Below are 72,089 nucleotides of genomic sequence, written 5' to 3' on the forward strand. Positions count from 1 at the left end.
GATGTGTGTGATGTCCTTAGGTTAGTTAGGTTTAAGTAGTTCTAAGTTCTAGGGGGCCAATGACCTAAGCAGTTAAGTCCTATAGTGCTCAGAGCCATTTGAACCATTTTTTTAGAAACAAACTTTCCTGCAAACTAAGCTGTTCTCTGAAGTCATCAGCTACTTCTGGTAGCCAGTAGAAAGATTCAGCTATGTTATTCTAAATAAGAAGGTTCACAATGAAACACTGAAAAATCAATAACCAGTGACAACTGCAAATAAAAAAATATTGACTCATTTCAAATACAACAAATGAATATTTGTTTTGTCGCACAGTACTATCCTAACATTTATTACATTAATCCTCCACTTGGTTAGTGATTTTCTGAATTCATGACCTAAAATGGCAACTGTTCTCTCTAACTGCACAGACATGCTTTTCATCACACTTGCAACTTTGTTGTCAGACTACTATTTCCTATCCCTGCACTTCCCAGGCTAAATGGACACCTACCACTACCCCTTCCACAATCATCACTAAGCAAGTCTAACTCCACAAAGAGAGACCTACTTATCTTAACTAAAATCACTGTTCTGATTATTATGTCTACATGTTGGGGGGAAAAAAACAGTGTTAGCATCTACATTCTTCCGCCAAATGCACCACTACCTCATATCTTCATAGACAACAACATGTACTTGGTGTTCCAACTGTCTGCCTGCTTTCATCTATTACTGGCAGTCCACTGTTTATTTATCACTTGTCCTGTCCTGTTGTATCTCCAGTTACTCTCATAGTACTGGGTGACAATTACTCATTTCATCTACACTGTGCAAATAATGAAGTATATAACAGGGGAAACTTTCTATTGTGCACATACGAATGTTTATTTTCCATTATTTATTACCTCTACTGCCAAACTAACTTTCAAAAGTAATGCTAAGATGAAGACAGTGTCATTCAATTTATACATTTCTATTTTTGTTATATGTTGTGCAGCCATGGTGCAACTGTGTTGTAATATCAGCACAGAGACGATGAGACACAATTTGTCCAGATGTGTGGTTTATTCAGTTTGAAAAACACCTGTTTTGGGAAGTTGTGATGTGAAATAATGAGTCAGGTTTTTCTTGTTTAAAGAAGTTGTTAACAGAATAATGTTTTCCCGAACCATGTTTTTCAAATTAAATAAACCACACATTTGGACAACTGTTCTGTCACAATCTCTGTACTTGTGTTTTACCTGGGACTGTACATGGACATGCTTTATATAATTCAATTATTAATGCCTTCTTTATCATGATAAATAATACATGAGAAAGGAATTGTGAAACCACTTACAAATAATGAAAATGGTGAAGAGTGCAAAGTATTAATTCTGCTGCAACTCTGTCATTTGTATTATACCTGTATTTAAATAATTTCAGTGCTGTAGAAGTTGAGGAGATCAAATAAAGCTAATTCATAGCTTCCTCGATGGACAAACTGCTCTGTACTTGAGTTGGTGAGAAGGCAGTAAGAAAAACAAATCTGATAATCAATCTTCAGACAGCAACAGACATTTTTACATTAAATCACAGTGTTTCCACATTTATTTATTCCTGAATGGAGGCAGAGTACTCATGCCATTGTGGATAAAATAACGCCTGCCACGTTACTTATGATGATCAGAGCAACATGAAATATAAAAAAATGAGCTTTTTATTATTAAGTCATTTATTTTTCACTCACACTAAACACTATCAGGCAGCCTTCTTAAACAGTATGACAAAAATCCACAAAGAGTGTATTCCTTAAAAATTTCTGAAGGCTTCAATTTTACAGCAATTAGCTTCTATACAGACAACCTTCTACACGCTGATTAAGTGTTTCATTGTCTGAGCTGTGGAACAAAACATCAGTTTTCCTTAACAATAACCACTACAGTCAGTTGCAGTGTCTCCGTTCATAAATTATTTATCACACCATGATGTATTTCAGACCTGCTGGTGATAACTTATTTCTGTAGAGCAAGAATCATCTGACGGCAGAAATAATAGTTTTCAATTTCTCCGTTTTAAGTGTTTCATAGCTGACTGCAGTTTCTCCATCTGTTTTTCTTTGAGATGAGCTTCGGCAGTTGTTTGTGTTAGCTGTGAATGAAGAAACAATTCTTGAAATTAAACTTTCTAAGAATGATGCAAAATATTGGTACCTGTTTTAGCATTAATTTAGAGAAAAATAGCAAATAATGAATATCTTATTTCACAAAAATATGTATCTTAGGGTGGATGCTGCATCAGTGAAAGGATTTTGCCACAAAAAAGAGCATTCTTAGATCAATAATGACATAACTATTCAGTTAGCTCATCAGCACCAGGTATATTCCCCAGTCCAACACAGATTCTGGACAAGGGATGAATAGTCAACAAGGAACAAATGGTTTCTTTAAACTGAGAAAGAAATCAGTACCAGACAGATGAAAAATACTGTTATGAAAAAATATATTAAGAATGAGTGAATTAAAAGTGTCCAATATAATATTAATTATAATCAATCAATTTTATTGCAAACTGTTAACATGTGTATATAAAGGTGCAAAATAAAAGACAACTATGTAAAATGGCAATAAGAAAGTATGCTAAAGCTAATTTACCTTTGTGATAAAATAAGGAAAAAGAATAAACAAAACCATTGCAAGCTAACAGATACGAGAATAACATCTTGCTAACTTTCCAAATAGAAACTGTATAGAAAAATAACAGAAGTAATTAAATTGTACTGAGAAAATACAAGCATAGGAGACATTTTTAAAACTGACACAGGCTGAGACATAATTTTCCAACAAAACTTATCTGCTAGTGTTGTGTTCTGACACATAACTATGACAGTACTTTCCCAACTGTATACATGTCAAGCACAGCACGAAGCCACATTTAAACAGTGTTGAAAACATTTCTCAACATTGTTTTCAGTGAAGTCTGCAACACGTTTGAAACTATACTCATTGTTTGCATCCCCGTCCACACTAGCAACAAATATGTCTGCACATATAATTGCATTGTTTACAATGCTGAACTGGTAGCAGACATCTACGAAGAGAGAGAGAGAGAGAGAGAGAGAGAGAGAGAGAGAGAGAGAGAGAGAGAATGACGGAGCAATTGGTTGTGTATTACACTGTATGTAACAGCATATAGCCCAGGCAAAATTACACCATAGCTTGTTCCCTACAGGGTAACTGTAATCACCACAGCTATGTCAGCAACCCAATAGAGTCAAAGAAAAGTAAGACATCTGCAAACCACAATCAAGTCTAAATATGTGTAAGCCTAGCCTATTACCTGCACTTTTTTTCCACAAAACAGCAGCAGAAAAAGATCCCCGCTACACAGACTAATCCCCTACTTCAAAGACAATATAAAACAAAACACAAAATATAAAATTTATTTAATTTGTACTAAACAAATATTTAAATAACATTGCAAAAAAACTATATCACAAAGAATCAAGTGGTGATACCCTTATAAAAGGCATTCACAAACATTAACCTCAAACCTTATGTTGGTTCTCAGAAACAGGCACCCAAAAGTTAAAAAGTTGAAACACCTCTCTTACTTTCATTCTATTATGTCATATACACTGATAGAAAAAGAAAATTGCGACATCAAGAAGAAGTTGTGTGACAGAAACAAAAGTTGGTTGGTGTATACCTACATTTGAAAGATGATATCTAACCACATTTCACGCCAGTCGCATAAGAATGGTGCCAGTAGCACCACTAGGGGATGCAAGTCAGGTTTGCTTTACATACACACTGTAACAGTCACGAGATGGATATGGTGAGTTGATATTAGTCAAGGCCTTTAAGGCAACAAAGATGCCATTATCAACAATTCACTGAGTTCGAAAGAGGTCACGTAATAGTGTTACGAGAAGCTGGATGTTCCTTTTACGACATTGGAGAAAGATTTGGTGAAAAGTAGCCACTGTGCACAACTGCTGGCAGTGGTGGTCACAAGAATGTACGGCTACAAGGAGATCTGGCTCTGGACAGCCACATGGTACAACAGAGAAAGACCATCACATTTGGCGTATGGCTATGCACATTGTACTGCATCTGCAGCAGGAATTTGAGCAGCACTTGGCACTGCAGTGACCAATGAATTGCTACAAATCAGTTACTCCAAGGACGGCTGGGAGCCGTTCAATAGCATGCATTTCACTGAACCTAACCACTGCCATTTGCAACATTGGTGGTGTGTAGCAAAAAAGCTGTGTTGTCTCAGTGTCAGTGAAGAGCGCATGTTAGGAGGAGGACAGCTGAGGGCCTGCAGCCAACCTGCCTGTGTGCCAAAACATTGGACCTACATTTAGAGTTATGGTCTGCCCTGCGATTTCATATGACAGCAGGAATAAATGGTTATTTCACACATCCTGACAGCAAATATGTATGTCAAGTTGGTGATTTGATCTGTTGTGCTGCCATTCATGAACAGCATTCTAAGGGGTGTTTCCTAACAGAATAATGCTCGCCCACATGCCGCTGCTGTAACCCAACATGCTCTACAGTGTGTTGATATGTTGCGTGGTCCTGCTCGGTTATCAGAGCTGTCTCCAATCAAGCACATATTGGATATCATTGGAAGACAACTCCAGTGTCATCCAAAAACAGCATTAACCGTCTCTGTACTCTCAGACCAAGTGAAGTAGGGCATGAAACACCATCTTTCATGTATGTGTTCTACCGCCACTTGTTGAATACATTTTTTATCGATACAATTACATAATTTTGTCAATAATTGATTGTTTTCATTGTTATAACATATTTCAGTATTTAACACTGCATGATCAAAGGTTAATGTAAGTGGGAGGATAAGCCATTGCAAATCTGAAATGCTGGTACATTAATAACCTTTGTCACTGCCAGAACGTTGAATACAAGCATGCAAATGTACATGCATTTTGTTTTATAGATGCCAGATGTCAGCTGCAGAGGGACAGCTCCCTAAACAGCCACACCATCAACCACCACTCCTCTCCTACACACTGAGCTTGGCCAACCTTAACATCCCACAACCTTCACTACTGCCTCCCAGATCAAGAAAAACCCATAATCCCAAGAACCAGTCACAACAGTACAGTGTCTTTAGCCTCTCATCTGAAGCACTCTCCTCTACTGAATTATTTATATTATCTAAGGGCCTCACTGTCAGCCCTTAACCTGCATTTGATCATGCTACTTTTGTGAAGGACGTACTTCCCTTCACATGTAATGTCCATTGGAAATGTCACTTTGTACCCAATCCCAAAACCTTTCCAACAGCAAACCTGGCAGTAAACCCTGCCTTGAACAGTTCAGACCACGATCCCAAATTGATCCACTACCTCAAAATCATCCCTTCCAAGCCTTCCAAGAATTCCTTATATCCAGCATTGCTTCATGACCTACCTCAGGTCCCTTTAACATGACCCTAACCTGTGCTCTGCAGAACTCCAGGCTCTATGTTCCCCAAAAGCTGATGACTTCATCATTATCCTCCCAACAGACAAAGGATCTACCACAGTGGTACTTGACCGAAAGGAGTATGTTAGTGAAGGTCTACGCCAGCTGTCTGACACCTCTACATACAACATCTTCCACCAAGATCCCATCCCTCGTGCCCCTCACAAGGACTAACACCTCAATCCATAGAATTTCTCACCCCAGCCAAACAACACACCTTCTTCCTAAACTCCATAAACCCAATCATCCTGGCCATCCTATACTTGCTCTCTTCAAAGCACCCACTGAACATAGTTGATCAACACCTTCAATCAATAGTACAAAGACTCCCCTCCAACATCAAAGATACCAACCACTTCCTAGATCATCTGAAATCCATGACCGTCCCACTCCCACCACACACCTTGCTTCTCACCATTGATGCCACCTCCCTCTCTACCAACATCCTCCACATTCACAGTCTGTCTGCTGCTGAAAGCTTCCTCAGTCAGTACCCACCTGATTCCAATCCTATGACATCCTTCCTACTCACCTTAATCAACTTTATAAGTAATAACTACTACTTCGCCTTGGAGGGGGCAGACATACAAACAGATCATGGGAACCAAGATAGCTCCTTCCTATGCCAACCTTTTCATGGGTCGCTTGGAGGGGGCTTTCCTAGGATTCATGGTTTGGTTTGGATACATTGATGACATCTTTACCATATGGATTCATGGTGAGGCTGACCTGCTAAAATTACTTGAATCTCTGAATACCTTTTCCCAATTAAATTTCGTATGGTCCTGTCCCGAATTCCAGCCACTGTCCTTGATGTTGATCTCATCCTCACCGAAGACCAGCTCCACACTTCTATCCCCATTAAACCCACCAACAACAGTACTTACATTTTGACATTTGCCATCCTTTCCACGTCAAACGTTCCCTCCCATATAGCCTTGGGATCTGAAGCAAATGTATTTGTTCGGATGCAGAATTTTTACAGCAACACGCCACCATTCTCACCTCAGCCTTCACTGTACGTAATAACCCCACCAGCCTAGTTAAAAAGCAGATTTCCCAGGCCATCACATCCAATCCTAGTACTGCTGATCCCTCAAAAAACAACTTTGGACCACACCATTTGTCACCCAATATTTCCTGGTCTTGAATGTATCAAGCACCAACTTTGACAAGGGTTTTATTTTGCCCTGAAATGAGATCCATTCTGTCTTTGATTTTGTCCACCACACCTAGAACAGCTTTTGTTGCCCTCCCAATCTCTGCAATATCCTTGTCAGACCCTATGCTCCTTCTGCACCCATCTCCCTACCCTATAGCTCCTCCCCATGTGACCATCCCTGCTGCAAGATTTGCCCTATGCACCCTCCTACCACTACATATAATAGCCCTGTAACAGGCAAAACATATACTATCAAAGGGAGAGCGACTTCCGACATGTCATGTCGTATACCAACTGTTGTGTAACACTGTTCGGCTTTCTACATCGGCGTAATACCACCAAATTACCAATTAGGATGAATGGGCATCGGCAGAGTGTGTATACTGGCATCTCGCAATATCCTGTTGCAGAGCATACTCTACAACATGACATCTGTGACCTCGGCACATGTTTCACTACACATGCCATCTGGATTCTTACCTCAGACACCCGTTTCTCGGAACTCCAAGTGGGAAGTAGCACTACAACATGTCCTAGGTTCTCGCCACCCACCTGGCCTTAATTTACGCTAATTTCTTCCATCTCAGCATTTCTTCACTGTAACTACTCTTTGCTTCACTCTGTTTTAGTTTTCTACATCTTTCATTGTCTTTCCCGTCTATTTTTCATCACCCCACTCCCACCTCTGTTACATACAAGGCACTTAGCTTCTCACTCTTACTAACTCATGCATGATGTTTAAGCAGTAATCTCTGTCTGCATATTACGCTGTCTTCCACATTCAAGCTCTCATCAGGTTTTCAAATCTCGTCCAATGCAATCCCCAACAATCAGTTTTTCCTTCTAACCCCATACGCGTAAGCCCCCCTGAACCATGGTTCTGGGTGACTTTCCCAAAATCTACCCCTTTTCCTAGACCTCTCCAGTCCTTTTCCTTCACCCCTCTTCCTTCTCCTTCAACCTTTCTGCCTGAAGAAGGAGCCATTGGCTCCGAAATCTTGCCAATTACAACGATCCTTTATGTGTGTGTTCTGCCACCATTTGGTGAGTAGATTTTTTATCTGTCCAATTACTTAAATATGTTAGCTAGACAAATACATTCCCAAAACTGAATTACTCTACATTAATTATTTTTTGGCACTGCAATTTTTTTCCATTAGCATATTTTTCCCATCAGCTTAGTATCATATTTTGGGTTTACTAACTACCACTTCTCCAAGTATCTACTCTTTCATGAAATTTATTGTAAATAATATATCCCGGTTTTCCAACAAACAGCTCAGCTTGAAACCCAGTACTTGGAACAAGAACTACCAACACACACACTTAATGGCATTTTAACCCAAAAAGTGGTCCACTATTCAGGAACAAATATTTTCAATAACTTTAGCAACAATAAAAAGTTTAGCTAAAAATTAAGTCCAGCCTAAGAGGAAGCCTGAAAGACTTACTTGTCGCCAACTCCATTAGCTTGGCTGATGATATATAAACAGAATCAGTTGATGTAGTATATGTATTACTACAACTGCTGCTGCTGTACTACTACTACTACAATCACCACCACTAACGATACTATTATTATTATTATTATTGCATTTTGTCACATTTTGTAAAACAAGAACCATGGGCTTTGCAATAAGAAGTGGGAGTGGCTTGAGTGTCTCAATGAGACAGGCAACTGCAACAGAGGAGCCATACCATAGGTGCAACCACAACAGAGGCATATTTGTGTAGAGACAAACATGTGGTTCCTGAATAGGGGCAGTGGCTTTTTCAGTAGCTATAAGGACAACAGTCTAGATAGTTGACTAATTTGGCCTTATTAACATTAGCCAATATTGCCTTGCTGTACTAGTACTGCAAATGGTTGAAAATAATGGGAACCTACAACTGTGATTTTTTCCCCCAAGAGCATGTTGCACTACTGTATGGCATAATGTTGATGAGATCCTCCTGAGCAAAATATTCTGGAGGTAAAAAGATTCTCCCATTCAGATATCCAGATGGCACTACCCATCATATACAAAAAAGAACTAACATTCTACAATTCAAAGCACTGTCATGTAATCAAGCTTGAGGTATATTCTCAATACTTCAATATCAACAAGAATGTGATAATTTCATTTTATAAATCAAAAAGTTCATAGAAAACTGGTCCAATTAAATTTCATAATTTCATGCATAACTACACTCTAAGCAACAATGCACCACATAGGAATTATCCAAATGGGATACAAATTAGTACATGTGATGTACATATAAAGACAAGCAAATTATTACAATTTTGAAAAAATTGGATTATTTGTTCAAGAGAAAGAGCTTCACAAATTGAACAAATGAATAATGGATTAGTCCACATCTGGCCCTTATGCAAACAGTTATTTGGCTTGGCACTGATTCATATAGTTGTTTGATGTCCTCCTACAGAGCATCACGCCAAATTCTGTCCAACTGGCATGTTGATCGTCAAAATCTCGACCTGGTTCGGGGGGCCCTGCCCGTAATGCTCCAAATTTTCTCAACTGGGGAGACATCACGTGACCTTGTTAGTCATGGTGGTGTTCTGCAAACACAAAGACAATCAGTATAAATGCTCCCCATGTGTGGATGGACATTATCTTGCTGGAATGTAAGTCCAGGATGACTTGCCATGAAAGGAGGGGGGGGGGGGGGGGGGGAAACAGGATGTAGTATATCGTTAAAGTGTCACTGGTTTGAAAGGATGCTGTGGATGACATTCAAAGAGGTCCTGTGAAATGAAATGGCACCCTAGACCATCACTCTTGATTGTCAGGCCACATGGTGGATGAATTTTATTTTGGTATCCCACCACTGTCCGGAGCATTTCCAGGTTTGTCTTCAGCCTGGAATCTCATTCACAATGCACACAAAATTGTGTGCATTGATGAGTCCCACTTCGATCTGAACCCTCACTATGACCACTGAAGATGTGTCTGGAGATGTCCCAACAGCAGTGGGGTAACAACCTGTCACCTGCCATATGATCCATGAACATGGGTGGAGATATGGGACGCCATTTCTTTTCATAGCAGGACCTCTTTGGTTGTCACCACAGCACCATTACTGCACAGTGGTACATCGACAATATTATACGCCCTGTTTTGTTAACCTTCATGACTATTGACCATGGGCTTTCATTACAGCAATATAATGCTCACCTGCACACAGTGTTAGTTTCTATTGCTTGTCTTCATGCTTGCCGAACCCTACTTTGGTTGCTGGGTCGCTCCCCAATGGTAACACTTTGGAGCATTATGTGCAGGGCCCTCCAACCAGCTTGGTATTTTGACGATCTACTGTGCCAATTGGACAGAATTTGGCATGATACCCTTTGGAGGACATCCAAGAACACTATCAATCAATGCCAAGATGAATAACTGCTTGCATAATGGGCCAGATGTGGACGAACAGATTACTGACTTGCTCAATTTGTGAAGTCTTTCTCTTGAATAAATCATCCAAATTGTAATCATTTGCCTGTTTGTACAGGTACATCACATCCACCAATTCCCATCCCACTGGGATAATTCCTTCATGGTGTTTTTTTAAGAGTGTATTTTTATCTTACGTGTTTAGAACAAAGTTTGAAGTTTTAACGTAAAACACTGTAAATTCAGATATACCAAGTTTTGCTAAAAATTTATCAGTTAATGTCTTTGACAAAGATGTAACCCACTTTTTCTTAGAAACTTATCTTTGTACTTGCGTCTTTGTACACTTAATGAGAAATTGTGGAATAATGGATGAACTTGTGTTTCGTGATGTAGCTGAAAGCAGACATTGCCTTTGGAACTGATAGCTCAGTGAAAGAGGTTGAACGAGTGAATGGTGAGATTAAAAAAAGAAGAAAAAATTAGTCTCATACTTAACCCCTTAAATATAAAACCCAGAGTTATCTCATTTTTATTGTGTTGCCAGAAACTTAAAATACCAAATACACTCGGGCAACTTAAGACACACCGGGGGAAAAAAAAAAAAAATCGTTTACAGCCATTTCAGCACCAAGAGAGCATCTGGTACTTCATTTGTACCCTAGGTGTCATGTTTTGGTTGAGATTATTGCCACTAGATACTGACTTTATTGTGTGCAGCTTAAAAACATGCAATCTCAGCCTCTCTCCTGTATTGTTGTTTAGGTAATGCTTTCAAAAAAGGATGGCTACTGCGATCTTCAGTTTGACATCATTGAATGTAGAGCCTCCGAAAGTGAAGAACAATGTGATGTTAATTCATTAGAGACTAAAAGGGATGACAGTTCATCAGCTGAGTGACAAGTTCTCAAAAGTGGTATGAGATAAATACATCCACTGTGCTCCACCTGAAATGAGGAACATCCTACCCAAGATCCTTCCCAGCCCTCCTAAAGTGGTGTTTCATACCCAGCCAACGTACACAACATCCTAGGTGTCACTCCCAACCCCTTGCCACAGGGATCATATCCCTGTGGATGACCAAGGTGCAAGTCCTGCCCAATCTATCCATCCAGCACTTCCTATTTAAATCCTGTTGCAGGATTATCCTACCCCATAAGATGTTGGCCACCTGTGAAACCAGCCCTGTCTTATACCAGCACTGCTGCCAACACTGTACAACCTTTTATGTTCGTATAGCTACCAACCAACTGTCCACCAGGATAAATGGTCACTGCCAAATTATTGCCATGAACATAACTGACGACCTGGTGGCACAAGGTGCAACTGAGGATAATGTGCACAATTTCAATGGTTGCTTCACAACCCAGGCCACCTGGATACTTCACTCTACTACCAGCTTCTCTGAACTCTGCAGATGAGAGTTATCATTGAAACTTATCCTTCACTCCCATAGTCACCCTGGCCTCGATCTCCAGTAACCCAATGTCTCAAACACTCTCCACCCAACAGTTTCTCCGTGCTTTGCCTTGCCACCCCCTCCCAATTTGCTTCCCCACATCAGTGAACTTTGTTCCCCAACGGCTCTGACACTGAGAACTGTGCATCACATGCCTAGTCTGTGCACCTGCTAACTCTCCCTGCCACATTCCTAGCCACCAAACCGACTGCCTCCCTCCAAGCTGCAAGCTACCCACCCCCAACCCCTCTCCCTGCCTTGTGCCTCTCTTTCCTCTACTTATCTCACCGAACACAACTCCCACTGCAACCTAGTCCAAGTGAAAAAATGCAGCACTGGCATTGTGCATCCAGCCAGTGCCATGTGAGAGTAAAGGCGCACGCACGTGTGTGTGTGTGTGTGTGTGTGTGTGTGTGTGTGTGTGTGTGTGTGTGTGTGTGTGTCAACAACTAAATGTTTCTGCTTTGCGGTGAGAGTTGTTCTTCACTCCTGAAGTATTTACATTCTACCAGAACTTGCCTACAAAATTAAATTACTTAACAGCTAATCCTGTGCATGGTGCATAGTCCAACAGGCAGGTTGCCTATCTAAAAGCATCCAGCAGCAACAGAAATTTGAATTTAAGTATTTTATATAGTCATAGATGAAATTTAAAAGAATAAAATGCCGTGTTTACTAATTACGAGTTATAATCTTGCACTAAATATTTTACATAAACATTTATCACAGTAAGACAAGTATTATAGGATGTAAGCTGAAGTTGGAGGGGGGAGGGGGAAGGGGAAGGGGAAGGGAAAGGGAAAGGGAAAGGGAAAGGGAAAGGAAAGGAAAGGAAAGGAAAGAAACTGATGATACCAGCTGCACTGGGACTTTACATGGAATTGTCGCAACAAGTGAAAATGTGTGCAGGACCAGATTTCAAAATGGTGAAGCTCGTCAACTGTTCACAAGCTGATGTCATGAGCACCCATGGAATGCGATCGAAGCAAAGTGAAACAATGAGTAGGCGAAAAGGTGTTTGATGCCAGCACTGCATCGCAAAACATTGTAGTTGGAACGTTGTCCTCTTCGCGAAGCAGTATAGGTGGCCATCTGTGGCTGGTCTGCTGAAAGAGTAAAATGCTGGTGCAGGCACAATGTTTTGGAGCACGTAATTGAATGTAAAACTCTGCAGCATTTGATCCGCACATGTAGCTGTGCTGACCCAACAACATCAATTACAATTTCACTTGGCATGGAATCATTTAGATTGGACCATGGATCAACGGAATTGTGTGACTGGGTTGAATGAATCATGTTGTTACAGAAGGCCAATGGTCGTATCTGAATACACTGACATGCAAGCAAACAGTTGCTTGAACATGCAACGCACTGGCCGGTGGAAGCAGTATTAAGGTATGGGGGACATTTACGTGGGCTTCCCTAGAAACTATAGTAGTAATGATGATAGCCGTGGACTAGGTGAACACTATCATGAACCATATGATCTCTCTCTTTGTGCTCGGAGTCTTCCCCAACAATGATGGTGTCTTCTGCCAGTGTAACTATCCATGTCACGAAGACAGAATCTTGTTACAGTGTTATGAAGAGCATGACAGTAAACCCATATTGAGTTCATGGCCACCAAATTTTCCCTGATTGGAACATAATGGAACTCATCGGGGACACCAATAAAGTGCCAGCTCAATTTTCACAAACTACTAGTCCTTAATTTATGGGAATTGCATGGCCTGCACAGGAAAATTGGGTGTCATATACCTCCAGAAACCTACTGCGAACTTGCCGAATACATATCATCCTGACTCACTGCTGTACTGTGTTCCAAAAGCGCATCAACTCATTTTTAAGATGATGGTCACAATGCTTTGGCTCATTAATGTATCTATTCTACACTGCTAACGATAATAGAAAACAATATGCATCAGTGGAATATAAACTCAATTGTTTCATGAGGTCAAGTACAATACTTACTGTGTTGTGATACAACTTTAAGAACTGGTTATTTGGCACAGTCGCAGGAGCTTTGAAAATATACAGCAAAATTTTAGGCAAGTGTTCAATGTTTAAAATGCTTTTCATTTTATGGGTATGAATGAGAATGTTCATTATTTCCACAAGCTTACCATGTCAAGAAGAATTTCAAATTTCAGTTTAAGCAAATTGTTCTCATTCTCAAGATCTTGTAGCCTTTTCCTCAATTTCTTGTTTTCTTTGTGAATTCCACTTGTTGGGCCAGTCTCTGAAAAGTCAACAAGAAGCTATGTAATTTGAGGGTCCCTGTGATTCTTGCATATTGCAGAGGGGCAAATGTTCAACTCCACAAAAACTGTAGAAACTTTCAGCTCAGAGGAACAGTAGTTTAAGAGAAACACAATGCTATTTCATTCTCACATTCCTATTGTTATTCAATTTATAAACACTTTATGAATGTAAAACACTCAAACATAATAAAGATACCAGTCCACCACAACGTGACAAGGTGGAAGAAGGTAATGAGAACTCCATCTCACCCATAAAGAATTATGAACAACATGAAATGGAATTGTGTTCTGTGCTTTCTACTTTCCTCTATCTTTACATGTAGCAATGACACATTTAAACATACCATGAGCTCCATCCTCGAACCACTCAAAAGTTTTTATAAATGTGAAACTTTAAAACAAATTCTTAAGACCGAGATGTTAAATACTTTCAGACAGGGCCATGAGACGTGGCTCCTGTCCCCACCCACCCTTCCCCGCCCCGTCCCACATGTAGGAGTGTCACTTAACACTTCTGAGGAATGGGTTTAAGAATACAAAGTTCTCAAAGAGTAAACAATTCTCTCACGTTGCATACAGACCTGACATTAAGTTCTTAGAGCTTAATTTAGAAAATAAATACTTCATTGATACTTTCACTATTACTTCAGAAAATAAACTAATAAATCAGAGGAGAGTTAAGGCAGTAATGCATTTTTCAATCAATGAAGTATATACTACAGTGCCAATGATGACAGGACTTGACAGAAAATTAATTGTGAGGTGCATTTATTGTCTCAGTACAGTGTATGTCTCCCACTGGCCATTATCACACCCTGTATCCATCTTGGAACACCTTCTAATAAGTTGACTTTAGGTATTTCCTTCAGTTCCTCCAATTCCATGACAAAGTCCTGTGGGCAGTCTTAATGTGGCTTTTGAGCAGTCCTGTTATCACAGCCCCATTAGTTGTGGACAGTACTTGAGCGATGATGAAACGTGGGGTGGCTCCTTTCTAACATCGTAAGAAGTGAGAGGGAGTAGAAGCTCTCTTCAGTTACTTAGGACAGATGAGGGAAAGCGAGATGATCGCTACCAAACTAGGAAGTATCCTGGATGTCAAATAGGTATAGTTTAAACAGTTAAACAATTTATTTCCTATATAAGCCTATACCTCAATGGAAGAGGTGTGCGTCTTACTGTGCCTTTACTCTTATAGGTCACTGGCCTAGCTCATTCAAGAGACACAACTTGTATCGTAGCATACTCTTATGATCACATTAACAATATGGGTTCCTAGCTACTAGAGGAGAGCACTGTCCCTCAGCCCATTCTGCTTACTTATAGACATTACATATAGTTCACTCTGTTCCCTTAACCTTGCGGTTGTGCTGTTTTTTATAACATGAGTGGGCGTGTGGCATACTTTGTACACATGACAAGAATAGGTGTCTTTATGTTACCAAGGTACGTATGAGGAATACCATAGTTTAAACTTAGTATAATTCAACAAGATAAAATAAACTTACACTATACGAGCTAAATCGCTGTTTAGTTAAACAATAATAAAATAGATTTTCATTTTACCATTTTGTTGCCACAGTAATGACCCAATTGAAGCATTAAACAGTGCAGTTGAGTTGCATCAGATCCCAGCCAACTGCTTATTCGTCTGCTAACTATCTCGTAGACAACTGCCTAATTGTGGGAGTATACTGCTGGCTCATAATCTAGGTCATCATCTTGCACAGATAGTAAATTTTTTCTCGCCTACCTCACAGTTTATTTTATATTATTGCTGGTATCTTGGACATATAACAACACAACTGATCACAGTGTTAACTCAAGCAATGATGAGCAAATACATATGGGCTTGCAATTGTAAAACAACAATGGAATGGTACAAGACAATGTTAGATTAGATTAGATTAGATTAGATTAATACTTGTTCCATAGATCATGAATACGACACTTCGTAATGATGTGGAACGTGTCAGGTTAATAAAAAATGTCTGTACAAGATATTACATTACACAAAATATTGCACGACACTAATGTTTAAGTTTTTTTTTCCCTTAATTTATATCTAAAAATTCAGCCAATGAGTAGAAGGAGTTGTCATCTAGAAATTCTTTTAATTTATTTTTAAATGTTAGTTGGCTATCTGTCAGGCTTTTGATGCTGTTTGGTAGGTGACCAAAGACTTTTGTGGCAGCATAATTTACCCCTTTCTGTGCCAAAGTCAGATTTAACCCTGCATAGTGAAGATCATCCTTTCTCCTGGTGTTATAGCTATACACACTGCTATTACTTTTGAACTGATTTGAATTATTAACAACAAATTTCATAAGTGAATATATATACTGTGAGGTTACTGTGAGGATCCCTAGATCCTTAAATAGATGTCTGCAGGATGACCGTGGGTGGACTCCAGCAATTATTCTGATTACATGTTTTTGAGCAATGAATACTTTTCTACTCAACGATGAATTACCCCAGAATATGATGCCATACGAAAGCAGTGAATGAAAGTAGGCATAGTAAGCTAATTTACTTAGATTCTTATCACCAAAATTTGCAATGACCCTAATAGCATACGTAGCTGAACTCAGACGTTTCAGCAAACCATCAATGTGTTGCTTCCAGTTTAACCTCTTATCAATGGACACACCTAAAAATTTTGAAAATTCTACCTTATTTACAGACTTCTGTTCAAAGTCTATATTTATTACTGGAGTTGTGCCATTTACTGTACGGAACTGTATATACTGTGTTTTATCAAAATTTAAAGAGAGTCCGTTTGCTGAGAGCCACTTAATAATTTTGTGAAAATCATCATTTACAATTACATCACTTAGTTCTTGGTTTTTGGATGTTATTACTATACTTGTATCATCAGCAAAAAGAACTAACTTTGCATATTCATCAATGTGGAATGGTAAGTCATTAATGTATATCAAGAACAGTAAAGGACCTAAGACCGAGCTCTGTGGGACCCCGTACTTGATAGCCCCCCAGTTTGAGGAATCAGCTGTTGTTTTAACATTACATGAACCACTTATTTCAACTTTCTGCATTCTTCCAGTTAAGTATGAATTAAACCATTTGTGCACTGCCCCCTTCAAACCATAATGATTTAGCTTATCTAAAAGAATTCCATGATTTACACAATCAAAGGCCTTTGAGATATCACAAAAAAATACCAATGGGTGATGTCCGGTTATTCAGAGCATTTAATATTTGATCAGTGAAAGCGTATATAGCATTTTCTGTTGAAAAGCCTTTCTGAAAACCAAACTAACATTTTGTTAGTACTTTATTTTTACAAATATGGGAGGCTACTCTTGAATACATTACTTTCTCAAAAATTTTTGATAGAGCTGTCAGAAGAGAGATTGGGCGGTAGTTGTTGACATCCGACGTATCCCCCTTTTTATGCAATGGTTTTACAATGGCATATTTCAGTCTATTGGGGAAAACACCCCGCTCCAAAGAGCTATTACATACTGGCTGAGAATCCTACTTATCTGTGGGGAGCGAGCTTTAAGTACCTTGTTGGAAATGCCATCAATTCCGTAAGAGCTTTTACTTTTCAGTGGGTTTATTATTTTACTGATATCAGAGGGAGAGGTTGGAGAAATTACAGTTGTTTCAAACTGCACAGGTATGGCCTCTTCTATTAGTAGCCTTGCCTCTTCTAGTGAAGATCTAGATCCTATTTTCTCCACAACATTTAAAAAATGATTATTGAAAATATTTTCAATTTCTGATTGTTTGTTAGTACACTTGTCATTCAGTTTTATGGCACTAAAGTCTTCCTGTGCTCTTGGTTGCCCTGTTTCCCTTTCAATAATATTCCAAATTGCTTTAATTTTATTATCAGAGTTACTGATCTCGGACATGATACACATGCTTCTGGACTTTTTAATAACTTTTCTTAGTACCGCACAATAGTTTTTATAATACTGAACAATTTCGGGGTCAGTACTCCCTCTTGCTGTTAGATACAGTTCTCTTTTACGGTTGCAAGATATTCTTATTCCTTTAGTTAGCCACGGCTTTTTATGTGTTTTCTTGGAATTATGTTTAACTATTTTCTTGGGAAAACAATTTTCAAATACCCTTAAAAATGTATTGTGAAATAAGTTATATTTCAAGTTTGCATCGGGTTCCTTATACACTTCATCCCAGTCTAGCTGCTGCAGCTTTCCCTAAAGTTTGCAATATTTATGTTGTTAATTGAACACACTGCTTTGAAAGTCTGATTTGATATACTGCATGGAGCTATGTCATGTACTGTAACTAGCTGTGCACCATGATCTGAAAGACCATTCTCAACAGGATAAGCATTTATGTCCTTAAACTTATCTTGGTCTATAAAAAAGTTATCTATCAATGTACTGCTGTTCTTTGTTATCCGAGTAGGAAAATCAATGACGGAGCTCAAATTGAAAGAACTGAGTAATACTACAAGGTCATTCTTCCTATTACACTCTTTCTGGGAATCAACATTGAAATCCCCACAAATGATAATTTGCTTCCCCCTGTCTGACAGATAGCACTACAAAGCATCCAAGTTTTCTAAAAATAGCTGGAAATTCCCTGAGGGGGACCTATACACTGTTAAAATTATGAAAGTGCCATCATTTAGTTTAAGTTCAGTGGCACATGCTTCCATATGTTGCTCTACACAAAATTTTTTAGTTTCTAAATTTTTTACACTGTGGAAGCTTTATTTGTCAGTGGTGCTCTTTATATACAGCCACATCTGCTCAAGGTTTCATTAATCAGCTTTGTCAGAGCTGAATCCTATGCCACGGTTCATCTTCACTTTCTAGAAACATTTACATCACTACAATTGTTCTATTATCTTACACACAGACAAAGATACAAAATATTTCTGTTGCTCTGCAGTTGTCCTACTCAGTTGCTCTCCAAAATGAAATACAGTTTGACCTCACATATTCGTTACTGGGTAAATGGCACTCAATATTGTAATGTCAAACGTTCATTGGTGAACTCTGAGACATCCAGTTACATGTTCTGACGCAGACTGCTCCTGTGCTGCAGCAGCTAACATGCTACTATGCATACTTATGATGGGCTCTTATTTACAGAACACCAATGGCTATTTGCTTCATGTTCACAGGGTGTCTTGTCACATAGCTTCTATTTTCTCTTACTGCTTTCCCAATTTCTGGAAACTTACAACTGAGGTTGGAACATTTTTCATTCTCATGGCTTAACTAGCACGTCTTTGTTTTCATCCAATGGCGTATCTACTGTTACCTAGAGACCTGTTGATGCAGTACAGTGTCCATCACGCGAGGCTTTGGGCGCACCACTTTCCCCTTTGCATGTTGACATCACTAAGTTTGTTCACTTGAAGGACTTTCTGCCAAAACTGTCTAATATTTATTGATGGGGGTCATCATTCAGATCAATAAGGGGTGTTCTCTTATACTTAACATTAATGGAATTTGACAGTTCGGGGTGTATATGCGGACAAGGGGAAAAAAAATCCCAGATTTCCCGGTTAAAAACACTTTCTCCCAGGTGAAAATACACTTTCTGTGTTAAGTGACAGTATACTCTTCCTTGGCACTGTAAAACTCATCAATCCTTTGAATGTTTATGGTTTTATATACCAACGTAGAATTTCCCGGCACTTTAGAAAACTAAACTCAGGGGGGAAAAATATGTTTTGAAAGACCTTTGAAATGCAGTAACAAGTATGCTGCATATTTTTGTATTACGAAATGAATTCCACCTAACACCGCATGTCACTTTCCGAAGCATTGAAATCTAGATTGCTATGTGCTTTTGTAAGCCAGTCATAGCTCGTCACGTGAGCTCACCAGCTGATGACAGCATAAGACACGTGATGTAGTCATCCAATAGCAAGATCACTCTTAAGTAGCGCGAACACACAAATAAGGAAAGTTAATGGTTGAAATTAATATTATTCTGCAGTAGTGGGATACAGTAATATCCTTTGTTAGAGTATTGGTTCTTACCAGTCGAAATCACAAAAATTTAACTGAAAACTAAAACATTGTAAAATTCCCAGAATTCTAAACAACCGGGTTTTTCCCGATTTTCTTCCAGATGAAAAAATTCCCGGGTTTTTCCCGGATATACTGGTTGTCCTGGGTCGTATTAACCCTGCAGTTATAACACTGCAAGTGTTCTCATGGACAGTCCATGACAGACTGCAACCAGATACAATGTTAATGTGTTATTTTTACTTTTGTTCATTATCATTTGTTATTACAAAAGCTTTTGTATAGCAATCAATACTGTTGTCGACATGTGGCCGTTTCTTCAGTTCATGCCTATACGGAAAGATGATGATTTGGCTCAAGGGAATGCATGGAGTGGAGAAACAGTTACATAGCATATGTGTCAGAGGGGTCACGAGAGGGGGAATGTTTACTTGTTTCTCAGATAGTACTGGCAACCCATGGAAGCACTCACCTCATACTGATGAGCAGCTACGGTAATAAATAATACATGGAAGTAACAAAGACTCGTGAAAATGGATTATACAGACATTCATGTTTAAACACAGTCGTTACATTAACTGAATCTCACAACACAACAACATTTTACAATGCTTCAAAAGAGCCAGCAATTAAAAACTGAGGACAGTCAACAAAAAATGTTCTGATTTGTGTAGTTTTCTTTCTGTAATTGTACCTACTATACTGTTCAGTGATCACATGTGTATTCATTTACTTCTAAAGTGAATAAATTATAGTCATGTGATCTTGAAGTGAAGGAGATGTAAAACAAAGTATGCCAGACTTTTTATATTTATATCTCCACTGTCCCATATTCCCAGAAAATGCAATGTAATTGTGCAGTTGAAATTAATTGTGACTAAATCTTCTGTTAACATACCAACCCTGTATGAGGGAGATGGCCACAGAATTTCATAGTTGCAAGACCTTGCAGGAGTATCAACAAGTGCAACAAGAAAGGATAGCGTTTCATCACATTAGCAGGTCATACGGAAAGCAGGACATCAGTGCTTTGCACAAACTTGGTAGCTAGCATCAGCAGGAGCTTAGTAAAGCAATACGACTGAGAAGTACCACATCACCTGGTTACGTGAAGTAAGAAGCCTCGTCGCTAACGCAAGAAGGCACACTGAATATTGTTACAGACCAGTATGCTGGTATAACAAATGCATTAAGCAAATAGGGCGCAGTATGAATTGCTGATACATTCATATTAGGTAAGCCTATGCGGTCATTACAAGTGATTTTGGGTCAACACCAGCCGATATTTCACACTATAAATATTCCAGCATTTGAGTTCAGAAGGGAGTTGGTCAGAAGGATCGATGTCTTAGAAAAATGCTTGTACTTGATTCATGGACAGGATATTAAAATGGGGTAAAAGTCTGTTGTAGATTTCCTTCTCTACTCAACACCGCCAACAGCCGCCGAAGAGATGTCTTCCTCTCCGTAATCAATAGTCAGGAGTTCGGTGCTGCTGACAGCTCCCATGCAGATGGGAAGGCCTGGGGGTCTTCCATGTCAACTTGAGCCAGGACACCAGTGTTCTTGACACTTCAGTGGAGCCATGGATCCTACCTGCATGGCAGGCCAGGGTCGATGCACTTCTCGACCACACGACAACTGTCACTGTGGTTCTGAGAGTAGAGATGAGCCACAGAAATGGGAGGGGACTGACGACCTCCTAGGCTGTCATTTGTAAGCCACATATGCATGCGCCACCTTCTTCGAGTGCGGATGGTGGAGACGCAAAATCCACTTCCAGTGTAGCTGCCAGGCACTCGCGGCACACCTGAACAAGCAGCGGCAGAGGACTGCCTTAGAATCGCTAAAGGAGAGATGTATTTGCAGAAATAATAAATGGTTAAAAGTCACTCTTCTCTTACTGCACCCACCGGCGTACACGGTTACAACTGCCTCCTCTTCCCTAAAGAATTAGCAAGTGGTGAACTGGAAGAGTGCCTCCTGACACACCATCCACCTGTCACGCCTTCAAATAGTCACCACTTGCACTTCCTTAAAATCATGGTCATATGTTGGTCGCCCTAGCAACAATTGAATGAAACAGGGGGAAAGAATACAATAAGAGATGAGTGGGTAGCTTTGAGATATGAAATAGTGAAGGAAGCTGAGGATCAAGTAGGAAAAAAGACCAAGCCCAATAGAAATACTTGGGTAACACATGAGATATTGAATGTAATTTACATCGTGGAATACAAATGTTTAAAAATGAGATCAACAGGAAGTGCAAAAAGCAAATTAGCAATGGCTACAGGAGAAGTGCAAAACTTTAGAAACAAGCTTGACTATCGGAAAAATATATGTTACTGAAAGGAAAATTAATTAAAGCTATAGAGAAAAGAGGTTGTATGAATATCAAGGGCTGAAATGGCAAGGCAGTTTTTAGCAAACAAGGGAATGCTGAAAGATGGAAGAAATACACAGAAGGGTAAGGCAATATCACAGAAAGGGAACATGCAACAGATGAAGAAGACATGGTTATACAATGAATACTAACAAAAATAAAACAAGGATAAAGGCGTGCAGACAAATTAAATTAAATAAATCTGAGACAATCTAATTAGGAAATCAGTGGTCGAATTTTGCTATTTGGCAGCAAAATAACTAGTAATGGTCAAAGTAGAAATAATATTAAATTTGTATTGTAGTCTTCTTTTGAAAACCAATTTACTTGCTAAGATTGCTACATTAACATAATTACTGGCTTACTGGTTCCAGCAATATACTACCTGCCATCCCCAGATCTATAAAAAGAAAATATGTTGATGTTACAGGCTTATAGTCAAATAAATAAAAAAATGTACTCGGGCATACACAACAGCTCAATGACAACAATTACATACCCAAAAAACAGGCAATGGAAGTTACATCATACACTGCTTACACCACTCTCCCACATGAGGACTATACAATATGCTGTAAAATAACAACTCTCACAAAATTCTACTCATATGGATGGATACAATCCAAAGGCAACATATAATAATAAGTAGCTCTAACTAGTAAATAAAAACATACCATAAACAAGTCGAGACATTACTGTGGCATGCCAGGTGTTCTATCATAAAGTATGTACAACTTTGAGTACACATGGGTTGAACAAGACAGACACATGCCACATCTTGCCACTTCATGGTATAAAGCCAGCTTGGCTGTGACAGAATAACTGACAAGTGGATTTGGAGTGTAACAGAAACTAGTGCTGAGAGGTACAACCAGATGGTGGTCTGCACTGCCTGATGTCAATTGCAACAAATGTAAAGGGGTCACAATTTTGTTTTAACATTAGAATTAACAGACGAAATGTAACATCAAACTAGGAATACCAACAATGATAGATTTCTACTTACACTTGCTTAAAGATGACATGTTAAATTGCAAACAGGCACAATCAAAGAACAGAATGGAATTGCAACCCGAGCTGCTGGAGTTGGTAGCCATGTCTGCATGAGGTGCGCTTGCTTGTTAGTATGAATGGTGTGTGTTTTTCTTTTTCTGATGAAGGCTGTTGCTGAAAGCTTTGTGTAAATGTCTTTTAACAGTGTCTGTCTGCAACTTAATGAGTCACCTTTAAGGTAAGTAGCAATCGATCTTTTGCTACATTGTTGATATTCCTACCTGGAATTTCCATTGTTTAAGATCAAAGTTGACTACAACAAGTACCTAATAACAAAGGCAAAGTTTACTCAAATTGCATATAAAATAAACAGTATGCTGCAAACTGTCATGGATGGTTGCCTATGCCATCAGATAAAACCTGGACAATTTGCGAGATAAGGACAACATAATACATGACATGCATTAACACGTTCATACTGTACAATATATGTAACAGAATTGTTCTATGGGGGAAAGCTACACAGTTGATATTTACAGAATTATGAAATAGGATTTGACCTTATTGATCAGTTTCAGGGCAAGCAAAGAATGACAATCAACAATACATAGAAGGAAATAGTGCAAAAAGCTTCCACACAATGTAAGACTGTAATATTAAACATTAGGTTGGTGTGTAAGCTAGTAGCATTTTCCCCACAAGATTAATAAACACAACAGACACACATAACAGATTTTAGTCATCAATAATATATTCCCCTTTGCTATTTAAAACAGTCTGTCAGTGCTGGGGTAACTTTTCAATTCCACAACTGTAGAAATCATAGTTTTGAGAAGAAGAACTTGTTGATCATAATCGGAACACATTTTCATCCAGAAAGGAAGTTCCTTGAAGGCAAGAGAGTGCAAAAGACGAAAATCTGAGAGCACAAGATCAGGCAAAAAGGTGGCTGTGGAACAACTTCCCAACCCAACTCCTGTATAGCGTCTTTTGTCAGCCTAGCAAAATGGACGAAGGCATTATCATGGAGTAGCATCACTTCACGCAGTCTTACTGGTCATTTTTCTCGGACTGGACCTGCAAGATGTCTCAGCTGTTGACAATAAATGTAAGCGGTGATGGTTACACCTCAGGTAAGCAATTCATAGTACACCACACCGTCGCTGTTCCTCTAGATGCAGTTCTTTGTATGGGGAGTTGCTGCTTTGTTTGGGCTCAATTATTCTTTTCTTTTCCTTATGTTAGCATAAAGATGCCATTTCTCATCACAAGTAATGATACAGGATAGGAATGGTGGTGGTGTTCACGACCCAATTGATGACTAACATGCAGAGATGCACATATGGCCGATCACCGATTTTTGTGATTTTGGCTTAGAGCATATGGTACCCATACACCTGATTTTTGAACTTTCCACATTGCATCCGAAAGTCGCAATGGTGGAATGATAAAAGATAATTACATTTGCCAGTTCTCGAGTACAGTGACGTAGACCATTGGGGATTAATGTGTTTAAACAAACTTCATCAAATCCCGAAGGTCTTCGTGAATGTGGGGAGTGACTAATACCGAAACAATCCTCCTTGAAACAAGATAACCATTTTCTTGCCATGCTCTGTCCAATTCCATTATCCCCATACACAGTGCAAATGTTTCTGGATGCCTCTGCTGCTGTCAGCCATCTACTGAACTTAAACAGATGATGATGTCAAAAATGTTCTATTTCTCCACATTGCATTCCAATTTCTAGCATCCACTGCTCCACTCACTATCTCCAAATGACAATACGTAAACTCAAATAGCAACAGTGAATTACAAATAAATAATGACAAATGATAAATAAGCTCACAGAAACTGGAATACTAACATGAAAAACAAAAATGCTACGAACTTATGCACCAACCTAATACACTCATGTACAAAAATTTTTTTACGAAAAATATGTACCAATAAAAAACTCTTTACCTGGTGGTCTAGGCAGCCATCAATAATAATTTACAGCTACTGTTTCTTTTATACACAATTTGCATAAATTTTGATATTACGATTACTATGTTGATGTTACATTTCTTTTGTTCATTCCAATGTTAAAACAAAAATGTGCCCCCTTTACATTTGTTGTAATCGACATCACGCAGTTCAGACCACCATCTGGTTGGACCTCTAAGCACTAGTTTCCATTATACTCTGAATCCACTTCTCAGTTACTCTGCTGCAGCCGACCTGACTTTAGACCATGAAGCAGCAAGATGTAGCATGTGTGTGTCTTGTTCATGCCACATGTATGCAAAGTTGTTGCAGAGTGAAAATCTCATTCTGGAAACATCCCCCAGGCTGTGGCTAAGCCATGTCTCTGCAATATCCTTTCTTTCAGGAGTGCTAGTTCTGCAAGCTTCGCAGGAGAGCTTCTGTAAAGTTTGGAAGGTAGGAGACGAGGTACTGGCAGAAGTAAAGCTGTGAGTACTGGGCGTGAGTCGTGCTTTGGTAGCTCAGTTGGTAGAGCACTTGCCCGCGAAAGGCAAAGGTCCCGAGTTCGAGTCTCGGTCGGGCATACAGTTTTAATCTGCCAGGAAGTTTCATATCAGCGCACACTCCGCTGCAGAGTGAAAATCTCATTCTGGAAAGTTGTACCCAATTTATGTCGCAAATTGTCCAGTTCTTATCTGATGGCGTAGGCAATCATCCACGACAGTTTCCAGCATATTTTTTATTTCATACACAATTTGAGTAAACTTTGCCATTGTGATTAGGTAGTCAACTTAGATCTTAAACAATGAAAATTCCAGGTAGGACTATAAACAATGTAGGAAAAGATCGATTGCTACTTATTACAGACAACAAATTAAGCTGCAGACAAATCACACTTTATGGAACACCTTGTATGTCACTGTAATGCCTCAACTTTTTTATGGTACGCTTTTATTTAAAAATTTTACTTGTTAGAGCTATTTATTACTTATGTTAAATTTGGATTGTATCCATCCACATGAGCAGAATTTTATGAGAGTTGTTATTTTACAGCATACTGAATAGTCCTCGTATGAGAGAATGGTGCAAGCAGTGTATGATGTAACTTCCACTGCCCATTTGTTTGGTTACGGAACTTTCGTCATTGAGTGGTTGTGCATTCCCTACTAATTTTTTATTTCTATGACTGTAAGCTTGTAACACCAACCTATTTTATTTTTATAGAGCTGAGGATGGCAACACATACTACTGAAACTAGTGATCCAGTAATTGTGTTAATGTAGCAATCTTAAAAAATAAATTTGTTTTCAAAAGAAGACTACAATAGAAAATATAGATTGCCTCCTCCACTGAATGATTATGTCAGTTAACCATAGAACATTAAATGCCAACTGGCCATAGCAAGAAAATTTTTCATGAAAAAGAAATATTTTAAAGTCTAATACAAATTTTAAGTGTTATGAAGCATTTTTAAAGTATTTGCCTGAAGTATAGTCTTGTACAGAAGTGAAATGTTGACGGTAAACAGTGCAGCCAAGAAGGGTTGAAGCATTTGAAATGTCTGCTACAGAAGATGATATAGGTACATCAGATACACTGAAATGACAAAGAAACTGGTATAGGCACATGTATTCAAATACAGATATATGTAAACAGACAGAATACAGTGCTGCAGTTGGCAATGCCTATATAAGACAGCAAGTGTCTGGTGCAGTTGTTAGATCAGTTACTGCTGCTACAATGGCAGGTTATCAAGATTTAAGTGAGATTGAATGTGATGTTATAGTTGGCACACGAGCGATGGGACACAGCATCTCCAAGGTAGCGATGAAATTGGGATTTTTCCGTATGACCATTTCACAAGTGTACTGTGAATATTAGAAATCCGGTAAAACATCAACTCTCCGACATCACTGCGGCTGGAGAAAGATCATGAAAGAACGGGATCAATCATGACTGAAAAGAATCATTCATCGTGACAGAAGTGCAACCCTTCCACAAAGTGCTGCAGATTTCAATGCTGGGACATCAACAAGTGTCAGCATGCGAACCATTCAATGAAGCATCATCAATATGGGCTTTCGGAGCCGAAGGCCCAATCGTGTACCCTTGATGACAGCACGACACAAATCTTTATGCCTCGTCTGGGCTCATCAACACCAACATTGGACTACTGATGACTGAAAACATGTTGCTTGGTTGGACAAGTCTCATTTCAAATTGTATTGAACGAATAGACATGTACGGATATGGAGACAGCCTCACGAATCCGTGGACCCTGCATGTCAGCAGGGGACTGTTCAAGCTGGTGGGGGCTCTGTAATGGTGTGGGGCGTGTGCAGCTGGAGTGATACGGGACCGCTGATACATCTAGATACGACTCTCACAGGTGACATGTACGTAACTATCCTGTCTGATCACCTGCATCCATTCATGCCCACTGTGCATTCCGACGGACTTGAGCAATTCCAGCAGGGCAACGCAACACCCCACCATCCAGAATTGCCACAGTGTGGCTCCAGCAACACTCTCCTGAGTATAAACACTTCTGCTTGCCACCAAACTCCCCATACATGAACATTATTGAGCGTATCTGGGATGCATTGCAATGTGCTGTTCAGAAGAGATCTCCACCCCCTCGTACTCTTACGGATTTGTGGACAGCCCTGCAGGAATCATGGTGTCAATTTCCTCCAGCACTACTTCAGATAATAGTCGAGTCCATGTCACGTTGTGTTGCGGCACTTCTGCGTGCTCGCAGGGGCCCTACACGATGTTATGCAGGTGTACCAGTTTCTTCAGCTCTTCAGTGTAAGTAGTACAAATGACCGAATCAGACTGGAGAGAAACTACATTTATTGCACAACCTGAGTAAAAGAAAGGTTTGGTTGCTGGTATACAGCCTGAGGCATCAAGAAATTGTCAATTTGGTGATGGAGAGAAGAGAGTGGGGGATGTAAAACTTATAGAAAGAGATCAAAGTGTGACTACTGCAAGATGGTTCAAGTGGATGCAGGCTGAAGTTAGTCATGTAGCTAGATAACAACAACAACAACAACTACTACTACTACTACTACTACTACTACTACAACTACAACAAATGTCTTTTCTCGTTTTAGACCATGACTGCTTTATCCATTGACACACTTCTTTGATTGTAAGTCATCTTAAAGCTCCCTTTGGCATTAATTCATGTTCAGTTTCAACATCCACCACCCATTTGTTCCACGATTCCTCTCATACACACTTTTAAATGGTTTATTTATTGAGGCATCAAGAGGTTGCAATTGTGTAGTAAGCCCTCCCAGAATAACAGCAAGCTCTGTATTTCCCTGTCTCAATTTCTCTTTCAGAGACTTTTTCAAATGACTACTACACTGTTCTAGCTCAAGAAGAGAACTCTCCTTCAATAAAGCACCTCTCCTATCCCACACATTGTTAATCCGTAACTTCACACCAGCCTCGTCCATCCAACCCTTGTCATGTAAGTGAACAACAACATCTGGTGGTTATTTTAGGTTTTGGCACAGTTTCGCACTTGAAAATGATCACTGAATTAAATTTAGGACAATTTTAGTAGTATGAAAGGACAGCAGTGTAGAGCATTTTTTCATGTCCACTTGTTTTTATAGTTACAGTTTGAGCATGTTTCACAGCAACAGTTCTGTTCCTCGGAACATCAAATGCCAGAGGAGTTTCGTCCATATTCACTATTTGGCTTAGTTCCATACTGGTTTTCTTTTGATGCTGAATAATAAAGTGATGGAAATATAATATTTTCTCTTCATACGCTTGTGGCATTTTCAGAGATCTTTTGGTTTCGGTTTGCAAGCTAAGTCCATGACGCTTCATAAACCTGTAGCACCGACCAACTAAACCCTTAAAATTCATTAAGCTCCACTGTAGTACTAGCTTAGGAGCATGTATTTGAATCATTTTTGTATTAATTCCATTGCCATTTTGACAGTGTCCTTGAACCCATTTCAATACATCATCATCTAGTTTTGGTCATTTTGCATCCAGTCCTGTATTTGCATATTTAGTCTTCATTTCTTTTCTGTTGGTGGAGGGTCAAAATGCCACTAAGCTGCTCTGTTTCCATGTTCTGCTGCAAATGCCACTACTTTCAATTTATACCCCGAATCATACAAATACCTCTTATTTCTTTCCATTACAAAAATATTGTACTGTTACCAATAACACAAATCCCTTTCAATTAAAATACACTGGCACCACAGACTGCAATGATGCATCATAGGCCAGACAGTGTTCTGGATTTGTGATGGTGGGGCAGAAGGGAGACAGTGTTAGCAAGCTGGTGAATCCCCACAACTTATGTTTGTTGCATCAGCACACTGCTGCTGCTAGTGGGATTCAGTGATGCCAGATAGAGACAGGTTTCCCGCAGTGTCGAATATAAGGCCATTTTTAAGACTGATGGGAGTTTTAAATTAAACACCGGTCATTTTTATATTAATTTCGAGTGTTACACGCAAGCAATTTTTCGGAGAAAAAGTGCACCTTATAGTCCATAAAATATGGTACTTAAACTTTCCTACTTGTGCCAGTGTACGTGGAAAACTGTGTACCATGTGAGCACCAACTTTGTAGGAAAGACATTCAGACTGTGCACTACAGAATTTGTGTTCTTAATAGTGTTAGTGCCTTGACTTGCCATTAGGCGCAGGTACTGGTATGCTGATGTATGGTTGAAACACAAGCATCGTTGTGTATTACATCTGCAAACAATAAACATGGGCCTGGACAAAGTGAGCAGGGCTTTACTCTTGATGCTCTTTTATCAAAACAACGGCAATAGTGCCGCTGCTCTTCATGAGTATTGACACATTAGAGCAGGACTGAGAAGTCTTTGCACACCAGAACTGATGAAGATGATTCCAAAGTTCGATTTAACTGTAAATTTGGTAATAGTGCCACAAGTTACTTTAGGCATGGCTAGATGCAATGGGCCGTCATCTAGTAGTGCACAAGCTATGTCATGACAGCTAGATGTTTCAGAGTTGGCTGTTTGAAAAGTGCTGTGAACAATTGCGAATTGGTATCTGTAGTGGATCTGTCGTGGATGCAGAGGAACGTCGAACCGAGCAACATTTGTAACATAAATACGATATGCAATTAACAAGTTTTACTTTCTTGTGTGGAAATTAAAATGTGTTTCTTTCAATGGTTGATCTGTTGTTTCTCTTCGCACATTCTTAAAATGTTTCTATGAAATTTCATTGCCGGAAACAAATGCTACCAATATAACAATATGACAAATGATTTTATGAAGACTCATTGGAAAAGGAAGCTTCATTATCATGTAGTCTGGAAAGCGGTGGTTGGAACAGAATAGTTGCTTTTGTGACATGCTGTTGTCAGTCTGCAAAGGGCTGTGATTTTATGAAGACTCATTAGAAAAGGAAGCTTCATGATCATGTAGTCTGGAAAGCAGTGGTTGGAACAAAATAGTTGCTTCTGTGACATGCAGTTGTCAGTCTGCAAAGGGCTGTTAATAGCGGGAAAGTCAACACTGTGTCTTGTTCACCTAAAGTAACTGACAAATTAATGTGACATAATAGCCCAAATTAGAAATGCTGAGTGTCAACAATTAAGCGGATGGTTGGTATGTGGGGGTTGAAGGGACCAGAAACAGTGAACACATAATATAATGAAATGGATGCCTCGTATCTATAAGGAGCAATTGATATTACCTACTGTGGCAGCACACCCTTGCAATCCGCCATCGCAGCATTTGTATCCAGCACCAGTGGTGACCAAACAAAGCAAGTGTGCCACTGTTGTGTGCAGTCAGCATCTCGCCGGCATGTATGAGTACATTGGGCCACTGCCAGAGGATCCTTGTCCAGTTGCATCTCCTCTGTCATAAACAAATGTTCTCGTAGCTCTGCACTGGTGTGCATTCAGTTTTCAGTGACAGGACTTTGTACCTCGATAGTTAACAGTTAAGTTAAATGTTTCTCTACTGTTGTCATTATTTGGTGAACAGTTATCAGCCGATGTAATATTTGTGCATGCAGTGGTTAACAATAAAGAGTGTAGATGTAGCGCCTACCAAGTTATATGATATTTAAATAGAAATGGGAATTATTAGTGTTTGACAATTTGCCTCTCATCTCATGGGACTCAGATTCCTGGGCAAATGCTTCTGCTTTTTCCTTAACATTCTCACTTTACTGAACTATTTGCTTTGCTTTGTCAGATAACGGAATCCATGATGCAGCGGCTACCATTTGCATCAAGTTTATACCCATGTAGTAAACATTTTTTAAATAAGGTTCTTTGTGGATAAACAACATGTTGACAATAAACATTAGAATAAATCCCTATGGTGGGCTTTGTGAGATTCCATGTGAAACAGAGCCTGAGACTTTTTTTAAAAATTTTATTGTTAATTAAATTTATGTCACTGTTTGTAGTGTTCTGAAAAAATTATCAAAGTTACAAAATTATTCCAGGAAATATAGTTACATGGAGTCGGCACTTCTGCAGATGAGGAAGGAGGGCAAAAAACTTGCTTTTTATATTAGCAGCTAATTAAGCTTAAACTGCAGCCACAGTTATTATTTGCATTGTTAAGTTTAAAGAGTAGAGCATTACTTCCAGAAAAGGTTTTTTTGTTATGCATTTAGTGTTCCACCACTGACATAAAACATGCAAAGTTTTATCAGTCACTCAGCAGCTACAGTGGTTCTGCTGATTTTAGCTTCCGAGTTAGAAAACCCACTAAATACATCTAGTGATCCACAAAGCAGAGTTTAATATATAAATGACCATGTATAAATCTTGAAAGTAATTGTGTCCCATCTGGGCCAGGCTTTTGGGCTGTTATGAAATCTAGACCAATTACTATTTAATCAGAAAATTGGAAAAACAATGTCAGCAAAGAATACGAGACAACTTCGAAAAAAGTTGCAGAAATACAATATTACAGTTCCTGTATTATTCTGATTACGATGCGAAGTTCCTTTGGTCATGCATGCATCCAAGTGGGAAATCCGGGTTCAAGTCCCACTCCGGCACAAATTTTCGTTGTCGTCATTCCTTTCTACAGCTGACTGCAAATTCAAATGATGAGTTGCAAGGTGCCAGTACATACAGCACTCACAAAGAAAATAAAGACAATAAGATAGAAAAAGATGAGACAACATGAAGATAAAGGCAACCACATCTGAAATTTTTTTAATTTAACACTCTATGATATGAGGGATGCTGAAAGAAAAAGAAAGTACAAAAAAGTCAGTGGCCATACAAAAAGTATGTATGGAAAAGCATGCAGAAAAAGGTAATAAGCAGATTTTCTTAGAGACAAGGAACTTTATCTTGGAAACTTACAAGTGATAGTCTGCTCACAATACAAAACTTTTTCGCAGGTGTTAAAAGCGGAAGGATGTCAAGTCTTCTATACACCCACAACTGAAAAAATAGTTTGTTTGCAGAAGCATTACATGAATCTGATAGTAAAGGGAGCTTTTCTTTTTTCATTTTAAAAAGAATATCTATATACTGAAACCAAGTTCTTCAACTTACACCCTGTGTACATTTTCTCATCTCTACAAATCCTGAGATGAGTGATGAACAATCATATTTCAAAGACCTGTAGACATACAATCTTTAAGCAGTAACAGCTTCAGAACCAGATGTCGCAAAGAGCTTGCCTAGGACATTTATTTTGTGAAGATAACAGCCAAATATATGTATGCTGCATTTGTGCAGAGCGCTCTTCACAAAAATTGAGAAATACAGACTATGTGTATGAGACTTGTCAGGGACTCAGCAAAGTTGTTGAATGTTGATGAGGAGGATGTATCCTAGAAACAATTTGAAAACGTTCTTGCTATTCTTCTACCAAATACAGGTCATCAAACATGTTAGGATCACCTTAGACTTTTTTGAAAGTGAGTGAGTACTACTCTTTGCAGTTTTTTAATAGTGGATTTTTTTACATAAAATAATTAGGTACCCAGGATTTTAAAGGAACAATGTAATGAAATTCATCTAAATTACAGGTAACTAAACGTTCCAACAAGGTTACCTAAATAGGACATGAGGTCTAAATATGTTAACCAGTGATTCATCTGCACATTAATCATTAAACCATCCTTAAAAGCTCACTTTGTAAGCTTTTGATATTTAGCTTTAAAGAGAAGGTAAAACAACTACCCATATGATCATCAATCAATCTTTAATTTATTTTTATTTATACTTTTTGTTATATTAGCTTTTGATTGTCAAAAAATGTAAAGCAACTGTTCAACCTATGGCGATGGAATCCTTCTTTTACTTTGAAGGTACAACTAGTAATCATGGTGCAGTTTCAGTAATAGCTGCCTCCCTCACCCACCTCAATAAATAAATAAATGAAGTAAATAAATAAAAAATTGTGTAATTTTACATGTTCAGTTTACAAATAAGCCACAATGCCACAACTTAAAGAGGAGTTAAGAGATGTTTACCTCTAGCAGTAAGATTGTAAAAGAACTGGTGATTAAAATCAGAATACCAGTTGATCCAATTTCTGTAAAACTCATAGGCCTTCTGACAAATAAGCCTACATTTAAAATCGAAAAGGTTCAACCTTGTATACAAATGACATTAAAAATGGTTAAGAAGCCAAAAACTACACACAAGAACTATAAAGTAGAGCACAAAACTACAGGCACACAAATGCTAATTGAAATATACTTGGCTGTAAGGAGCCTAATGCAATGGCTCCATAGCAATGTCCACTGCGGAGTTGTAGACCTATCACAAAACAATACCTTTCCTGTATTTGCATGCTAGAATTGCAAATAGTATGAAAGATATGTGGTAAGCACTCAGTACAATACTAGAGCAAAAATTCACGAGATGTAATGTTGCACTCTGAGTTCAGCCAGTCATTCAGAAAGAAAATCTGTAGCAAATTTCTCCTATTCAAATGAGGTTTCACTGCATAGCTCACAGGATGTAGAAGAAAAGTGCCTGACTGGCGCTAACCCTATTCCTAAACTTAGCTGTGAAATAACGTTTTGATCAACTGCTACACATTGCACATCCACTGGACAGGAATTTATCCCAAATGCTGTAAAAGAGCAGAAGTACAACTGTTTACAAGTCCTCTTCTGTAACACATGAGCTCAACTATCAGTGGAATATATTAATAAATATTTTACTTTTAAGTTTGTGCATTCATTTTTAGACGTGTTGCCTGTTGGCACTCGTATTGGTATCTTCGGCTGTTGGTCATTAAGTAGTCTTCCTGACATTTTGCTAGCATGAGTGGCTGGCTATCGCTGTCAAAGACTCAACCTCCATATCACTGGCAGCAGAGTTGCAGAGGGTCAAAAGATGAGAGTGATTAAATTAATTCAACTTAGGAGTTTTATAGTAATGACATTAGTTAAGATGTGAAGGAATATTGGGAACCAGAAGTCGTACACATGTTTCATGCAGCTGTGCAACTCAGTGCTACGGTACTGTGGCATAATTGGGTCGGCAGAGCGCTGTGTTCAGCAACATTGAGGAGAATGCTGTACCAATGGCCAGCTCACTGCATAGCAGAATATGTGACAAGAAGCAGTTCGCCGCACGCCAGAGCAGTAATCGGGTCAGTTATGCTAGCCGAGCTACAACAGAATATATTCCACTGACCTATTGGGGAAGAAGAACAGCAGAAATCTGTGGCAGGACGCTGTATTTAAGGACCGGCATCCAGCTCTTCAACTTTGTGTGCTGTGAGGTGTTGGAGTGACGCATGACACAGAGCCTGTGTCACCTAACACCACCACCAGTTTGGAGTCATCACTGCCATCGCAATCATTGTAATAGTCACCATTGTAATGCAAAGCACCACCTAGGAGGCTCCAGAATGCCGCCACCACCATAACTATCGTCAGATGCCATCAACAGACAGCAGCCTGTCATGGGTGCACTTTGTGGTAACACACTGTCGCCATCGTCCTGGGATGTTGCTGGAACAAATACCGTGACAGGGGCAGGGGCTGGGAACGCTGGCCCACTGAAGCCAGGCGGCCGCCAGAGGTAGTCCGCTGAAACAGGGCATTGGCCTGTCCCACTGCCACACCCCCAGCCGCCAGCACAACAAAGGTCTGTGGTGCGTGGTTCCAGCTTCTGCAGTGAGTCTCTGCAAGGCCGAAGCACCACTGTCAAGGCAGCAGATTCAAGTTATGTCAGTGCACCTTCAGACTCAGCAGCAGGCACACATGCGAACGTCTGCTCATCACATCCATCGCTGCCAAGAATAATACAAGTGGAAGTAAACCTCGCCCTGGGGGGGGGGGGGGGGGGGGGGGCCATAACCAATGATTGCAGTTGATCAATAAATGTTGTTATTCTGTCATCAGGAGCCATCTGTGGACACTCCCTTACCATCCTTTTCCTCACGCTTAGCAGAAAACCCATGTTTGAATCTGGTGACGGGCAAAGGAGTCCCGTGCCGGTTAACATGCCCTGCTTACACTTGTGTGGCCGTTTACAGACTGGACTCAAGTTGAAAGCTGGAAGTTATATGAACTTGCTGCGCCAATGTCTGATGACTTTTTCCTGGTCATTACCACTATAGTTCTCCCCTAGTTAACTGTAACAGTCATTTTCTTCAGCAGAGGAATCCAGGTCTCATTTATCTTAAGACTTTCCTCCAACTATGTTGAAAGTATAGAGTTACTGTTAAGTCTGATTGCTTCCCTAAACAAGATGGTGTGGTGGCCTTATTCCAGAAAAGAAACTGTATGTCGGAGAATTTCATATGTGGTCGGTCTCACGTAGTGTAGGCTTTGACATGACAGACCTCTCTATCTGCCCTAACCTGAAATGTCATTAATCTCTGGTCTTGATGAATTATCTGGTCATTTGAATACTCATACATGTTACATAGTATGCTCTTGACTGAGTAGGCCTCATTTGTTCTTTGCTGATCTGATACATGCCCTGGTCTTCTTGGTCAGCATATAGGCCTATATAATCTTTAAACTATGCCTGAGCAGTATACGAACAAATCTTTATGTCATTCTGGGAATGTATGGTGGAAAAAGAAAAATCTAAGGGAAACAGAGAGTGGATTAGCTGCATGTAACAAGGGGAGTTCTACAGCAGTAGTGACCACGTGAAGTCCCTGAAACATTGGCATTGTAAGTTCATATAAACTCTGGCTAAGGGCTCGACTCCAATCTGCCACCAGCAAGGAAGGATGAATCTTTGACCGTGTTAGCCAATCATTCTGATGAAATGTCAGAAAAAAATCACAAAACAAATGTTGGCCAAATATCTCGAGACAAAATCCGACAGGCCCACCTGGTAAATTGCTGAGAAACAAAACAAGATAAAAATGTCATCCAAATTCTTCAAAGCATTGGCATTTATTTGCCAGAGAAAATATATATACTTACAAAACATCAAACAATATATATAAAGCAACTTGCCACAATGATTAATTTTGAGAAAAATTATATTTTTTGAAATAATTTCCTTGAACTCTGAAAGCATCAATCATCAAAATTCTCCATTTGATATTCTAAAGTGCCTAGTTGTCAAATGATGTAGAATATTTTGTGTTCCTCCAATTTAAAAATTGGTAACCTCTAAAGAAATATATTACAATGGGATATTCAGCAGGTTTCATTACTGAACACTATCTTTCCTCACGTAAAATGAAGTAACATTTTGTATAAATAAGCAAATTGCCACAACATTAATGTTTACATGGAGAGAGAATGCCAATACCACATGTCCTCCTGCATGATAACAAATTTACATGACAGGAAAACACTGTCAGGTCTTAACCAGTATATTAAAGGTTAAAAAGAAAGAATAGTGTGGCAGCCCAAAAAGCCACAAGTTGTCACCATGACTGCTATTTTTCTTCATAATTTCTAAAGGTGAAATGCAGAAGCAAAACCCTAATGTACTCTCCACATTTCAACTTTATTCATATGATTTATAGGCATGTGAAATGATCCCAGGTACAGGGTGACGATATGATACTGCAACCACTATTAAAGCAAAACATTTCATGACAAGCTTAAAACTCAAAGCCAACCATGGTGGAATCGTATTGCAGTGAATGGATGAACGTTGACATGTGGTACAGAACATCAATAAACAAATGCAACCAAACATAAATTTATGTACCTCTTTATTCATGCCTTATCGGGTCAACGGAGGCGCCTGATCCCACCCGTCGGCTTTGACCCGTGACATAAGGGTATTGTATTGTGTGACGTCATGACGGCACGGGGTTTAGTTTATGAGTGTGTTGTGTTTGTAGATGTCTTCTTGTGGTTGGTGGTGTTCTCTGGTGGTGTGTGTTTATGTGGCATATTGGGCTCATTTGGGTGTCGGTACTTGAAGTGTGCATTTATTGGTTGTGACTGTTATAGAAGAACGGAAATTAGTTTCAGTGAGTTAAGAATTAAGTTTCCGTTGTGTTTATGTAATTGCAGAGTCGTTTGATGTTATTGGTTTGTTGTTTGTCGTGTGGTAAGTCATTTAATTCAATTTGTGGCTTCTTTTGTTAGGTATGGATATGACTTCCAAGTTAATAAGGCAGCTGTGCAACTCAGTGATACGATACTGTGGCATAATTGGGTCGGCAGAGCGCTGTGTTCAGCAACATTGAGGAGAATGCTGTACCAATGGCCAGCTCACTGCATAGCAGAATATGTGACAAGAAGCAGTTCGCCGCACGCCAGAGCAGTAATCGGGTCAGTTATGCTAGCCGAGCTACAACAGAATATATTCCACTGACCTATTGGGGAAGAAGAACAGCAGAAATCTGTGGCAGGACGCTGTATTTAAGGACCGGCATCCAGCTCTTCAACATTGTGTGCTGTGAGGTGTTGGAGTGACTTCCAAGTTAATAAGGCGCGTCTGCAGGCTGAAATGAGGGACGACATGTTGTCCGTCATTAAGTTTCCGCAACTTTTTGGGCTTGAGGCGACGATAGTGAAATAGTGAAATTTGGCGTGTGCAAGCAGAATATGAGAGAGGGTCTTTTTTTTTTTCTTTTTTAAATGCATGTGCGTGCATGTGATTGGGGTGGCTGACCTAGTGTGTAGCGCGAAACTTTTTTGTGGTAAGAGGTCCTTTTTTTTGTGTATTGTTCGCATGTTACGATGTTCACTGGGATTTTTGTGCATTGTCGGGTCAGTGTTATTTTATGTTAGTGGTTGATGTTTTGGTATTGGCACTTGTGGTTGATTTATGTACTTAGGGGAAGTACTCGATTTCAATTTTTTTGGTATTGTCAGTTGTTATTTGAGCTGTACAGGTTGTGGGAAGTGACCCATTCCAATTTATCGCCATAGCTATGTGTGTTTTGGTACAGTGAGCTGTTGTTTACTTATATAGGTCAAGGGAAGTGTTCAATTCCAATGTGACGTCACCAACGTGTTTTGGTATCGTGAGCTGCTGCTGACCTATATAAGTCATGGGAAGTGAAATGGGAAGTGAACGATTCCAACATGATGTCATAGCTGTGTTTTGATATTGTGAGTTGCTGTTGACCTAAAAAGAACACACCACGATCTCAAAAAATTTACACCAACGACCACAGCAAAAACTGTGGAAACTGGAATCAGACATTTCTCTTGACCGCTGCTGATGGTACCAAAACACCTACACCTACATATAAAAATACGAAAATTGTAATCGGTCATATCCCTTGACCTATATAGATCAACTACAACTAGTTATACGAAAAAAACCAACACCTACAGCTACGAAAGATGAAACCACCACACCTCCAAATTAAAATCTCAAGCATCCCTGTGTACATTAAAACACATTCAATACACAAAACATTAAAACTTGAGAACACACACACACACACACACAACGCCATCAAACACAACAAGACGATCTACGGGTCGACAGAAGCGTCCGATCCCACGCGTCGGCTTTGACCCTTGACGTAAGGGTGTTGTGTGTGACGTCATGACGGCGCGGAGTTTGGTTTGAGGGTGGCTGTCTCCAGTTCTGTTTTATCTTATTTTATTTACTTTTCTGATCTGTTCGTTCTATCTCGTGAGTTTTTTTTTTTTTAATTTAAAAACACTTATTACTTATTTTAATTGTCTGTTTCCTCCAATTTCTGTTTTAGTTTATTATATTTATCTTTCTGATCTGTTCGTTCTATCCCGTGAGATTTTTTTTAAAAAAAGACAAAAAACACTAATCGGCTACTGAAGCATCTTTATCTTCTATTGGTTGCAGGGGTTACAACCCCTGGGGAGGTGGGTGGGTATTCATGCATGGCTTTCTTCACTTACATGTTGTAGCTACGCAAGGCGTCTAAATTTATTTATATTTAGTTTCCCCGCCACCCAAACCACCCCATTTCCCGCGCTTGTCCCGTTAGTGTCATTAGGCTTCTTGTGGAAAGTGTGTGTTTTTGTTTCCGCCATATTTGTGATGTCATGGGTCAAAGCAGACGGGCGGGATCGGACGCTTCCATATTTCCCGATCTACAAACACAACCAACTCAAACTCCGCTCCGTAATGACGTCACACACCACAACATATTTACGTCAGGGTCAAAGAGACGGGTGGAATCTGACGCTTCAGTTGACCTATAACACAAAAAAACATGGTTAATTCAAGATACAATAGTACATATTTGCTTAAAAATATGTTCTTACTCAGATAAGGAGTTCATGCAACAAAAATCATTATAAATATATTACCAGGTTACCATCTTAGGATGGAGTATGTTTGTAGGCAACACAATACATGTCTAGTTTGTATATTATTCAATGTAATCTACAAAACAAGTTGTATTATCAGCGATGTCTTGTTATTCATATCTCTTGTCTGAAGGTTCCGTCTGTTCCTTTAATTCTGCCCCATGTAATTCAGTGATACGTAGCATATAGGCCTATATGTGTGTATCACCATTTTTTATGTATGCCTCTATTATTCTTATCTTATGTAATTCTACTACATATTTGGCTTATGTGTATCTATAGTGACATAAATACAATGGCTGGCTGAAAGATAAAGCGGCGAGAAAATTAATGACACATTAAAAATTAATAAAACATACAGGAAGTCTGGAATACGGTAACAATGCCACATATGCCTGTTATTCATACTGGCAATATGCAGAGAAAAAGACATCTCTACGCGACTAACCAGTAGTACACTTGATCATAAATTATTTGTTGTTCTCACGTTCCGTAAACTGTGCAGAAACAACTGATAGAACACTATAAAATGGAAATTTACTTTCTACCGAGCAGTTCATGGGTCATACGAATTAAGCTACTTCATGTAGGTGTCAGTATTAATCAGCAACAGACGAAAGTACGACAGACTTTGCAAAAAATAAGAAATACCTGGCAGCCATTCTCCCTTGTCGAATACAGCTTCTTGTTCTCCCAACCTTATCCTAATTTCTCCAACTTCCAACCCGAGATCCTCAGTGGGCCTTTCCTGTCCAATAGTGGCAATGGCTTTTCGTGGTGTCGGTTTTCTGGGTGAAAATTTATTTGAAAATAGTGGCATTGCACAGCCATTTATGAAGCACAGTTTCTACGAAACACCTATTCCACACTTTCTGTCTTCCAACTACAAACAAACACTTTTTCATTCACGCGCTTCTCGTCTAGACGTCTATAAACAAAACATGCCTCCCAACATAACATATACCACAGTCTAAGACTGTGACATATACTACAACCTCTGGCATAATCGAAGTCAATTTCAACTACGATTCTATCGAAAGAAATTTACTGCAATGGTGACAGGTGCAATGGAGATACAAGTGCTGCGAAAGTATTACGGAGAAGATGCAGCACCAACACGTACTTTGAAAATTTGGTTTTAATGTGTATTTCACATAATGAAGCGAGATAAAATTGTTCTGAGGCGAGTGTGAAGTGTCCGGAGGTAAGTTTAAGCAGTTTTAGAGAATGATGAATTTTATGAATTGGCTACAATGAATGGATGATGCAGACAGTTGAAAATCAGGTATTTTTTATTCTTTTGTAGTACATTACTACATTATCTAATGAGCATTTTTGAGTGTTGTGTTTGTCGCTGAATATGTTAGTGTTCCTTAGTTGTCTAATCACTGATTAACAACATCAGTAAACTATTTGGAATGAATTCCATGCAATAGAAGCGTACAAGCGAGTGCTTTGATTCAGTTCATTTGGAGACATACAATTTAAGGTTATGGATAGGAAGAAAGACAAGTCACCCACAGCAGTTGCTACAGTTAGAGCACATTTGGCAGATGGATGCTGCATGCGACACCATATTCCTTCCAGAAGCATCTCACAACAGACAATGATTAAAAAATATAATCCAAGACCTTGTTGATCAGTAGCAGCATGCTGGCAGATGTGGGAGAAAACCAAAATTGAGCGGTAGAGTTCAGTGAAAATCATTTCCAATCGTAAAGCTACAAGTAAGCTAATCGCCATGTAGTTTAAGGATTATGGAGTGATTGTGTCAGCTAGAAGTGTAAGGAGACTTGTGTAAGACAGGCCAACCAGCACGTCAAATTAGTACATGACTTTGAACGTTTATGGAGGTGGTATACATGAATAGCAAAAATCGCTTATGAATATCACTAAAAAGAATTAGTAATGCGAAGTTTGGTAGTAATAAGGCTTACTATTATCTTCCATGTGTACTTCAGTTATGAATCAGTGTTCTGTGTCACAGAGGAAAGCAGCCAGTATGTGGGGAGGAGGGAATAGGGGGAGTTTCATCAAGACTGTGTACATCAAACTGTGAAGCATCCCATTTAAGTTATGGTCTGAAGTGTTTTTTCGTGGAAGGGTACAGGTAACCAGCACATGTTGAAGATTCTATGAATCAAAGATAGTATCTGAAAGTGTTCGAAGAGAGACTTCTGCCTATGACTAGGGAATGGTTTAAGGCCAATTCAAACTGGCTGTCATATCATGTCCCATCAAAACATTCTACAATGCATTTCAGATGGCAGCCTCCAAACTGTCCATCATGTCATGGCATGGTTTCTTGGGAAAAAGTTATTGGAGACTGACATAATGGGTCGGTATTGATAACATGATCCCCAGCCTCATCCTCTCAATACACAGCCATGAGATTATCTTCCATTCTTCGTTTCATTATGCTTTTTGCGGTTAATATAAGTTTTTATTCTAAGTCTTTGTTATAATTACTTTTGTTATTTTTTTCATAATTTCTTTCATCAAAATTTGTAATTTTATAATGAATGGTGAAAGATTAATTGAAGCAGTGAGAGCAGCAGTCTGAACTGCACAGCAAGAGCAACAGGAAGTATTCAAATTCTTTTAGTAAAGAAGAATAGGGGAAAAAACAGAATTAAAGTATGTGTGAGATCTGATTCTTAAACATCGTTAACCTTCTCACATTTAGGCAGTAATTATCATTTGGTAGAAATGAATTCTTGGTAGCACTTCTAAACTACTTAACCTCTACTACAATTATAATGTTAAGTTTTATGCATACCGATATTTAATATTTTAAAATGAAATGGATTGCAATATGGCTGTAACTTGAAGTGAAAGAAGCACTGTTGGTCGAGTCAGATTGATTAGCAAGCGGAATTTATTTGTATGTTATCAGGTATTTATATCGTTTTATAATGAAATGGACTGAAACCTTCAGACATTGCAGCAGTGGCAAAATGCTTTTTTCTGTGATATATGCATCAAGTAATTTAATAAAGTCGTTTGGGTAAGTATATGTTTGTAGTGGGCTTATTTATTGTCAATTAGCGCTCAGGACTGTGCACAAAACAGATTTGCAAGCATCGGTAGTCAACATAATACAAGATGTAAAGGAAACTCATAAATCTTGAAGGTAAATGTATTGGGGGAGATATAAGTATTGTGTAAAATTTGTACTTCACTGGTATCTAAATTTAACCTTAAACAAACCAGTTGCTCAGAGGGTTGGATGGCGGTTCATAACACTCTGTTACTTTAGTAATTCAAGGTAACAAATGAAAAATTTGATGCTTCAACATTTAAATTTATTTATAAAACGCACATTTCTGTTCCTCTTTGTATTGTGTGTGAAATTTCCCTTCTGTATCATGCAATGACATTTTCCAGACCCACACTCCTTTCTTGTATTGTTTCACACTCCATTTCTCATCCTCTAATATACAAGCTATCCCTGCAAGCTGCAAATAATTTGCATCCAATAAATTTCATTTTGCTACAAACACAGACTGCAGTATTCATGTATTATAATCAACTGTGTTGTGTATGTGCACTTTGGGTATAAAAACAATTGGCGATCATCTTGAGAAGACCACAGTTCCTGAGAAAAATCAGTTGAGAACAGTCATGCAAGTTGAGATCATGTGACTTGAATTGACTTGATGTGATATGATATGATGGACAGTTGAATGGGTCTTTTACAGTGAAGATTTTATGTTATGCATGGTGGAGCACCAAACAATAAGACGAAAGAGTTAGGGAAAGTTCTTGAATGAAAATGTTATTACTGTCTTCCTGTGATCTGGGAATAGCCCAGATGTGAATCTAATAAAAAATCTGTGGGCATTAGTTAACAAGAGAATAAGAACAAAGAAGATTTCAACAAAGGGTGCTTTGACTGAATTACTGACACAAACATGGACTCATGGCCCACATATTCAAAACAGTTGTAAAAAACTAGTATAAAGTATGCCTAAAAGAACAGAGATTTTAATAAAAACTAGAGGAATGCAAACAAAGTAATAAACATCTATAAAATTACACTGTTTACTGTTACTCATTTATCTTAATTTTGAATAAAAATTGGGTTTAAAGGAGCTTTGCTGTATTAATTTGGCCACCTCTATATAATACCTCCGTGATAACGAGAGTGGGGTGTAAACTGCCAAGGAGGATGCTTCTAATCTCTCTATGACCCGCACTAACGCTATTTCCATATGGTACTGGCAAATTTAAGTGATACTGTTTTCCTTATACAGTTTATACCGAACATCATTTTTTCTGACTTCTACCAAATGGGCGTTTTTTGGGTCTGATCTTATGATCGCCCTCACTGGTGCTATACTAGTCGATTTTTTTTCCTTTTATACGGTCATAATCTTTTTTTCTCTGCTTTGTTATTGTGACAAATCACAAATGTTCCACAATGATTTGGGTATGTTTTCTGTGACTTGTCTTCCACAAAAGAGGTAAGATATCTGGAGAGCGACAAAGATTTTTCGTTTTACAATAGCCAGACCAAAAAATGTACACAATGTCCATAAATAAGAACAAATCGTGTTCTAAAAGTTTCATTAAATAATCTCTTTCAAAGTGACAAAAAGCAGCTCTATTAAAACAGCGAATTACAGTTGTTTTGATGGGTAAGGTACTATGAACAGCAGAGCATTAGTATCATAGCCAAATTGATACAAAGCCAACAGCTACCACAATAGTACAAAAATATGTGCCAAATGGCACTGCAGGTGATGAAGCGATTCAAAGAGTGAACAATGAGATAAAACAGATTATCCAGATAGCCAAATAAGAGGAAAATTTAACTGTGATAGGGGACTGGAATTCTGTAGTAAGAAAAGGAAGAGAAAGATAAATAGTAGTTGAGTGTGGACTGGGATGGTAAGTTTTTGCACCATGCTTAAATGATTGCTATTTTTATTTAGCGTATGGCTAATACAGACATATCATAAAATTAAATTACATATACATATGTACATATTTACATACAAGAAACTTAAGTTTGGCTTTACAACTGAATATCTAGTCCTTCAATCCACCGCACTGCATCTGGAGTTGCTAGCAGGAAGTCCTCTTAAGCACCGTGATAGGCTCGAATCCTGCATTCACTGACAATGTAGTGAACAGTCTGATATGGAGCCCCACAGTCACAGGCTGGATTAGGCAGCTTCTTCCACTGAAATAGAGCATCCCTGCATCAGCCATGGCTGGTACAGATTCTGTTGAGAGTAGTCCAGGTCTTGCGTGGTAGGTCGAATCAACTTCAAAGTTTAGCACCTGAGAAGATGTTATGCAGGCACACATCTGTAACTGCTTCCAACTGACCTTTCCATTCTTCAAGAGGTTTGAAATTCCTAGCAACTGTGCCAGAAGCGTCACAGAGCGTTGGATGGCATGATTTCAGTCTCTTACAATTTGAAAGTGGCAGGTCGCTACACACGGGTAGGTTAGAATTCCTGGAGATCTTGTGGAATTCCCTCATAAGGGCAGTACATCTGCATAAATCAGGAGGCATGATACCAGTTACCAGTGGAAGCCAAGAAACCAGAGTATATCTGATTGCGCCAGATATTATGTGCATTGTCGTATTCAGCTGGGCATCAACCCGCCTTGTATGATGACTGTTGATCCAGACAGGTGTATAATACTCAGCACTTGAATACACCAAGCCCAGAACTGAAGATTGCAGGCTGGTTGCTGAAGATCCCCAGGTAGTTGTGAATAGCTTATGGAGGATTTTGTTTCGAGCCCTCAACTTTTGAGCTAAGTTAAGAAGGTGTTGTTTGAAGCATAGTGTACGATCCAGGATGACACTAAGATATTTTGAATTCCAATTATGACGTAGAATTCTGCCTCTGAAACTTACTTCCAGTTTTACATTCGCCAACCGATTATTTAAATGGAAGCAACACACTTCAGTTTTACTCAAACTGGGTTGGAGTCTCTACATTTCGAAGTAATTATCTAATACAGTCCATAGGTTTAAGCTTAAAATACCCTACATGTGCCTCCTGGGTGGTGCTAATTGAGCAACAGTGATTACAGGCAACCAAACTGTCCATAGGATCTACTGGCAATGACATATGAACTAAATAGCATAAACCGATGACCAATGATTACTAATAGTTGGTTTGAGAATCATGTAAGAAGTTTGTGCATATGGAACAGACCTAGAGAATGGGAACTCCAACCACAATTAATCGCTTATTAACTGTGTATTAAATCTTAGGAAATTGCTGAAAGGCGCCAAATTAAGGATGTGGTACATGGGTAAGTTTGCTGCAGTTTAGAGTAAATCTCTTTTATTGCAAGATTTAATAGCACAGCATGCAAAAGCATAAAGCAGGCCAAGAATGCATAGCAATAATCAGTACAAGGAATTATTAAAAAAAGCAGAGAATAAATGAACATCAGCAATAATGTCACTTACCATAAACACTTAAGGATGTGGGACCTGGGTAAGCTTGCTGCATTTTAGAGCAAATCTGTTTTATTGCAAGATTTAATAGCACAGCATGCAAAAGCATAAAGCAGTCCAAGAATGCATAGCAAAAATCAGTACAAGGAATTATTACAAAAAGCAGAGAATAAATGAACATCAGCAATAATGTCACTTACCATAAACACTTCCCATCTTGAACATATTCACTATAACGACAATCAATAACTAAATAACTGCCTTGCCCCCCTCCCCCCATGGGCTAATCGTATCTTTGACTGAAGTGCACATGATGTCCAGATTGTATGACACCAGTGTTTGCTGATGTGGAGTTGTCAGAGTCATCATGTGATGTCTGTTGCAGCTTGTCTATGACAGGTGGTGGAGAAGTGAGCAATTCTGGGATACTATCATTACTGAATCTATTGAAATCAAGGTGGCAGAGAACCTGATCATCTGGGAAGCAGGATACCAGCTCTGTACAGCATGAAATCTGGATTTGAAACTATACAGAAACAATGGAAGAAAATTCCCTTTGCCTGTGATGAACCTTAGATGACCAAGGGTGTAATTAATGGGATCAAATCTCTTATGGAGTACCAGGCAGTAGCTACCTCCATGGAAGATAGCCACAATGGTCACAGACTGAGCAGGAAACAACATTAACCATCTGAAACCTCTGGCACCACAGAACTTGGGAGCAGACACATAGTAGAAGTCCAGATGGAGGCCATTGCTATGAGGGATTGCTGTGGCAACTCCTACAGCAACCCTGTATCGCGGGAAGCGCACCTTGCAGGCGATACTGAACTCAGAACAGCAGGAGAGTGACATGTTCATGAGAGAAAGTGAAATGGTTGCGAACAGCATAAGAAACCTCTACAGTATTACGAGAGTGCTAGGAATGCGCCTTGTGGGCGCAGACTGAAAGCAGGACACCATGGGATGGTCACCACCAGGTAAAATAAAAGTGACGGGGGCAGACATAAAACACAAGGCCTGGAGATGGATACGACAGCCACATTGGGCGCAGGCAGCGTAGTGAACACCAGACACCACCCAGGCATAAATATGGGACCCTGTCAGCTTGTCGACTAGTATCAGGAAACACCTGATGAAGATTCTGAGTTGGAAACACATGTAACACAGGCAGCACACCAAATACTATGAGGTGACAGGATGCAAACAGCCTGCCCTGGTCAGTAGTAATGTTAAGGGACACTCTGAAATGAGTAATACATCTCCAAAAGAATGTGGTTGCGACATTTTTGGCGGTGATATCGTCCATGGGAAAGACTTCCGGCCAACGAGTGAGACAGTTGATGGCAGTTAAGTAGTAAGTATGTCCTTCAGACTGTGGTAAAGGTCTGACGATGCCACATGTTTGGTCAAATCACTGGTTAGGTGAGAGAAATGAGTCAAGATGTGAACTGATGTGGCATGTGATCTTATTCCATTAGTAGGTCATACTCTGGTGCACAAATACCTTGTAGTGTTTGTCAATACCTGGTGACACAAAAGTACATTTAGCACAATTCATGTACTTTGGACCCTTGGATGAGATAAATCATGCAGGGATGTGACTGCATGTTGTTAAAAGCTAACAGTCACAAATGGACATGGCTAGCTGGGAGCATCACAATACAACATGCTTGGCAGTGGTACATGGATATGACAGAGCTGCAGACTACATGACTATGCCAGTAAATCTTGGAACTCATTGTAGGATTACTGCAACCACAGTGAGTGCTCTGTAATCAACTGCACCTATAATCGCTTCTACATGGGAGAGGGCATCTCCAGATATATTCAGTTCTCCCACAATGTGGACTATAGGAGCCATAAAGTGCCATATGAAGTTTAAGTGACATAGTTGACGTGGCAACGCTTTGTCCAGCTTCTGACAGAAAGCATACGCCAGTGGCTTGTTGTTGGTGATGAGCATAAAGTGTTGACCTTCAAGCATGTGCCAGAAATTATTGACTGAAGCATATACTACATATAACTCGTGATCATATTTTGATCGGTTCTGCTGTGACAGTGATAGCTTCAGGCTGAAGAATACTAACTGCTGCTAATGTTAGTCTACTTGTTGCTGAGGTGCAGCAGCTATTACAATCACAGATGTGTCAGCCACTATGGTGAGCAGTACTTGTGGGGCAGGGTGTGCTAAAAGTGCAGCTTCAGAGATAGTCGTCTTCACATTGTTGCAGGCTGTCTCAGCTTTGCTTGTCCATGACAGTCTGCCACTTGGTTTTGGTGAACCTTAAAAAAGGTTGTGTAATGAGGTGGCCAAGAGTCAATGGTTCCACACGAAATGGCAATAGAGATCAGTGACACTGAGAACCTGTCACAACTCAAGGACAGTCACAGACTGTGGGAAGTTGGTTATAGCTTCTACTTTCTGTGATGGCTGTATTCCTTGGGCATCAATGGTGTAAACCGTGAATCATATTTCTGATGTCTCGAAGATGCACATTAATGGAGACTAGTCCATGTGAGTTGAGGCAGGTGTTTAGTTTCAGAACTGGACATCATCAAGGCTTCATCAATGTAAAAATAACAGAAGTCAAGACCTTGTGTAACTTCATCCATAAAACGTTGGGAAGTCTGCACAGCATTGCATATTCCAAAAGGCATTCTTGTAACTTTAAAGAGACTGAAGGGGGTGCAGATTGCGGTTTTACCAATGTCTTCTGGAGCAATGGGTCTTGGTAAAATAATGTACCAAATCCAATGTGGAAAAGATGTACTTTCTATGGATATTGAATGCAAAGACTGAAATGTGTGGGATGTCATCCAATGGTCTTCTTTGCAACTACATGTAGTGGTGACGCCCAGTTACTGCTTGTAGGGTGGCAGGTTCCTTGCACGAGCTTAAAAGAAAGCTCTTGTTTTGCTACTTTCAAGTTTTCTTGTGTTAGGCAACGAGTTTGGACATAAATTGGGGGTCTTAGTATTGTCAGTATGTAATGTACTGCCAAATGTTGTACCAGCAGTAGTGTAGGTAGCTGCCAATTATCTCCATGAACTGCTTAACACGTTCATTGCCACATTATCTATAGCTGGGCGACAGGGAAGCTTCCGTGGGGTCTCTATCACCACATATGGGTGATGCTCTTCTTATTCAAGCTAACAGGATTTACAGTTGGAATTTTCAAAGGATTTTAATGGAATAAGCACTGAAATATAACTACAGGATATACAACATAAACATACAAGCTTTATATGCAAAATCCTACACTTTTTATTAATTTAAATTTCTCACAACATATTACATAACACTATGTCGCATGGTGTTTGTTAAAACACGATAACACATTTGAAGTGGTTTTGGACAATTTGAACAATAGGACACACTTCTTTTTACATTTTTTTCGCTTCTTGACGTTCGTCAGTTTGCCTCTTCTTCTGGTAACATAGGGCACACATCCTTCATTTAGGCTTGCCACACTGAATCTTACGACTCTCCAAACGGTGGTATATGTTCCTTGCTTCATTTCTATTACTGTTGGGCATAGCACTTTCCAGGGACAACCATTCAACACCTAGATGTTCCCGAAATTTTCTTATTTCTATTTTTGTGTTTGTGGCCCTCTGATACACGATGTGAGAATTTATTATAGTATTTCCTAAAAGCAAATGAGTGCTAATTCCCGACCCACTTAGTGCCCTTCTGTGTAGTTGTGGCATATGACATAATCTGGACGCTTCTGTCGATGCCAGTTTTTCCATATTATATGCCAGTATTGCCAAAGATTACTGTGTTGGAGGATGATCGCGAGGCATAGAATCTGAACTTGACATCACAATAGGTGCATGATTTGTTGATAACGTCCTAAGGTCGTGAACATCCTTCCATCTCACCACTGCAATACTGTTGTCATCTTCATGTGCTATAATTTCACCTCTCTTTAATGAGTATGACATTACAAAACGCGGCTTACATTTTTTGCTGTACCGTACAGTTTCAAGAACATGCATTTTGAACGTTAGCCATTTAACTGCTAATTTAGCTCATATAAAAGTTGTCGACAACTGAAGTTCGTCCTTCGTTTAACAATATAGCTGCAAATTAAATACAGACGTTTTTGGCTATGCCAACTTGCTTTCTTCCGCCGGTATCTCGTCAGAATATACTTTTTCAGACCATGTATAACCTTCGGTGGAGCACATCTTGAAAAGTCCTGTACCATACTTATGAGATTTCATTAGTATTTATTGCCTGAACCTTAGTCGTCCCCTCGTCGACTGCAATATCTTCTCCTGGTGAAAATATTTTCTGATAATTTTCTGTCAATATATTTGGGAGTAGTAAAACTTAACCAAGTCTGCTACTCTCGTCTGTCGTTATGTTATTTGTGAAAGGCAAGTTTACTAAGAGTAATTCAAAATTATTTCAGGACACTTTCTTGTGCGGAAATGGAAATAGGCAGCAACACTAATGACCAGTGTCTGTACTATACCCACTCAAATCATCAGTCCAATAAAGTTTGTAATTTATCAGACGTGGTGGGTTTCCACCTGTTCAGTCGCATATTGAAGTAGTTTTTGCTCTGCATATCGATTAGTTTCTATGACTAAAAAGCTCATCATACTGTTGTCTAAAAATAGCGAAAGCGCTTCACCTGCGCTAATATCAGATGGCAAATCCCTCAGAAACCCCCTTTTCTGCTATACGGAAAGACTTTGCCTGTTAGTGAATTCGTTCCACTGGATATTGTGCATTGAATGATCAGAGTTCAGTTCCTCTTCTTCATCTGCAGCAAGTTCTTCCAACGTGTCATCAAAGTTTTAATTTGCATATGATTACTCCGATAAGGGCGTGAACTCAATGAAACTCTATTTATCACGTTTCGTCTGAAACGTACTACTTAGTCATCACTACACTCCTCTCTTTCAGTTGTCCTCTTACGCCATCCAAGGAACATTTCGAGGATACAAAGGTCAGTGTTTCAAACACAGTATGTTTCTCGACTTAATAATGGAAAAGGGATAACTGCAGTGAGATCACAAGCAGTCCTCTAGCCGATGTAACTATCGCTTTCTGCGCTTTGGAACTAAAAACTTTATTGTTTGCAGTGAACTGGAAGCTCTGTGGCGTCTGTTCAACTGCAAAGCACAGGTCTTCTCTAGTTGCATCATTGGTATTCCCGCTTATCGCTCTGTTTACGTTCTGGCGCTCCGACAGTCGGTGCCTAAAAATACAATTAAGAGAAAGATATGACGATAGTATCATAATCAGCAGCACCTGTCGACTGGTGAAGTTTTTTTCTTTTACACAAACACCATGCAGGATATGATGACAGATACTGCTTTCAATCTTCTGTAACATGAACTATAAATAATTAGTCTTGGAAGTTCTCTTCTTATTAATGGTAATTACCTCTTTTCTCTCTTAGTACAACAATGCCCATGACGATGCAGCCGTCGTCCTCTGGAAGATTATTCCCGTGCATCCGAAGATATGCTGCATAAACACAAAATTGTACAACTGGTGGCACAAATATGCTTTTTCCAAATTATCTAACAGCTGTAAACAATGACCTACAAAAAGCTCTGTAAAAATTTGAGATTATTCTTAATTTTAGTGACTGATACTATATCAATTAAAGACATGATCTACTGGTGGATGTATGGGCATTAAACAAATCCCTACCACATGTTTCTGTGCTTCTATTTTACTTTCAATTTTTTGAATGACCTAACAAAATAATTGCAATAGCTTGTGAATTTGGGGTGGAGGGTTACTCCTTGCAGCACCAGTTAAACAGCCTAAAATTCCAAATTGTTTGGCTCCTCTTCAAGGCTCAAAACTGGAAGCAGCATTGTGACTGAGGCATCCTGAAGTCACCTGTGTTTTGTCTCCCGCAATGCCGACAGAGCACAGCGTCGGCCGGGCAGTGGCTTATGATACAACTATCAATGTCAGGAGCGACTCTATGAATGGGGGGTCTCAGTTAGCTGTAGCCGCGGGGCAGCGGCGTGTCTCGCGCTCCCTGTGCTGTCCAGCCAGTGGTAGGCAGGTGACATAACTGCAGTGACACACTGCCCCACGTTGATGGCCAGCAAGCTACTTCATAGGGCCAATGCTGGCCCAATGTGGTGGCAGTTCAGGTCCTATCGTCTGAGGGTGGGTAGCCCTGATGCGGAATCGAACTGTGGTCCATAAACAGCATTCCAGATGGCGTCCAAGTGTCGCAGCCCTGTGGCGATAAAACTGCAACACTAGCAGAAGTACCTTTGGTGTAAAATGGCTATGTATTTAAAGGCTTCCAAGCTATGCTTGGTTGGGTTTTGCTATGCCTTACAGCACATATACTAAACATTTTGGTGGTAGCCAGTGCTTCAAGGCTTCTTCCCTCTTCTGCTTAGGTACTGCTGTGTCAACCGTTTCCACTCCTCATCAGACCAACTCACCTTGCTATGTTGCGACAGTTGTGAAATATTTCGTAAATCATAATACATGTGCTTGCCTGTGGCTGGTGTTACTGCAAACCATTTCCTACTTTTTGTGTTTCTAACCAAATATGGTCGGTGCAGAAAGATTCTCTTGAGCTATAATTTGTCATGCTGCACTGCATTTGTTGGGTGCACCATCAATGTGCCTTTCACAGGCAACATTTTTCCTGTAAAAGCTTAAATTCGTATTTTTTTACACTTTAGTGGAGTTTCATAAAATGTCTCCTTCTGCTCTGAGCTTTGCTTACAGGCATTTTTACATGCAGTCTGTAGTAAAAGCATGTGTTGTCTCATCTGGTTCGGTTACTATGTGTACTAATTAATCTTCTTTATTTTTAGGTGTTCTGGAAGAATTAGTTTTTATTAACAGTGACCAGGGATACCAAAATTTTACATTAAAAAAGGTTTTCAAAGGCAGTTTAAACATCAGATTTATCAGATGGACACTTCTAACTGAAGTCCTAGTTTGTATCTTTTGAATGACCAATAAGTGACGTAATGTAGCTTCCTTTTGTCTTTTTACTCACATCATATTGTGTGCACTAGAATAACTTGGTTGTCTAATAGGTAGTTTGTGGAGCAATGTGTCAGGATCTGCAAGGCATACATTCGTAAGACTAACTGTATAACTGCCTCTGGAAAAATTAAAAATGATATTATCTGTACAAGAATTATTGCATGTAGCATACCGGTTAGTACAGTACAGATTTAGAGACCTTAACAGATTAAGAAAAGCTCTTGAGAGCTCACTGTTTCTATGTTGAAATCACCACACAAGACAATCTTCACTTTGCACTTAAGTATTTTTGTAAGTCCTAATTAAATCTTTCAAAAATGTATCAGTATCACAGTTAGGTGTCTTTGTATGCTTGCATTTATTAGATTTTCATTTGTTACTTTTATACATCTAAATTCTGCTTCTAACTCTGTACATTATGATGGTCCATCAATTTTTGTAAATTGGGAATTGTCTCTTACACTGAGTTCAGACTCATCATTTTGCCTCTGCTTTCTACTCATTATGACTGTAGTTGTATGTCAATGAAGAACAAAAACATCTACCTGATTTTCTGCTAACCAATGCTCACATACACACATATGATATCAACATTCTCATCATTACAAAAGTGTTGAAATTCTAACAGTTATGTCTAATATGGCAAATATTAATTTATAATAAAGTAAATACTTGATCTCTCTTTTTGTTTTTCTGAAAGCCACTTCTCTTTGAACCAAAGTTTATATCCCTACATTACCTGGAGATGGCATAGACTACTTACCACATTGGTGATACCCATTCCTGTTCGGCTGTATTGTTGATGATCTAAGCCCACAAAAATCCTGATTTTTTACAGCTGGTTTCCTCCCGCATGTTGGTTGGCTGATGCTGGGTTTGTAACAAAACAGGTGTATTTTTTCCTTCTCTATTGTTTTTCCTTCCCCTCAAAGTTATTTTATTGGAAATATCTTCAGTAATGTTATTTTGATGACATGAACAATATCCAAGAATCTCAACTATTGGCACTGTGTTTTTCTGACTGAACTTTAAAATTTATTACATTCCTTTGGCTGTCAGGTGTTAATTAGCTCATTAATTTACCTGAAAACCAGTGGTTATAGATTTACTTCTCATTGTTCATATGTAAACATATACCTGATTTCTAAATTCGTGATAAAGTATATCAAAAATACACAAAAATAAGCGAAGCATTTATACAGGTGATATTGAAAATATGCTAGCAACTTTTGCACTCATTTAATTGCAGCGAACTTTGTATTTTTAAGTAAAACATTTTACTGAAATAAAATCCCATATTTTGGCGAAGATAGTGTAACTCAATAAAGATTAGCATGCATAATTAAAAGTCTCAGTTAAAACTAATGACTCTCCACTATTCAGTTAATTAGGAGTATAAACCTTTAATTGTAATTTGTAAGAAATTAGTAAATAACGTCAGGCAAATTCAATTCTAATTTTGTCATGTTATAAAACAAGGTCCTCAGGAGCTATTTTAGTCAACTTGCAAAAGGCGTAATACAGGCAAGATCTGTGCCCACAATTACTGGACAATCTATATCTACATCTACATTTAAGTCTACATGACACTCTGCAAATCGCATTTAACTGTCTGGGAGAGGGTTCATCAAACCACCTTCACAATAATTCTCTGCTGTTCCACTCTTGAACAGCATACAGAAAGAAGTACACCTGTATCTTTTCGTGTGTGCTCTGATTTCACCTATTTTGTTATGATGACTGTTTTTTTCCCTATGTAGGCTGCCATCAACAAAATATTTTCGCATTCAGAGGATACAGTCTGTGTTGAAATTTCGTGAGAAGATCCCTCCACAATGGGAAACACCTTTCTTTTAATGATGTCCAGACCAAAATCTGTATAATCGCAATGACAGTCCCTTCCCTATTTCTCGATGGTATAAAACATACTGCCCTTCTTTGAACTTTCTCAATGAACTCCGTTAATCCTATCCAACACGGAATTCACACTGCGCAGCAATACTTCAAAAGAGGATGGATAAGTGTGACATAGGCAGTCTCTTTAGTAGATCTGTTGCATTTATAAGTGTTCTACCAATAAAATGCAGTCTCTGGTTCGTCTTCTCCACAACATTTTCTGTGTTCTTTCCAATTTAAGTTGTTCATAATTGTAATCTCTAGGTTTATAGTTGAATTTACAGCCTTTAGATTTGAATGATTTATTGTGTAACCGAAGTTTAATGGATTCCTTTTAGTAGTCATGTGTATATCTTCACACTATTCATTATTCAGGATCATCTGCCAATTTTCGAACCATAAAGATTTCTTGTTTAAATCATTTTGTTATTGCTTTTGATCTTCTGATGACTTTACTAGATGATAAAGGACAGCATCATCTGCAAACAACCTAAGATAGCTCTTTAGATTGTCTTCTAAATCGTTTATATAGATAAGGAACAACAGAGGGCCTGTAGCACTACCTTGGGGAACGCAAGAAATCACTTCTGTTTTACTCGATGACTTTCTGTCAGTTACTATGAACTGTGATCTCTCTCTGAAAGGAAATCACGAATCCAGTTGTATAACTGAGACGGTATTCCTAGTACTTAGTTTCATTACAATCCACTCGTAATGCATGGTGTCAAAAGTCTTCTGGAAATCTAGAAATAAGAAATCAATTTGAAATCCTTCGTCAATAGAACTCAGCACTTCATGTGAGTTAAGAGCTAGTTGTGTTTAACAAGAACTATGTTTTCTAAATCCGTGTTGACTGTGTGTCAGTAGACTGTTCTCTTCGTTGTAATCCGTAATGTTGGAACACAACATATCTTCCAAATCCTGCTGCATATTGGCGTTAATGATATGGGCCTGTAATTTAGTGGATTACTCCTATTGCCTTGTTTGAATATTGGAATGACCTGTGCCAATTTCCAGTCTTTGGGTACTGTTCTTTCGTCGAGTGAACGTTTGTATATGATTATTAAGTATGGAGCTACTGCATCAGAATACTCTTAATGGAACCAAATTGGTATATAATCTGGCCAGAAAGACTTGCTTTTTTTAACACTTTCACGTAGTACTAATTTGACCAAAAAACAGCTCTAGAAGTACACAACTTACTTTTATTGTCAAAAATTGACACAAGCAACATATTTATAATAGAATGAACATAATTATTACCATTGTACACAAAAATTCAATTTTTAAAATCATTGTTGGTCACAAGGGAGGTAGGTCCTTTTTTGTACCACCATGCATCAAGATGCATGATAGTCTTGGAAGCATGTCTTCCTTTTTCCTAAGCATAGAGGAACCTTACACACACTGCACATCCAGTTAGTGCGAATTTGTTGTTTCTTGGAACTACATGCTGCATATCTCCTCCTTATAGATCTTTCTGGCTGATGAGATGAACTTTAAAGACGCACAGATTTCGGAACATTGGGTTTCTTCTTGTTGAACTGGAGATGACTGCTCAGTTTTCGCTTTTTACCTCTTGAAGATACCAAGGCAGGTGCCACTAAATCCTGTGCGATTTCTCTTCTGAAGTCCTTCAGAGTCATCTTGGGCAACTTCATTTCTTTATGGATGATGAAAGCATTCATCACAGTGGCATCAATAAAGTACCAAAATATTCTGTGCCGCCAATTTCTACTCTTTCTGTCAGTTTCATATACGCCCTTCAGCTGGTCAAATTTATCTACACAATTCATGTTGGCACTGTAATTGGAGAGAGCAATGGGGCAAGAAACTTTTATTTTCATTTCCAGCTTTTTCCTTTCTTGTAATCTCTGTTGTTTGAGTTGGATCATGGAAATTTGCAAGCAGATGGACGGATCTCTTATTTTTCCACTTCATCACACTAAGGCCTGTATTGCTAGTAGCCCAATCATAGTCACCCCTTTTCATTTCCTTGTCACTTTTCAGCTTAGGTAAAGATTTTCTTCTTGGATTCACTGTACCACAAGCATGTATTTTGTTTTCTTTCAAATCTCGAAGGAGATCTGGGCTACTGAAATAATTATCAAAGTAAACTCTGTGATCCTTACCTTTAATATTTTCAGTGAGGTCTTTCACAACTCTTTCTCCCAATTTCTTTTCCACAGCATTATCTTTCTTTCCTATGTAAATATCCAATTTCCACGCATAACCAGATTTGTCTGCTAGTACCCACACCTTGTAGCCTCACTTGATAGGCTTCTTTGGCAAGTACTGTTTTATAGAAGATCTTCCTTTAAATTTAATCATAGATTCGTCCACTGCCATACATTCATTTGGATTAAGTGCTTTCTGAAAGTTGCGTGAAATTATTTCTAGGAAAGTACGCAACTTATAAAGTTTATCATAGTTAGTGTCCCCTCGTTGTGGCATTTTACTATTGTCATTCAAATGTGAGTTGGTGAGAAACCATTCGAAATGCCTCCTTGACATCAGCTGACTCACATAACTATCATGTAGATCAGCACCTGAACTCCAGTAGTCTCTAAAACTAGAAAGTGGTTTTATGCCCATCAAGATATTTATCCCTAAGAAAGTTTTTAATTCTTCCATGGATGCTGGCACATTAGGTTTACTAGTAGTCAGAGACGACTGTTGAGCATATAAGTTCGTCTGAAACAAAAATAAATCCATAATATCATCTAAAGCAGAACTCCAAATAACTGATATGGTGATGGTGTGCCTATCTCCACAATAAAAACACTGGGACCACACTGGGAAGTGAATGCAGGGGCATCAGCAGGGCATTCAGTTTTGCTCCACTTATGTTGTCTTCGACTGATTATCAGCAATCTCAGATGGAGTCTGATGCACTGTGACGCTTTGACTTAGCTCAGTCTCTGGTGACCTAATCACTGAAATGGTAGCTGGGCACTCATCCTCAGAATCACTTGACGTATCAGAATTATTGGAATTTGCGCAGCTGAATAAGTATTAAGGAGAAAAAAGGACATTTTACTAATAACTATATTTCCACATTCAAGAATAAAAAAATCCACAGCAAACACAACAGAATAATTAGCGCACACAAAGAGTGTTAGACAAAGCCAAAGAGGTCTATTTTACACAATGCACTTTGCGCTGTCACACACGAAATATATTGTTCACACAATTCCAACACCTCTCCTTGAATTTATATTTTGTGTGTTGCTTCCACAAGATAAACCAAATAGTCCCACTATCTTCTCAAACTTCTCCCTTTCTAAGGGTTTGGTCAGAAGGTCAGCTAACATGTCTTCTGTGCGCAGATAGTCCACGGCAATGTTCTGTCGCTCTATGTGGTCCCGAATGAAATGGTGACGTATATCAATATGCTTTGCCATAGCACTAGTAACATCATTTTTAGCTAGGTTTATGGCTCCCTTATTGTCACAGAAGATGGTTGTAGGTTCCTCAATTAAATTGGGTTCTATTTCACTTATTAATGTTCGTAGCCATAATGCTTCCTGTGCAGTGTAAGATAGTGCCATATACTCGGTCTCTACGGTGCTCAATGCAACAGTTTTTTGCTTTTGACAGGACCATGATGTAGGGCCCCCATTAATTTAAAACAGCAGCCAGTGGTGGAGTATCTGTCTCCCAATTCACTCCCCCAGTCCGCATCGCTATATCCCTCTAGTTTTGCATTACCATCTCTATGGTATTTTAACTCATAGTTTGAGGTTCCTCTTAGGTATCGGAATATCCTCTTTACAGCTTTCCAGTGCTTTTCCTTTGGGTCTCTGCAATATCTGCTCACTGCATTGGTGGCAAAAGCAATGTCGGGTTGTGACGTTTGAGACAAATATAACAGACTCCCTACTGCTTCTAAATAAGGAACATTCTTCTAACATTCCACATCAGTCTCATTTACACTTCACTTCACTCCTAATTCAATTGGAGTACTTATGGGTTTGCAATCACTCATGCCAAATTTCTTTAATATTTTTTCCGTGTATAATGATTGACTTATCTCAATTCTTGTCTTTCTTCATTCTTAGTAATCTGCATACCTAAATAATGTTTGACTTCTCCCAAATCATGCACCTTAAACTTGGTTTGCAGCTGTTTCTTGAAAATTCTCATTTGGCCTTTACTTTCAGTCAGGATAAAGAAATCGTCCACCCATATCGCCATTATTATTATTTCTTCTTTTCTCCCTTTATAGTAAATGCTGGGATCTGCCTTGGATTGCTTCATATTCATATTTATTAGAGTTTCATGTAGACATCGATTCCAGCAACGTCCACTTTGTTTAAGTCCATAAATACTTTTTCTCAAACGCCAAATCTTTTTACTTTCTGATCTGGTTTTTATGGCTTCCCTTGGTGGAATGACATATATCGCCTCCTCCAATTTCCCATTTAAATATGCCATTTTAACATCCATATGATGAATTATTAAATTTCGTTTTACTGCCAAGGCTACAAGATATCTCAATGATGCATACTTGACTACAGGTGAAAAAGTTTCTTCGTAATCTACCCCTTGTTTTTGTGAATATCTTTTCACCACAAGTCTTGCTTTGTATTTTGGTGATGAGCTTTCAGGATTCTTTAAATTGAATACCCATCTTGCCTGCAGTGGTTTCTTATCTCCTGGCATATCTACCCATTCAAAGGTTTCGTTCTGATATAAAGATTCTAATTTCTCTTCATCGCTTCTTTCCATTCTTGAGAGTTTGGGCCACTTATTGCTTCTTCTGCTGTTCTTGGCTCATCATTAAAAGACTGTGTTGTATACATCTCAAAATCTGGATATTCCTTCGGTTTTGGTACACGAGAAGAATGCCTTAGATTGTTTTCTTCATTTTTTTCATGCTCTAAGTCATCGTCATCATAAATTGTATCCATTTGTCCTTGGCTGTCGTCTTCCTCTTCTTCACTTTCTATTTCCTCACACAAGGTTTCACCTTCTGAACTAGGTGCAGTTGACTTAGTGGTTTTGCTCTCTTTTGAGTCCTTTCTATTTTCAAAGAATATTACATCTCTACTTGTGACAATCTTTTTAGTCAATGGATCCATTAATCGGTAGCCCTTTGAATTTTCACAATAGCCTACAAAAATATACTTTTTAGCTTTCGGATCCCAATTTCCTCTTAGCTGTTTTGGAATATGTGCCATTGCATCACAGCCAAAACCTTTACATTGCTTAGATGAGGTTTCTTTTCTATCCATATCTCATAAGGGGTTCTATTCTTTAATGCTTTTGTAGGTGATCTATTGTTCAAATATACAGCTGTTGACACTGCCTCTGCCCAAAAATCTTTGGATAATTCAGCATCAGTCATCATGCTCCTTGCTTTCTCAACAATGGTCGTATTAGCTCTCTCAGCAACCCCATTTTGAGATGGGCTGTGCCTTATGGTAGTTTGATGCCTGATTCCCTTTTCTGCCAGAAGTTTCTTCAATTTCTGGTTAATATATTCTCTCCCTTTATCATACCTGATTATCTTGATCTTCTTTCCCATCCACCCTTCAACCATATTGCAATATTCCTCAAAGATATCTCTCACTTGGTCTTTAGAACTAAGAAAATAAACATGAGTATATCATGAGTAATCATCAATAAACGTAAGAAAATAATTACTCCCACCTATGGATTCACACTACATCGGGCCACATACATCTGTGTGGATTAACTGTAAGACTTCTGTGGATTTACTCTTACTAGTCTTGAAGGGTAACCTTGCTTGTTTTCCCTTTATACATGAGTCACAAGGACCCTTGGACACACTAAAATTCTGTATTCCCTTTACCATATGCTTTATTATAGACATACTCTTTCTATTTAGATGTCCAAGCCTCCAGTGCCATAAAAAACCTTCTGCTGAATATACTGAATCACTAACATTTTTATGTTTACTGTCAATGGTATCCAGCTTAAAAATACCCTTTTCGTTACTTGCTGTAGCTATAACTTCACCACTTTCACTGATTACTCTTGCACCCTGCATATCAAAAGTGACTGTATTTCCTTTCTTGACAATTTCCCCTACAGACAGCAGGTTAGTTGCCACATTTTTCACATAATGAACACTGTGTGCTGTAACCATATCTGATTCACCATTTACACTTACATGTAGATCTAGTTTCCCAGCCAGGTGACACTGGAGCTTGTTGCCATCAACAGTAGATATTCCCATATGAGTCTTATCTTTGATGTCATAAAGGAGTGATTTATCTTTAACAATATGCACAGATGCACCTGAGTCTAAAATCCATTCCATATCACGATTACTCATCCCACCAAAAGCATAAAAACATGAGAGTGCCTTACCTTTGTTATTGGTCCTTCTCTCTGGGCTATCAGTAACATACCTCTTTTTCTGAGTGTCTGATGTTAAGCTTACTTTTTCTTTGCACTGAGACGCAATATGTCCCATCTTCTGACATATCGTCTCATGCGCCAGAGTTTACACCTCTATCCATACAAAATTCAAACGCGGCAACCCCTCAGCGCCGCTACCATTGCTGCACGAGAGACATTCGCTAACAATATAGTGCACAGGACTGATGACGGCGATATGCATGTGGGCAGCATTTGGTTTACTGACGAAGCTTATTTTTACCTGGACGGCTTCGTCAATAAACAGAACTGGCGCATATGGGGAACCGAAAAGCCCCATGTTGCAGTCCCATCGTCCCTGCATCCTCAAAAAGTACTGGTCTGGGCCGCCATTTCTTCCAAAGGAATCATTGGCCCATTTTTCAGATCCGAAACGATTACTGCATCACGCTATCTGGACATTCTTCGTGAATTTGTGGCGGTACAAACTGCCTTAGACGACACTGCGAACACCTCGTGGTTTATGCAAGATGGTGCCCGGCCACATCGCACGGCCGACGTCTTTAATTTCCTGAATGAATATTTCGATGATCGTGTGATTGCTTTGGGCTATCCGAAACATACAGGAGGCGGCGTGGATTGGCCTCCCTATTCGCCAGAGATGAACCCCTGTGACTTCTTTCTGTGGGGACACTTCGCCAGAATCCAGAAACAATTGAACAGCTGAAGCAGTACATCTCATCTGCATGTGAAGCCATTCCGCCAGACACGTTGTCAAAGATTTCGGGTAATTTCATTCAGAGACTACGCCATATTATTGCTACGCATGGTGGATATGTGGAAAATATCGTACTATAGAGGTTCCCAGACCGCAGCGCCATCTGTTGTTGAAAATTGTAACTACTGTAATTTCGAAAGTTTGTCTGCCTGAAAATGTACTGTTGTCCCAAGCATATTGCAACAAACGGTGTATTTCTATCGCTGCTCGTTTAGTTTTTATTGCCGTTTCAAATATACCGGTCATTTTTGAAACACCCTGTATATCTACTCGGATAGTAATTATTATTTAGTAGGTGAGGAATCGAGTGTTAAAAATTATTGGAAAGACGAGGAATAAATGAAACAAAAGATAAACGATAAAACAAAGGGTAAAATTTCAGTGTGCAATCAGGATCGCTCGAAAATGGGAAAATTTACCATAAAGCTGAAGTACTTTAAAATCAAAACAATAACAATAAAAGAAAAAAAGGTAAAGGTAAATTACGTGGATGCTACACACGCAAATTATGTCGCAAAACTCGTTAATTTCGCGAGCACTTTCATTATATTGGTGACACAAAGATGTAGAATTCTCATAGGAAGCTGATTTCGGCTTAGAAGTGTGAATTGTGGACCAGATCGTTCAAGTTCAGTACGGCATATGCTGCTTTGTTTTTCTGGCAGCTATCAAGACCTGGTGAGGATGGATCTGGATCACATGACGGGAGAGCTGCGCCGCCAGCAGGTCAAACCTGAAACTGGAACTCTACAGGACGCAAACATTCAAGAAAATTATGGGCCCATGTAACAGGAAGTACAGAAAACCTGATAATAATTACCTTGATATGATACGACATTAACGATGATAGGAAGGCGTCGAATCGTCCAGCTGGAATCACATTTTTTTGACTTCTAGGCTCGTAACACCTGCAAGGCACAATTATCTGGCCGTTCCAGGGAAACTGTTTAAAGAAAGTACTCGAGAAATTGCATGTTTTGAGATGTAGTTTGTGGTTATAGTACGTGTAAGATGAGAAAATCGCTGTACCCCTTAAACGGCAGAAGTGCCAATAATTACTTTAAAAAATTGATTTAGTGGTTTATACTAATTACTAAGAGTATTACTAAAAATAATCCGAGCACATTTTTCTTTTCTTCTTGGACAGAACCACATTGCATTGATGATAAAGCATGGCGCATTTTTTCAACCAATACAGGAATATCACAAAATGTGGATAATTTACTTTTATCTTCTAAAGACTTGCACTCAAATTCAGGAACACATAAAGCCCCAAGCTTTCCATCTTTGCCAACAGTAACATCATACGTGTGGGAAAATGAATGTCTGAAGGCTGAAGTAATTTGGGCAGTGAAATGCTATGAATCAAGTTATTCTTTCCACTAATGTATAAATATTTTATCTTCATTTATAAATATGTTTCCTGATAGTGAAATAGCGAAACACTTCACATATGGAGAGAAAAAATGTGCCTGTCTAATTTGTTTTGGTATTGCACCTCTTTTCAAAAAAAGTTTGTTTAAATTCTTAGATTCTGCAGAGGAGAACACAATTTTATCTGATGAAACTTTAAATACGCCCACCCAGACAGAGGAGATGGATATTTTAGTTAGATTTTGGACCACGGACTTTAACCAGGTTACTTCTATTATTCATGGGCCATGCAACAGGAGTAGATATTAAAAATTCATTTATGGCTGCTGTAGAAAGTATCAAGCTTCAAAATTATTGGACTTAGGCTCTTGTGGCTTACATGCAGTTTGTTGGTCGTCTGAAAAAGATGCTCAAACTTCTGGTTTGGACATAGTTGTTTTTTAAAGATGTTTGTATTATTTATTTCATGACTTGCCTGCAAAACTTGAAACTTACATGGAAAGTTCAGAGAAAGTAGCCCTGAAATTTTGCCACAACAGCTGGTTAGCAAATCTTCCTGCAACTCTGAGGGCTCTGCAAATTTTGGATGCCATTTCTCTGTTTGTTGCTAATGTAGAAAAAGGGAAAATTTCCAAACCTGCTTCCAGTTCCTATAAGGTAGTTTCATCAGTGCTGAAGGATAAGTCACTAAAAATAAAACTTCAGTTTTTTGTTTCTGTTTTTTTACTATATATCAGTCCACCAAACCACTCTTGTCCTTTTTTGCAAACTTAGTAAATCATTGTGTTTTCAGTTTTCATATACTGAAGAAAGACGATATCAGATAAGCTTCCTACTTTTGAAGTGGAGCCATCTTCACTAAGTGAATTAATTGGTTTTGTTACAGACAAAATTTTGTTTAGCATGGATAAGGAGGAAAAAGATTATCAAGAAAGGTGTTCTAACCTTAAAACACGAAACACAATCATTTATAATGGAAATGGTAAAAAGTATTTTTGAAAAATCTCCATTATAAAATTCCTTTGTATGTAATTCAGCATGTCTTGATCCAAAAGTTTTTCTTGAAAATAGAGATGGTTACAAGAAAACGATGAAATGAATACTGAATAGTCTGGTTGAAGTTGGCCATGTTTTGGCAGAAAATTGTAATTCTGTCCTATTTCAGTTTGGAGATTTTGTACAGCAAATTACGTATCAGGAATGTAGAGAATTTGATGTAAAAATTTGGAGATTATATGATTTCCTGTGCAAGAATATATATTTAAGAGGTTTGAAAGAAATCTGGAAGGTCTGCAAGAAGATTTTAATCTGTTCACATGCTCAGGGAACAGTAGAGTGGATTCTCAATCTACAAGGCTGTAGAGGTAGAAAGAATGATTCTGTGTTGGTGTGTGGCAAGTTAAAGACCACCTTAAATTTAGTGCAGAGTGCAAAATGTACAAATTATCAAGGATTTGTTGGCACCTGCATTTTCTGCAAGAAAAAATTACATGGTTTGTCTTGAGGAACAAAAACAAATGCAGAAGACCATGGCTCTATTATAAGGAAAGCGCAAATTGCAAGATGGATTGGAAGGTTTAAAGCAGAAAATATTCGCCTCAATCATGACATTTCTTCATTGCGCAGATCAGCTGATGAACTTTTAGAGGTTGTGGAAAAGACAATGCTCATTTCTTTCTGATCACAGTCTAATGCACTAAAAAAAGGTTCAAGAAGAGAAAGAACAGGTTCAAGCATTAGATAGACATACTAAGGGACAGCATGATTAAGGGGGAAAACTAACAAACTTAAAAACATGTTATGATTTACTGTTTTTAGCTACATTATGGCTTTTTAATTAATTTTTAATGCTTACATGCTTACCGATGCTTCCTTATTGACAATTAATTCTGAATTTATTAAAATTTACACAATTGGAATTGCTTTTATGCATTATTGTATGATAGAAACTGTAGAGAGCACTCTAAAATGTGACATAGCAACTTTAATTGCTGTAAGAAGGAAAACATTTATCGAGGATCAAGCAAGGGTGCAATGAAGGATATTGTTGGTAAGTTTTTAAAGAATTTACCTTATTTGTATTAAGTTGATACTATTGAATTTTATTATAGTGATACTGTATTGAGTCTATTTTATTCTTGACCTCACTATACCACTGAATGCACCAATTGTCAGTAAATAGAAGGTGCTTAGAAGTTTTATTTGTTTTGTAAAGTCAATATGAACCCTCCTTGAAGAGCAAACACTGCCACATTTTACCATAGAGGTAAAAAACAAGGGGTATAACGCTATATCCTTACGATGTACGTTGCTTTGAATCCAGAGTGGGCAGGGCCTGTCCCCATTATAAATAGCCCAGGACATTAGCAGACTACTGTTTACGATTGCTTCTTGTTCATTATTTCTGTTGTGTGCATGCAACAGTTGTTTTAAATACTAAAAATTATAGTGCTTCAGAAATAACATAATTTCATAAAGGAATTTAGAAAGTTTTTCTGTTGTTGAATGCGTATTTGCTCTTTAATACGACAGATGTGGCCTCATTAATGTAACTTGTTTTTTGTTCATATATTTCGAATAACCAAAAGAGTTGGATGTCATGTGGAAAGGACGCTTTCATAGTTCATTTAATTCCACTTTTACATTATTTGTGTCAATAGCAAATGAAACTCCGAAAACAATGCTCGTTTCCTTACTGGTACTGCTCCTTCTTCATCACATTTTCAGCTTTCGACTTGTCTTCACAACATTTTTAAGGATGACATTTGCAAAAAAAACTTACCTATATCTTCTTTGTTAGCCCATAAACGTTTATAATGAGAAAAGAAGAATGGCATGCTATATATCTTGTGCATGACAAAGTGAACAATTATTTGAATGTCAAAGAAACAGGAGAGCTGCATAGAAGTATTTCATCCATGCAGAATAGAGTTCTTGTTTTATTAGAGTGTCAGTACATTAGTCTCACTCTAATTTACACATGTTTTCACTTGGAAATCTTACCTATGATGCATTGTTCGGTGAGTGGCCAATAATAGCAATTTACAGGGTAAGCAGCACAACCATCATTTATGTAAACAAAGAAGATATCGCTTGGGCAGCTCCACGTATGAATGAAGTGTGATTGCTTTAAATTTTAGATTGTGATCAGATCGATTGGTACACCCGTAGATGATGCAAGTTGGCAGTGCTGATGAAACAATGACACCCCCACACAATCAAAGCATATTTCAGTTTCTGTTAAACCCCATTGTTACCACCCACCATTACCATTACCAATACCTCTCATTTGCTTAATGTCTAAAATATAATCTGAAAGTAATGCATTTTCTGCAGTAGCAATGCAGTCATATTCTCATGTTCTAGCTCAACAATTCCTAACAAAGTGGAAAAACCTCTGCTTCATTGTTTCAAAAAAACATACAATCCACACAGCCAATAATTTGGTGACAGAAATGTCTGTAGATTCAGCTATGAGAAAACTAAAACACCCATTACCAATCTTGTTTCACTTTTTAAGGTGAAGTTGTAAAAGAAGAATGAACAAGATGGCGGCTAGTGGTTATATGCATAGTGTTCATGCGAAAAAAATGAAAATTACACTGATAAAAACAGCGTGTGCACGAATTGTAGTGATGAAATCAGAAAATTAAATGATCATGTAAGCAGTCTGCAACTAACCATTAATACTCTGATGAGCAAACTAAAAAAACTTACGTCCGAAAAGTGTGAACCTACATCAAACTTGCCTCACAGTAATCACGAAATTCCAGGCAAAGTGAAAAACAAAGTGCCTCATTGTCAACGAAGCTTATTGTATGAGCCTAATATCGCGTTTACAAGCAGGTTCAGTGTGCAATCGACTGTGCAAGAAAAGAAACATTGTGCATGTGATAAAACTAACTTCCGAGCTGAATATGAAACTACAAATACGCGGAGTGATACATCCAAAAGAATGCCTAACAACTCAACGACTGTTATGAAAGGAAATGAAACTGAAAGACCTGATCACTTGCGTGACCTAAATATCAAGTATTTGTCCAGCGCTGATACTAAATTGTTTGGCTATAACGCCGGTGGGCCTTTTAAACATCCAGAGAAACCTAAACGAAGAAAAGTAGTTGTGATGGCAGGCAGTCATGGTCGTGGATTTGCTCGCCTTCTGAACGGTCAGTCCAGTGTACAAACAATCACTTACATAAAGCCTGGTGCTTCTATGTAGGAAGTTTGCAATCATGTACGATCCACAGACGTTGCTGACTTATCCTCTGAAGACTTTGTTGTGCTAATTGTTGGGTCAAATGACGTATATAAAAACGAAACACACAAAGCAAAACAAGAACTAAAAAGGTGCTTAGGACAGTTGACACACACAAATGTTTTAGTGCTGAACATCCCACATCGGCATGACTTACCGTCTTGGTCAAGCGTAAATAAAGAAATAATCAATGCCAACCAACAAATTTCATTACTTTGCAAACATTTCAGAAATGTAGAACTCGTAAATGTTAACAATATTGGGCGCAGATTCCACACAGTACATGGATTCCACGTTAAGAACATGGGGAAAAAACTGCTCGTCGGAAAAATTGAAGAAATTATCATCAAGAGGCATCAAACACTCAAAAAGCAAAATCATCCTGGATTGGCCCCCCAAATATTCGAAGGAAACAACGCCAGCAAGACCTCACTCACCAACACCAACAACAAGAGAAGGAACAAGGTGCCTCAAATATTCAGGCACAGCAACAACAATGAATGCAGTAACAGCTCTACCAATTGCAGACCCAGCTCTAACACCAGCAGCAATATTATCAACAGCAGAATCAGCAGCTGCACAACTACCAGGGGAGCCAGACACAGAAGAATATTCTGCTGCAGATGATAATAGAAAAATAGGTGCAGTCGGAAAAAGAAAAGCAGTATTTCCAGCATACCTGAATGATTTTTTATTGACAAGGTAAAGGTAAGTGATCAATGAAATATGCCAAAGTCTAACAATGTACCAAAGCTTAACAAATCCTTTAATTTCGTGCTGATTCATCAAAATGTACAATCATTGCTAAACAAATTAAGTGAAGTTGAAATTTTATGTACTGATGAGCTAAAAAACGCTTCTGTAATGTGTATAACTGAACACTGGCTACCTAAAGATGCAATGTCAGTCACAAAACTTGCAGACTTCAATCTGTCATCTTCATTCTCTAGAACTACATCCAGTTATGAAGGGTCATGTATATTTGTTAAAAGTGGCATTGATTATTGTAACATAAAACCCATTGAACTGTTATCTGAAGAGAAAGTTTTTGAAGTATCTGCAGTTGAACTCTCTGCATTAAAATTAATATCATCTGTGTATATAGGAGCCCTGATGGGAACTTAAAAGATTTCTGTCATCAACTAGAAGCAGCTTTAAATACTATAAAAAACTTCAACAAAACAGTGATCATATGTGGAGATTTTAATATTGATTTTCAAGAAATCTCAAAAGACCAGCAAAGCTTGATGACCATACTGGAAACATATAACATAAAAGCCACCATAGACTCTCCTACAAGAATTACACCGACAACTAGCTGAACAATTGATCAGATATTAATAAACACAGATGTAAATCATAATTTCTGTGCTGGAAATCTTAATACTGGCTTCAACGATCACTATGCACAGTTTATTGCTTTGCACACCCCAAGTGAAACAACTGAGAAAGAGGAACTTGAAAAAGAAGCAAGGAAATTCACTAACAAACAAATAAACCTTTTTGTACAGAGACTAAGTGAAGAAACTTGGTAAGAAGTGTATACTTGTGAAAATACTAACAAAAAGTTTGAAAAATTCATGGAAATCTTCATGTCATACTTTGAAGCTGCATTTCCATTAAAAAACAAAAATGTCAACCTAACTTCAAAAAGAACAAATGGATTACAACATGTATTAGAATATCTTGTGCAGAGAAAAGAAGATTACACGATATAGCAAAGACACAGAACATGCCTCATGAATTTCATTTGTACCTGAAGAATTACGAGAGTATCCTCAAAAATGTTGTAAGGAAAGCTAAAACAATGGCAAATGACAAATACATTGAAAATTTAAAAAACAAATCTAAAGCTATATGGAAAGTTATAAAAAATCTAACAACAAATGAAACTAAACAATATTAAAATATGAACTTATGTTATGAAGGACAAATGATTTCTTGCCCAACAGAAATTGCAGGGACCTTCAACAAATATTTTGCAAACGTAAGTGAACAGTTGGTGAGTGGACTGGAAGAACACAACAAAATATCACCTCCATCATGCAATAGTGTGAGAAATGTGTCTACATCTTTGTTCCTTTCACCCACAAACACTGAAGAAATTTTATCAGTTATAAAAACCTTGAAAACAGGGTACTCACGTGGAATTGATGGAATACCAGATGCGATTATTAAAAAATGCTGTCTTGCCTTAGCTGAACCCTTGACACACTTGTGCAACAGCTCACTGGCATCAGGAACCTTGCCTTCATGCTTAAAAACAGCAAAACTGAAACCACTGTTCAAAAAAGGAAATCCAGAATGTGTTTCAAATTATAGACCAATGGCCCTACTGCCTGTATTTTCAAAAATTTTAGAAAAAGTTTTTATAAGAGATTGTTTGATTTCCTAAATAAAAATATAATTCTCTCTCCTTCACAGCATGGCTTCAGGAAAGGCAATTCAACTGAAAGTGCAATATTTGAATTTCTTAATGAAATCTATACTAAACTGGATGCAAGTGAGTTTGTGACAGGCATATGTCTTGATTTAACTAAAGCTTTTGACGTCATTGATCATAATGCCCTACTGCAGAAGCTTGAGCAATTAGGAATTAGAGGTATATCCAATGAATGGCTCAAGACATACCTATGTGGTCACAAACAGGTGGTTGAAGTGCAATATACTGACCATAACAAAATCAGCTACAACTATTCAGGATATGAAAAATGTGAAATATGGCGTCCCTCAAGGATCAGTACTAGGATCCATTCTGTTTCTCCTCTATGTCAATGATCTTGTGTACAAGAAGTATTGCCAAACTACCCTCCAATTTGCAGACGATGCAAGCTTCCTTATTAGTGGTAAAACAGAAGAAAAACTAAAAGACTCTGCTATCAAACCAATGAAAAGTGTAGAACAGTGGTTCAGCTACAACAAGCTAATTATAAACAAAGAAAAGACAGTATCACTGAACTTCTATAATGTAAAAGGAAGACACCACCAAAACACAGAAATAGAAATTAGGCACAGAGTTCTTGAAAGTGTTGACAGCACTAAATTTCTGGGACTCTGGCTCCAGAACAACACAAAATGGAAGGTACACATTGAATATTTGCAAAGAAAACCAAGCAAAACCTGTTAAATGATTCGGATCTTAAAATCTTGTTGCAGCAAAGCCAGCCTGTTAAATGTATACTACTCCTATGTGCATTCTGTAATTAAATATGGCATAATCTTCTGGGGCAATACAACAACAAATACTAAACTTTTCAGGATGCAAAAGAGAATACTAAGAATTATTGAAGGGGTAAACAATACGAAATCATGCAGACCCATATTCAAAAAACTGTCAGTTCTTCCTCTTCCTTGCATTATTATCTACGAAACATCAGTTTTCATCAAACAATATATCGATAGACACCTAGATATCTTATTAAAAATGATATACATGCACACAATACAAGGCAAAAATCTGACCTTCATATGAAACAGGTGAGAACATCATTGTGCCAAAAAGGCACACTACACACTGGGATAAAGATTTTCAATAATCTACCTAACCATATTAAATCAATACATAAACTCTGTAGTTTTAAGGCTGAAGTAAAGGCATATTTAATTGATCATTGTTTTTACAATCTGACAGAATATATAAAAGCCAGACAACAAAAATAAAGATGCATTATTAATATTCTACTTTGTATGTTGCCTGTAATGTTTGTTGTATGTATGAATCTTTGCTAAATGACTTCAATATCTAGTCCTTAGAATTGCAATACAAACTGTATTTTATCTTGTAAATACCTAACCATGTCCAATATCCTTGTATATATTCTATACATATAGGATTTGAAGGACTAAAAATATAAATTTAAAAAAATATAGAAAATATAAATAAAGAGATGCTTGGTCATATATTTGGAAAAAAAAGTTGTAGGTTAGAGTTGAAAGATGAGCAACAGAGTAAATTGTACAGAGATTAACCACAAACAATGTAAGAGCAGCTTCAGCAGTTGCACATTCATACATATTTTTGGTAGACTGAAATGGCAAATTTTGACAGTCATGAATATGAGAAGTGTTCAGCTGCTTTTAAATGTTTCTTACTTTCTCCTTGAACAAGTAAATCTGATAAGTGCAAATTCAGGTTACATTGGCAATATTAGCACTTTGCAGTACTAGGTTCCCTGGGAACCTGTAACAACCAATTCTCTAATTGCTTATCATTTAAGCATTCTTTCCTAAAATGTAATG

The 72,089-nt window shown here is 38.5% G+C and overlaps 1 protein-coding gene across 1 annotated transcript; it reads right to left on the reverse strand.

Moving 5' to 3' along the window:
• Positions 1–1,678: 1,678 nt before the first annotated feature.
• Positions 1,679–40,728, reverse strand: LOC126147687 (protein chibby homolog 1). The gene is made up of 3 exons (XM_049915711.1): positions 40,418–40,728; positions 13,599–13,714; positions 1,679–2,112 (listed from the first exon to the last, which is right to left on the reverse strand). Exons 1-3 carry the CDS (start codon positions 40,584–40,586, stop codon positions 2,023–2,025), a joined length of 375 nt encoding a protein of 124 aa, XP_049771668.1. The 5' UTR covers positions 40,587–40,728; the 3' UTR covers positions 1,679–2,022.
• Positions 40,729–72,089: the final 31,361 nt, after the last annotated feature.

Source organism: Schistocerca cancellata, chromosome 2 (genome assembly GCF_023864275.1).
Source record: "Schistocerca cancellata isolate TAMUIC-IGC-003103 chromosome 2, iqSchCanc2.1, whole genome shotgun sequence".
NCBI classification, from domain to species: Eukaryota; Metazoa; Arthropoda; class Insecta; order Orthoptera; family Acrididae; genus Schistocerca; species Schistocerca cancellata.

Excerpts from the sequence above, each read along its gene's own strand:
- LOC126147687 (XM_049915711.1), bottom strand. The coding sequence starts at position 40,586 with ATGCCACTATTTTCAAATAAATTTTCACCCAGAAAACCGACACCACGA. Across the intron at positions 13,715-40,417 it reads CAAGGGAGAATGGCTGCCAG|AGACTGGCCCAACAAGTGGA; the intron begins GTATTTCTTATT and ends TTGACTTTTCAG. Across the intron at positions 2,113-13,598 it reads TTGAAATTCTTCTTGACATG|CTAACACAAACAACTGCCGA; the intron begins GTAAGCTTGTGG and ends CTTCATTCACAG.